The sequence below is a fragment of the Henckelia pumila genome, chromosome 3 (assembly GCF_033568475.1).
Source record: "Henckelia pumila isolate YLH828 chromosome 3, ASM3356847v2, whole genome shotgun sequence".
NCBI lineage: Eukaryota > Viridiplantae > Streptophyta > Magnoliopsida > Lamiales > Gesneriaceae > Henckelia > Henckelia pumila.
Genome location: NC_133122.1, coordinates 174,890,502 through 174,962,590, shown reverse-complemented (window position 1 = coordinate 174,962,590; position 72,089 = coordinate 174,890,502). Strand labels below are relative to the sequence as shown.

Below are 72,089 nucleotides of genomic sequence, written 5' to 3'. Positions count from 1 at the left end.
TACGGCTTTTGCGAAAGAACTCTTCGAAAAGAAGAGATTTATGGAACAACAAGCTGCCGGGGAGTAAAGAGACTCGCCGAAAATTTTGTAACATGGCTCATATCGGAAGATGGTCAGAGAACATCTGCCCAGAGTGTCCCAACCAGAAGGAGCCAGAATTTGAAAAAAACTTCAGACCCCGAACGGATCGAAAAGATTTTTCCGAGACAAGCAAAGGTGGACAAAGACCACTAAAGATGCGTTTTCACAGGGGCCTACTTCAAAAGCAAAAGATGCCCCGACAACAATAAAGCAGGCATGTGAGGAGAATAAAGCCAAAAGAAAGTAGCAGACATGTGATTCCTCCACTAGTAAAAGATGTCATCAATAATGACATAAAAAATACAAGACAGCTGCCTCCTCCACTAGTAAAAGATGCCATCAATAATGGCATAAAGAAATAGAAGATATGTAAGATTCCCTGAAGTTTCTCGGTGAAACGAGTGGAACCTCAGCTATAAATATAAGCGTTCAAGGAAGCTGAAGATATCGATCATTCCCTTCAGTTTTTTTACAAATAAATTGTTGTAATATTTCTCTTTCTATTGTATTAAGTTTTCTTTATATATTACAAGAACAAGGCTACTATGAGTAGCTAAACAAGTTGTTTTCTCCTCTTCAAATGAGTTGATTTATGTAATAATATCATGTCTGAATAATTTTTTTAAAGCCTCTTGTTCTTTTATTCTCATATTTTATAATTAAATTTATATACCATACGCCTTAAGGTAGAAAACGAATTAAGGCTGTGCTGGGTATCGTTGAAGAAGCTTGTGCAGAAACCATCTGTTGTGACTGCGTGGTTGGAGTGTGAGGAGAACTTCATAAAACTCGGCAGGTATGACCCGACGACATTTTGGTCAAAGAGGTATTTAAATTTATTTCATCTTACGGAAGCATGTTGGACCCTAATTCGTAGTATATCGGCTGGAAACCTTGCGTAACTGATAGTCTTGCATGGTCGGGACTGGTTCGATAGATTAACAATGTCACGTACAAAGGATTAGTTGCTAAATAATATTTAATTAAAAAATAGAGACCACTAGGGAGTTGAAATAAAGAAAATTATGGTTAGGGAGTTAAAGATAAAGTTTGAAGGGTTGGTAGGGATTTTTAAATCATTTACCCTTATTTTGGTTTATTCAATTTTCTATTAAAAAGATAATCAAAACTATATAAAAAAAGAAAAAAACTGTAATTTTGATTATATATATTTGTTACTTTGTGATTTGAGTCCTCTATGTTTTTAAATTTCAGTTTTAATCTTGCATGTTTCGATTTTTGACAATTTTAGTTTTTTTTCTTAGAAAATGCTTACATGCTACTATGTATGTATGTCAGCTCCACATCAACATCCAATTGGTGTGACGTGGCGGATCATGAGGCCCACTGATTTTACCCAATCATAATCCGCCACGTCATCTGCAGGGTAGTACCCTGCGGGTGGTATGTACTAAACCCAGCGACACATCGAAAAAAAGGACTAAAATTGCAAAAAAAAAATAATAAAAATAACGGATTAAAATTGAAATATGAAAATGTAAAAGACCAAAATCAACATTAAAAAAAAAAAAAACAATTTTCTCAAAAGTATAAAATCAAATTTCTAAAATTAACAAAATCAAATTTCCAAATGAATTTGACTGACTAGATTATTTCAATCGATGTAACCAAAATATTGTTTAATCCAAGCAGGAAGTCCTTTTCGTCGAAGCGACCAACAGAAAAGGGATTCGAGTTTTTTTCCGGAGCACTCGATTGAAAGGTTTCCATATCCCTCTCCTTTGATTTATATTGATAGTAGAGGTGCTAGATAATTGGCTTCAACAATGAAAGTTTTTTTTTTTTTTTTGTTTTTAATGTTTGAAATCTTGAAGCACTGGGAAATTGAAATTAATTTGTGTATTGAAGAACCTACATCTATGGGTTGGTTTTCGGTATACCTACTGAAATTCTGAAATTTTGGTATTAAAAAAATCAAGGGTGATACTGTACAGATATCAAAAAAAAAATTCGGTATATCGAAAAAATGTCAGTTTGTCGCAAAAATTTCGGTTCGATATCCCGATAATTCGGTATTTTGATACGGTATGCCAGCCCGATGTAACATCAGTACAGTGGAAAATGACAATCTTGCTGGAGGAAATAAAATTTGATTTTAGTTTCTGAATTATGCTGTAGTAAATTAGTAGTGATCTTTATGACTGGATGCTTTGATTTTGAGGTGATCATTGATTCCTTTTACTTGTTTCATTAAAAATATCCTTTCTTATGTACAAGTCGATGGAAGAATGAATGCGATGGAGTGGGTGACTTGGCAAGGACTATTATCATGTTATTGTTGATAATTGGGTGTGTGTTGATGTTATAGATTGAACTGAGGTGCATGTGCCGAATACTAAAAGGTAATGAAAAATCAGCTAGTTTTTCAAGCTGTATGTAGTGTTGGGATCCCATAATGGTTCCAGCAAGAACAGATTTATAATTGTTAATGAATTTGAGAGGGGTTCTCATCTAAAACACACCTTTTGTTTTTGGGTTCGACTCTACCTTTATCGATATGGTCCAATGTTCTCTCTCCCATTGAGAATCACGGTTGAGTTCTGACAATGTGAGCTATGTTCGCATTATATTGCTCACATTGTAAAATCGATTAAAAGGTATGCACCCAAATACCGATAAGCGAGGAGAAGCCATAAGGAGTGGATTTTTGTTGCCTTCCTTTTCAACTAACTTGACCATGCAAATCCTAGTGCTTGCCTTTTCATCTATCCTATGCCTTTGGAAGTACTAGTCTGGTTCGAGCTCAATGGGACTTAATCGTAGGAAGCCAAACATTTAGAAGATGATTTTGTTAATTCCAACTCAAAATAATTTGAATATACTATGAATTTCTGTTATTTGCATGTATAGGTTTGATTTTTATGACTCAATTGCCATGATTCTTAAATTTGATTATGTAGAGTTTAAATGATTCACGAATTACAAAGGGAGTCCATGGACATTGATGATCCTAGAAGAAATGAAGTTGGTAATGAAGGTAGTCCATGCAGGCCAAAGGAAAACGGTGTTCACCTCTATCCTGTATCTGTTAATGATTCTGGTGAAGGCCTTCCTTATGCTCCTGAAGATTGGCCTAATCCAGGGGATAAATGGGTTTGGAAGGTCGGGAGAAGAATCAACGTGTCAGGATTCTTTATGGACAGATACTTATATCTTCCCAGCCGTTTTCGCAAGGCTGGTCAGGGAAGAATTTTTGCAAGTAAGCTCTCATTGAAACAGTACGTCCGAAATCATTTCCCTGATGTGGATGTTGATGCTTTTCTTTCTTCATTTAGCTGGAAGATCCCTTCTAAATCATTTAAGAGAGGTTAGCTTATTGCTTCTTGGTATTCTGTGCTTACTTTTTATTGTTAGATATACCGCTTTAAGACGTGTCTAGGTGATTAAATCAACATGATTTTTTCTAATGTTAACTCATCATCACTTCTTAGAGTTGACATGCAATAGTTAATGTTATGTTTCAAGTTTTGCGTCTGCACAAATAAATTTGATACTGCAGTGTTTGGCTACCAAAGTAGCTTTATTTTGTTCTTGACGCTGTTGTGGTAGATTACAATGTCTGATTCAAATACAATAGTTGCTGTGTAAATAAAGATTCAGGTAGTGCCAGTTCTCTTATAGATCAAGTAACATTGGATAGGCATGAGAGTTTTGCAAATCTTCATACAAGCTGGATATGATTCCTCACTCTTCTTATCTTAAACTATAATCCTTAAAAGTTTGGAATATATATACGGGTAAGATGGGGCAACTGAGTTTTATTTTGTTTTCACGTACTTATTTTGAATGCATCATTTGAACAAAATTGCTTCCTTATGTTACATGATATAAATATTTCCTACCATAAATATCCATTTATTTCAAAGTTATTTAGAAAATTTTGGCCATTTTTTTACTGAATTTAACTATGGATGTGTTTGTTACTGGTGTAGATAATAAAGAAATCTTCAGAAATCACAATGAAACTTCAGAACATCCAGTATCTAATTCTCCTATGGGTGGTTGTAAGGCTGGAAACAGATTTTGCACCAGCTTAGATACTGGAGAGGACTCTGTATTAGAAATCATGTTCTGTGATATTTGCTGCAGTGAACCCAGTTTCTGCCGAGATTGTTGTTGTATACTGTGCAGTAGGACTATTAATAAAGCTCTTGGTACCCACAATTACATTAGGTGTGAAGCTACTATCGAAGGATATATTTGTGGACACAATTGCCATATTGACTGCGCTCTCCGTGCTTATATGGCTGGAACAGTCGGAGGAAGCATTGGTTTGGAAGCAGAGTACTATTGCTGCCGCTGTGATTCAAGGACAGATCTAGTTTCACATGTTAGAAAACTTCTACAAACTTGTGAATCAATTGATTCTCGTGATCATATTGAGAAGATCCTAAATGTTGGTATTCGTGTACTACGTGGATCAAAGAAAACAAGTGCCCATCAGTTGTTAAACAGTATTGACAAGGCCATGTTAAAGGTATCTGAAGAGAATGGTAGATGATCGGTTGTTTGTCTTCTTGAAGAAATTTTTCTTTGTTGTTTATAAAGTTTATTAAACCACCAGCATGACCAATCTGATGTTTACGCCAGCTTAAGAACGGAACATATATTGAAGATATTTGGAAGAAGGAAGATGCCTTTGCAGTTGCTGATGGTATCTTTTCTCTCTCCTTTTTCCAACTTTTAGTATCTTTCAATATTATGAAGCCCAGTCTCACACTCTACTGGAAAATATTTCCATTATTAATCTTTTCAATGTAACTCTCAAATTATCTCATGTATTCGTCTTCAACAGGAGCAACTAAATTATTGCTTGTATTACAGTTAAAACGAACGGTTTCATTAACAAGTACATTATATTTTTTCACCCCATATTATGACTTCATCTTCTTTCATTCGTCTAAACTATGTCATTTGCAGTAATAGAGTTTTTCCTGATTTCTTTGTGTCTTTTTAAATCGTATGGCTGTCATCAGATGAAAATGGCATCCCAGAATCAACAGAGGATGAGGAGTCGCAAGATCGTATCATGGATTTGCCTCAACCTTTTTCTTTAACATTTGACCCTCGGGCTGAATCTCTTAAACTCGAGGATGAAATTGATCATGTTTTGAATGCACTGAGGAAGTCTCAGGAGCTTGAGTACATAGTTGCGGAGGAACGGCTTTCCATTCAGAAGAATCACATTATAAATCTCTATCAACAGCTTGACAAAGAGAGGCTTGAGCTTTCTCCGGATGCAGCACGGAAGGACCAAGACTCAGTTTTGGATGCTGTCCTGTGTCGGATTAAACAGATAAAAAGAGAACTATCCATACTCAAAGACATGGAAGAAGTTTCAAAGGGATTTGGAAGAGTTCCTAAACATATTCTCAAGGAACAATTTGATATCGATGTTTAGCACCGAAGGGATGGATGCGTGCAGTACGTACAACCCCAAAATCAACATGTTGTGTATCGAAATTTTATGCCCGAGTGTTTTAATCTGCTCTAAGAAGTAGTTTCCCAAATAGTGTTGTGAACTCAACTGTATCCAAAAGAACTTTTAAAAAAAAAAAAAAAAAAAAGAATCCCCGAAGATAAAAACAATGACAGTGTAGATAAGTTTCCGGGGTAAGTTTGAAGCTTTATTATGTAGTTGGCGAGATTCTAGAGTTTTGAACAAGTTATGTTGCAAATCCCCAATGTATTGGGATGATGATCTAAATTCTAACATCATGGTTCGAATTATTTTCTTGACTTTGCTTTATATTTTTTTCATCAGTTGGTTTTCATGTTTCCGTCTCCTATTCTTTACATCATTATTGTTTTGAAAATAGAGCGGATTTTTTTTTAATTTATCATTTATTAATGAAAATAAATAATGTATTCAATTACTTTGAAATGATGAAGAATGATAACGAAAAATATTTATATGTTAAAAATAACTATTTTATTAATTTATAATCTATTTTTTACTATAAAAAGATGAACTAGGGGCAAAGTTTTTTTTTTATTCTGTATCGTCATAATTGCCCAAATTTTGTTCATTGGATGGTCAACTATAAGGAGTATTTATGAGAACTGCATGAAAATAATGACATTTCAGGAAGCAATTTAATTCGTCCCTCTCCATTCCATAATATATATGGGTTTGATTCTTAGGTGCATTTAGTGTCGTGATTCTATGATTCAGGGCACCTACAATAATGGGTATATTTCTTCCAAACATTTGTGGGCTCATCATGCCACATCATCTATCTAATATCTCACCTTTCAAATATCATACATTCCACAATCAAATATCCTACAAACCAAACATTTGTGGACCCCACTGTTATTTTATTACTATCAATTTATTTTTCAATTAAATAAAATAATTACCAACATTATTTTATTTCTATCAATTTATTTTTCAATTAAATAAAATAATTACCAAAATTATTTTAATAAAATATATAAAAAAATTTAAATTGAATAATACCATATATATAGTACAAAATGTTTGAAAATTATCTTTTATAATTAATTTAATATTAAAATTTTTATTCAACAACAAATGGTAATACAACGATACCAATGCTAGAAAATTTATAAATTAAATTACTTCTTCACTAATCACCACGACACGTTTTCCAAATGTGTTCAACCTAGTCGTGACGAAGTTGATGGTGCACCTGACTATCACGTAACTCCGAATTTCTTCGAAGGTATTCACTAAATTCTAGGGTTGAACCTTGATTCGCTATAAATGTATCTCATTCCTCGTGATCCCAAATCGAGATTGCATGACCCTCGTCTTCAACAATCATGTTGTGCAAGATAATGCATGTATACATGATTTCTTTGCATTTACCCATGAACCAAGATCATCATGCACCTCTTATAATTGCCAAACGAGCTTGGAGCACCCCAAATGCTCGCTCGACATCCTTTCTTGCAGCCTCTTGTCTTTGCTTAAATTTAATTCTTTTTGGATCTTGGGGACAAGAAAAACTCTTCACGAAAGTGGACCATTCCGGGTATATGTCATCTGCTAAGTAGTATCCTTTTGTATATTGTGTACCGTTCACAATAAAATTAACCTCTGGTGAATTTCCTTTCAAAATGTCATTAAAAAGAGGTGACTCGTTAAGAACATTGATGTCATTACGAGACCCAGTGACTCCAAAAAAAAGCATGTCATATCCATAAGTCGTTAGATGCGACTGGCTCAAGAATAATTGTTGGGTAGCCATGGTCGCCTCGTGTGTATTGGGCTCTCCACGTAACCGAACAATTTTTTCATGCCCAATGCATGCAATCAAGGCTTCCTAACATGCCAGAAAATCCGTGTCTTTGCTCATGCATTTGAAGCAAACGAGCGATGTCAGTTGCATTGGGTTTTCTCAAATACGTACCTCCATATATTTGCATCACACATTGGCAGAAATTGGACAAGCATTCAAGGGCAGTTGTTTCACCCATCCGTAAGTACTCGTCCAATTGGTCGGCTGGGCCTCCGTAAGCTAGTTGACGGATAGCAGCTGTGCACTTTTGGAGTGGCGTTAATCCTTTTTCTTCTCGCTGCATCTTCCCTCCATTTGAAATATCCATCGGGATGATTTTCCAAATCATTGACTATGCGCAAAAATAACTCTTTTCTCATACGAAATCGTCGTCGGAACATGTCATCAATATACACTGGCTCAACAACAAAATAATCGTTGAGGAGTTGAGTATGTCCAACGACACGTTCTCTATTAATTGACCTTCTTCTTTGTCTACTCCCATGAGAACTTTCCACCATTTCAGCTAATATACGATGTTGTTGCATTAACGTCAGAAATAATGCTTCACCAGGATCCGGTATTGTATGACGATTTTTTGTGGCTTCGGGAATATTTTCTATGTTGGATTGACTAGGATTTTCAGCCATTTTGAAGCAAGTGAAATGAGATGGGAGGGAGAAAATATGATATGAAAAATTATGAAAAAGAGGAAGGTAAAATGATATATTTATAGATGGAGTTTTACAAAAAAAACAAAAAAAATGACAACGACTAATTTTTCCATTATCATTAAATATTTATACACATTAAATAATAAAATTTAAAATATTAAAAAAAAAGTAAAAAACAATGTAACGTTACATTGATACGCGCGCGTGCCAATTGTGGAAGGCGTGCAACTCACGCTGCACGCCTGCTACCATATAAAAAAAAAGATTTATTTTTTTTTTGTTTCGGGTGGAAATTTCCGAACACTAATGAGGGTCCGCACATTTCCACCTCGGTAGAAATGTCCTCTCTACAAGGGAGGACATTTCTATTTAGGGGACATTTGGAGAAATGTCCTCTCCAAATGTCCCCTATTGTACATGTAGTAACCCAGAACCATTTTAAGATAATAATATGTTAAACAGGATTAAGGGTTAGTAATTGACCAATCCCGGAGTATAATTGGACTTCAGAAGCAAAATTTGGGCTTTTGAATTTTGGGCCGGATCGGAAGCTCCGATCCCAGCCACTTCGGAAGCCGATCGGAAGCACAGAGATCGGAAGCTCCGATCCAGGAACGGAAGTTCCGATCTCCAGCTGCGAGCAATGTTCGATGGCTCAGCCACGAGTTTTGACAAGTGTTGAACGAAGAGCAGATCGGAAGCTCCGATCGTTGGATCGAAAGTTCCGATCGCCATGTGTCACGCATGCATGGATCGGAAGCTCCGATCTAATATCGGTAGTTCCGATCGTGTCCGGGAATTTTGCCTATAAATAGGGGTCTCCGGAGTTCATTTTGAATACGAATTTCGAGTTTCCTTCTTCGATCAGTTATATAGTGTGAGTTATACACTTGAGGACCCTACCGGTAATAGTGAGAGATTCTGGAATAACAAAGAAGTTGTTATAGTCATCCAGAGTCAGCGACATCAAAGGGCTTACTACGGACGAAGGTATGGTCCGGGAATCTATTTAAATTTTGGGAGTATTTATTAGCTTAGTTAAGGCTTATAGAACTTGTGTAGTGATACGATGAACTTTTGAATATAGGCTTGGAACCTAGGATCCTACTTTACTTGAACTAGCCTAGAGGTACGTACACATTGACTGAGATTGCCAGCGAGTATACATGTTTATATGTTGCATTTATTTGGCATTATTATATGGCATGATATATGATTTACCGCTTTTTATATTCATATGTCATGTGCATATACACGTTGAGCCTATACCTTGTTATACCTGATTATAGAGCCGCTCAGCTCTATACTCGATAGTCTGTCACTGAGAGTACCGCGATGGCGGGGACATGTATGTATGACTACTCTGGTGTACTAGACGAGTGTGGTTGCACCCAGAGGATGATCCATGCGGTGGCAGCACTCATGTGGCGCCGGTACTGAGCATGACTTTTTAGATGACCCTTTACCAGTCATCATGTTGCATGCATTATATACATATGTTTACTCATGTCTATGTACTGGGCGTTAGCGCTCACGTCCTAGTTGTTATCTTGGACACCCTATTCCACGGGGCAGGTCGCGGGATGGACGGAGCCGGTAGTTCGAGGCAGGACTAGGGAGCCGGAGCTTTTCAGGGGATTTTATACAGCAGGATTTGTTTAGCTATATACATGTTTTAGACAGTTTACTTTAAACTTTTTGATATGGTTGTATCACTACAGTATCAAGCCCGAACTTGTTTTAATAAGCTGATATGTAAATTATGAGTTTTGTTTCCGCATGTTTTACTCTGTTAAGCATTTTGCTTTATTAAGTTTAATGCATGCTATTAGTTGCCAGTTAGTAGGTGATTCCATGCAGGGTCACTACAGTACATGTTGATTACCTTACAACTACTCTCCTCTCATTCTTTATTCATACCAATGAATTCCAATGGCTAGCTTTGATGTTACTTCGATCAGCTTGTTGAACAAAAGCTAGAGTGACGTGATTATAAAAGTTCTCATTGTTCGATGACAAGGTGGCCAAAGATCAACAAATTTCGATTCAAAAGCAATTCGAAAGCTGATATTTGTTGATGAACGTGTAATTTGCATTCTTTTTAGGCTTGTTTAATTTGTTTTACATTGTGCTAACGTCGAATTCAGAGTTATTATTTTTTTTTTGTCAATTAATGCTACTTCCTTGACGTTGTGGTTTAAGGGAATCAAGATACATGAGATTATTTTCGCAAGTGCAATAGAACAATTCCAAGATGGTTACAATGTGAAGTCCGATTTCAAGGAATTTGCTACTTTGAAAAACGATTTCAAGAATGGCCATGAAATAGGTATGTTTTTAACAAAATTAAATTCAGTACATAAGAAACATATGTAGAATTCCTATTCCTACTTTTACTTTGATTTTTAACCGATATAATTGATATTTTAGTAAAGCATCTCTCCCAAAGATAAGTTCAATTTTTTTTTTCCCTTTTTTTTTTACCAGATATTATTAGTATTTAAAGAAAGAGAAGCAGATACATCGATTTCAAAGGACAGATAAAAGAATCGTATACATAAGAGAAATGATATTGATTAATACTATGTAAGTAAATAATAAAATATTACATTTGAGACTTCTATTTTCATATTCTGACACAAATCTTTATTTCAGACTTGAGATTATTACCTTAACCTGGTGGGACGATCTTGCCTTAAATAAAAGACAATACTTGCATGAAACAGAGTATCCAGAGTTGTCAAAATTAAAGAGGATAAGCTGTGAAAAAGTTAAGCTTAGTAGACATTAATCTATGGCATGTTTGCCGCAAAAAAGTTCTATTTATAAATTGTATTTCAATTGTTTATTATCGGGCAGTTTGTCAAAAAAATTGTATTTATAAATTGGAATATTTCAATTAGCTAACTGTGGGCTTTTATTTTATTAATATGTTCATCTATGTTTTTGAGGATCGCACTTCACTTTGCGCATATTTATTGTTTTTCGTACCAAGAAACAATTCATTTATACGTGCTCTTCACTTTTAATGTAATGGTGGGATTTTTTTTCTTTCTAAATAAATAAAAAGAAAAATATTTTGTGTAAATATATAAAATTATTAAGGAAAACCATTCACATACTTTTTTCACTATCACAATAAAAATAACTAATAAATTAAAAATTTATAGCTATATTTACTTACACTTCTATAAAATTTGTGTTTAATTAAGATAATATATGGATATAGAATATCATCATATATGTTGCTGAGAAAAAAATTACATTATTTAATATACTAATAAAAGCACACTAAATTAAAAAGAAAATAAAGTAAAATATTTATAACTTAAAATTGATTAAGTCGACGGTATTACCTTAATACATTTATTTCTTTTATTCTAATTGGTTAAAAAAAATGAAACACAACAAAACACTGATTTAATTTGATAAATTTTAGAATGAAATTAAAATAATAATTAAAACTATTGAACATTAAATAATACTTAATTTCTTAAATATTCATTTATATTTTTAATTTTTTTTAATTTATGTTAATTTATTTATAATTTTACTTATTATACCTAGAAAAGTGAATAGAATGACAATTTTTATTGTGTATTTTCTATTTTGCCAATGGATTGTATATTTTTTCGATTGATTGGATGAACATTTTTTACACAATGTTTGAAAATCTAAAAAATCATATATAAAGTGAATCTATGTTTGGCAGTAAAAGATCTTTTACACATGGTTGTCTACCTAGTGAAAATAATATTTATGTTCCTAATATAAAACGAAAAGATATATAGTAGCAAGAATATCATGGAGTTGGATTTCTGAAGATTCATTCATTTTGCACATGGTTGTCTACCTAGTGAAAATAGGAAAAAACCACAAAAGAAAAAAGTAATTCAGGAAAGAGAGAACATTTTACTCATGACAAAAAGAAAAAGAAGAGAAGAAACCCAACTGGACTCATGCCACAATCCATATCATTACGCAAATAAAATCAAGCGTGATATATATCAGTTAAATAGAGTTGTCATACTTTGATATGAACATCTCAACTTGAGAATCTCTTGCGCATATTTTAAATTTCACACGCCTACACATTTGCATCATTTAATCTATGTACCAGACAAAATGTATTATTCTTATGTCACACGGCCAAACACTAAAAACATAAAGCTTACTGAATTAGAAAGTAAAAGAATTTACAGGATCTTGAGATGCTTCAACCGCCCGATTTGTGATGGAATTGGCCCAGTCAGTTTGTTGTTATGTAGATCCCTGCCACAAGCAATGCGGATTCAGAATGCAAAGAGGTGAAAATTGGAAAATCCAAAGTAAATGTAACTCTAAATTTCTTGTAATGTCGTGATGTCTTCAGAAGTGCATTATTTAGTTCAGTTTATGATAAGTTAGATCATTTTACATGAGGTCGTTGAAAATGGTTTTGAAGCTACTGTGAAATAACAGGTTCTTGAGCAAACAGTATAGGGACCATAAACTCACAATTCAGTACAACTCACTACAAGAAAAACGGCTAAAGACAACGCTTTTTTCGCGTTGTTAATGTCCCCGAACATCTTCCCTTAATTGAACGACAGCCATGCATGGATCAGATCAGATTCACTGGCTATAATCAATAAAATAAGAGCGGATAGCACACTCGTCAGTGGCAATCAGTAAATAGCAGTGTTTTATTTTGATTTTTGAAACAAGCTGCATCTGGGCATATTAAATCATGCAGACAAATAAAAATAGAGACGGCACAGAATATACTCAAAGAAAAACTTGAAACAAAGGACCAGTGAGACAAGACTACCATCTCTTTCATGATAATAGGTTCCCATACGCTGAATATCTAACTACACATTAATGATTACAAGGTGGATGTAACCCTGAAGGCTGCTAATTAAGCATCACCAAGGATCAGGATCAGTTCCTTGATGAATTCCTATTGGCAGCTATTTTTCCCTCACCTCACCGTGCGTGTATTTTATTAGTCAGAAAAGCTAACACGCTGAAGATATGATACATACCAAAACCGGGGGAAACATCTTTCATGCACATGGTATTGTGCAGAATCTTCTCATCGAATCGCAAGACACTATCCATTGAAACATGCCCACCTTGGGGTTCTAAAAGAAGGCACTCAACTTCAGTACTTATCCCATCTTCAACTCCTAGAGTCGGAGATATATTCTTCATAGCCTGACAAATATTATGACACAAATTTTAGTTTCATCCCAATAAAACAAAATATTATATTTAAAGCATAAGAAAAACTACATATAAATTCCAGTCACATGCAACAGAAAACTTTCGAACGACTGTGCCTTCAAAAACAAGAATAACTCAGCAGACTTGTAATATGAATCGATGTCCTTCAGGCCTTCCAGATTTCCAAAATTTCAGCAATTACCTTACCAAAAACGCTACTCAGCTCATAAGCTAGTAAACCTCGAATAGGCAAAATAAGTTGATAGGCTCAAAAACAAATGGTAATGCACCCCACCCCAATGATATGCCCGAAAAGTGTATCGACACACTTTATTCTTTGAACTATATAGAACGGTATAACATGCAACAATTAACAATGTCGTATTCAACGTAAAGAGAAGGAAAAGAAAAAGAACAAGAAAACATTCCCATTTCCATTTGAATGCAATGGAAATGGTCCTGGTTCAACGTAAAGAGAAGAAAAAGAACAAGAAAACATTCCCATTTCCATTTGAATGCAATGGAAATGGTCCTGGTTCAACGTAAAGAGAAGGAAAAGAAAAAGAACAAGAAAATATTAGTGTTGCAAGCTACTAAGAACTACAAGTAATATCACTTTCGATATATTTAAGTAAATATCCAAAATATCAAACTTATAGTTTTCCAACCATCTGGATCTAGGAAAGAAGTGATCTTAGTGTTGATTCCAGGAATTGGTCCTGGTTGTCGAGTTATCTTTCCTCCAAGCTCCTGGGTATAAACTTGTATCCGTACAAAAATATTATATATTAAACAACCACACGCAATCGCTAAATACATATAAATCAAGAGGAAGTTAATCGAAGTTTAATAAACATGTGCACAAAATGTAGTCCAACAAACAGACAACGACGAGAACTGCACAAGTATAGTTTCTGTAGCAACAATTGCCAAATGACTCCAATACACAAAAAGAAGAAAGCAACAATATACACCATTACAGAGAAATGACATATTTTGAAAGAAATTTGAAGACACAAGAACATGAAGCGATCCAATTCAAAAGACCAAACTAAATTCATGAGCAGCAGAAAAGAGATCCGAAAGCGTAAGGGGTATATTTTGGACTCATGCCAAAGTGAAGCATTCCGGTTTATGGATGTTCTGAGTTTTAGGTAATGGTGCAATAGGACTAAAAGCGGGTATTGGGTGAACTTCTGGTTCACTTCTTTTATCAACCCCATCTTTCATGCCACCTGCATTGCAGATTTCTGGATCAAATTTAAGGACAGGAATGTGCTGATATCAGAGTATGGTCATGGCGATACTTTCTGTTTGTAAAGAACCACAAGAAAGTTTTAGGAAGGACCTAAATGAGTGGCAGTGGCAATACGATCGTGGGCACTTGGAGGGGTGGATGAACCCCCTGTTCCTTTCTTGATCCTCGCCTGAATTGCAAAAACAGAATAAAACATTACCCAGTGCATACCAAAGTTACGGTATTAATATTTGTGCTATTAAAACAAGAAGAAATTGATTTTTAAGAGGCAAAATTAAGTTGGAAATGACTGGTGAAAGCCTTCACCAAACATAAAATCCAAGACACTCAGCATTTTCCATTTGATGGATTACATCATATGGCATGAATTTGACTAAAGCCTATGTCCTAAGTCTAAAATTTAGTAGAAAGTTATACACTGGATGCTTTTATTTTTCTTTTCGTGACAGAGAATTTATTTCTTTTCGCACTCATTACATGATTAGTTTATCCATGTATATTAACAAGTCATACCTTTGCGTTCTCTTCACAGTACTTGATAACATGTGAGATGTTTGGGCAATGGCCATGCAAAAGTGAGTAAGCCCATAACAGAAGTTTACTTGAAGTATTCAATTAAAAGGGTATATGAAAGTCATACCAAGCCGTTCCACGGGATACTCGGAATGTTCGGCGATTGGTTGAATCACTCTGTTGGGTAATATACCGACCAAACTACACAAAATTATGAATAAATTAAGTACGATGTTCACGCGTGAATTGATTGAGGAAATTATCCCAAATATGGAAAAAAAATTGTCTCACCTAATAATTCCATTCTCGAAACCAGTTATTATTCTATCTTCATCAAGCTTAACCCACAAACCAGTGATTAGAAATGGAAATGGAATTAAGTAGATTCCAATAAGATAAACAACTAAAACTGCTTGTTTGAAATGGTACAACTAGTCCACTAGTTTCATGAAAAATGCACTAACCTTCAGTAGGGCATCTACAGAGTTAGGAGAAAGATCTATAAAACGGTCACTGTAAAATTAGAAGACATACCATCAGCATCAAACTCCACCACAAGCATGTAATGCCAACTAAATGGAAAATTAAATTCATCTCGACACCACATAAAGACAATTAACGACTTCTTCCGCATCGTTAATAATTTTTTTTTTTCAGAATAAGATGAAACACCTGCAGTCCTTGAAAAATCCCCACGAGTACAATAGTAGAGTTCCAGTTTGTGTCCCACATACAACATTTCGACCGTTCTAGATATAAAAGGGAACAGAAGCAGCTCTCAGAATAGCAAGTGATATCAATTTTTCAAGTTTCTAACTGAAGACAGCAATTAATATAAAAAATAAACTACTTTTTTATCTAAAAAATGGCCAAGAGCATGGAGTAGAAGCTAGATTGTCAGTTAGATACCAAGGATAGAGCATGATAGGTAATGGATTAAAATTATAGATATATATACCCAAATTGAGTAAAAGACAATAATCTTTATAAAAAATAAAAATACAAATAAAGGAAGTGTGGCCATATGACTTGAACAGAATTTCACTCTTGTTGGAGTGGGACGTGTGCAAATCCCAATAAAATATCGGTACGACAAATGTATCAAATATTGTTTTTAGATTCATTTTTCTACAACGGTAAAAAGACAACTGGAAGCAAGAAAATCAGAAACGAACCAACACAGAATTCTGTCACCTCATGAACCAGAAAATAGTAGATCATACTAGCACATTCATAAAACACACCTGCACCCAACCTTTGTATAACATAAGAAATCAAGTATTATTATTATATATGGACGGATCTCTTTATATGCAATCTGGAAAATTTATTTGTGCACTTTTTCTAGTCGGACCCAACCTTCATAATCAAAACAGAAAGCAGTTCATCCTCAGAGAACTCGAATATTGTTTGAACCTGCAGAGTAGAAATACGAAGAAAGAAATTACTTATCAACTGGGGTAAGTTGGCTAATGATCTAGCCAATATGCATTATAAGATCAAACACAAACAACAGATAAGTTTACCTTGTTGCTTCTTAAATTGCAAACAGATAGCGTGCCATCTCCACTGAGGCAAAGAAAGCAAAAAGAATGAGAAAGTTTTACTCAAATCATTGTCATTAATGGAACAAAAACAGAAGCCCAAGTAAACAAAAATCCATTAAAAAGATATAAATCCTCCCCCACATGTATCTAAGAAGACATATGAAGGGAAAAAAGAGGGGTGTACAAGCTAGGGCTAAAGAGAGGCCAGAAGAATGGAACACGTACGACTTGGCTGCGAGAAACTGTGACAGAAGGCAGGGGTGAGCAATTGCACCGATGGGCATGTGTTGATGTCGCAAAGCCCTAGACCTTATGGCCATCGCCTCGTCTCTGGAGTCGCCAAGTACCAGAGCAAGGTTCCGGACTGCGAATAAGCTCGTCAACTACAAGATGTCCCTCGTCAAGGCCTTCTTCAAACTCTTCAACTACAAGACTTTTGCGACTAAGCGGCAAAAATCGCGAATGATGGAAAAGCAGTAGTTGGAATCGAAAGAGAGCAAAAACGAGAGGGAGAAATCGCGACAAGGGTTTGGGGATTTTGGGTTTATTTTTTCAACGTGAAGGGTTGGGTATATGTATTTTAAGTTTTATTATTATTATTATTATTATTATTATTATTATTATTATTATTATTATTATTATTATTATTTAAAATAAAAAAAAAAAGATTCATACACAACTCTTTTTAAAAAGCGTTGTTGTAAACAGAAAAAAAACGCTCATAGACAACGCTTTTTAAAAAGCGTTGTCTTTGACCTAAAAAAAACGCTCATAGACAACGCTTTTTACAAAAAGCGTTGTTGTTTTTTGTAAAAAGCATTGTCTTTGAAGTGTTGTGTTTGAGCATTTTTGTTTTAGTGAGAAAATATTTTTCACTTAAATTACTAAAAGATAATCATATATATTTAATCCATTTTGTCTATAAAATTTTGAATAGAAGGAAAAAATTTCATTAGAGAAATATTTTTTTTGTCGATACATAATTGCATGAATGTTTGATAAAAAAATTGGTGTAAAAAATTAAGGTAAGATATATTATAAAATTTATTGGAATATCAATTCAAATTAAATATTATAAATTAAAGAATAATGCTAGAGGTACAACTAATATATCGTATAACGATATTTACAACAATTATGTCGTAATATTTTGCTATTATCTCGTGAGATTTTGATATGATATCGTGAGATTTTGCATTCATTGTATCGTGAGATTTGATAAATTAAAATTTTGTATTAAATTTTTTGTGGTGTAAAAATTATTGTACAAATTTGGTTGTACATGTAGCATTGCTCTAAATTAAATTCATCAATACAAAACTCCATATTTATTTAAATAAATTTAAGATTTAAACATAAGACCTTTAGCAACTCTTTAGAAATTTAATACATCTTTTAAAAAATAAAAAAAAATAGATTAATTGAAATTCTGATGATTATTTATTTTAATTTTATTATAAATATGAGTAAATTTAAATTTTTTTTTTATTTTATATTATGTCTAATACATTTTTAACGTGCAAGACATGTGCTTCTTGCTAGTGTTCTAAAAAGCGGTAAGTGATAGGCGGAAAGCGGTAAGTGATAGGCGGGCGGTCACCCACCGCCTAGCCCTTAGACGCTTAGGTAGTCGCCTAGATAGTTTTTTTTAGCCTAAATATGTAATATTCTTAGATGATTGTTAGCATAAATATCTAATTTGCCTTATACAATATTTTTTTTAGTCTAAGCATCTAATTCTTCTTGTTCATCTTGATATTTATCTAACAACTTCTCTTTATCGGATTTGAAATCAAAAGTCATCGCATATTCCTCATATTCATTTTATATAAATTGATCCGAAAATTTGTCAAAAAATATTTTTTAAAAGTTTAAAATAAAAAAAATAAAAAAATGTATTATATATCATTCTAGGCGACAACCTAGACGGATTTTTTTGAGCTGCCTAAGTGGTAATTACGCGATCTAGACGATCGATTAATGAGATAGTACCCAAAGGCAATATCATTGTCTAAAAATCGCAGCGATGAAAAGCCGTCTAGCGCCTAGACGATCCTAGACTAAGATTTTTAGAACAGTGTTAATTGGATAATACACTATATCATTTTTCATAATTATCATAGGAAAAGATTTTACAATACCAAAAGCGTCAAGACTCAAGACGTACCTCTTATGATTTTGTTTATCTTTTTCTGTTTGTTTTTTAGAATTATATATTATATATAGTTAATTTTGTATCAGAATGTCACTTTTGTAAATTTAATGTGAAAATTTTATGAATCAAGTAAGTATAAATACGTTTAACAAAACACATATTTATAAAAAGATAAGACGTTAAATAATAAGATTGAAAGATTTTATATATATATATATATATATATATATATATATATGAAAAACTGCAATTTCGGTCCTTTATATTTATCACTTTGTGATTTCGGTTTCTATGTTTTCATATTTCAGTTTTAGTCCTGCATGTTTTGATTTTTGGCAATTTCAGTCTTTTTTATTCGAAAATGTTTACGTGACAATATACACATCAACTCCACATCAGCACTACATTGGTGCCATATCAGCGCCACATCAGAAAAAAAAATTAAAATTTCCAAAAAAAATAAAGATAGCAGACTAAAACTGAAATCTAAAAATATAGAGGACCAAAATCGCAAAGTGACAAACATACATGATTAAAAAAACAATTTTTCCATATATATTTAAAAAATTTAAACATATGTAAAAGTTAATCTCTAACAAATGCTAATAAATCATCTTTATAATTCATGTTTATTATAAAAACTATCTCATACATTGAATTCAAACGTAGATAGTAATTTACATATTTTTAAATATATCATTAATTTCTTCTTCTAATGAACAAAATTGAAAGTAAATCAAACTAATCAAATTATTCTGTTAATAAAAACTAGAAAAATTTACAAAAGAGCACTTTATAAAATCCATCTGCTTAATACCCGGTTTCAGTGTATAAACATTATTCAAAAAGGAAAAAATATTGATTTTTGGTCTTTATGTTTGTTTTTTGCGATTTTGATCCTTTAAGTTATCAAATTTCTCTTGTAGTCCGCTATCCTTTTTTCTTTTTTGCAATTTTTTTCAGTCCTTTTTTCTAACTTGACACCAATATGAAATCAATGCAGTGATGGGTTTAGTACATGCCGCCCGCAGGGTAGTGCCCTGCGGGTGATGTGTAACCCCAGGATTGGTCAAAATTAAAGGATCCCACATGGAGCCCATTGATTTTAACCAATCATGCGTCGCCACGTCACCCGCAGGACACTACCTTGCGGGTAGCATCTACTCAACCGCAGTGATGATGTCACACTGATGTTTATAGTGCCACATCAGCACTCTCCAATGAAAATGACTAAAATTATAAAAATAAGAAACAAAAAAATACATAAATAAAAGCAAAATTTGACAACATAAAGAACCAAAATCGCAAAGTGATAAAATTAAATGACAAAAATGCAGTTTTTCATAAAAATTAAAGGACATTGAGTGAAATTATTTCAAGTGAAGTATTGTAAGTTTAGAATTAAAATTTAAATAAAGTCTCATATTAGGGTATTTTTAACAGTTTTATAAAATTCAACCATATAATTAAACATGATGCTTCCGATTTTCTCGATCTCTAAAATAATCTTTTCTCTGTAGAAGATTTGTTAAAGATTGAGTGAATGCCGATTATAGAAATATAATTTGTATATATAAATAGATGTGTCATAGTTAGGAATGATATATTCTCTGTTTTTTATCTTTATTAATATCTCCTATATATACTTGTAATCGTGAAGCATAATAAAGTATTTCGATTATCAAACACTTAAGGCTCTTTAATTACTTACATGGTATCAAAGCCATATCTTCTACACTAAACTCTTAGACAAAAGCAATGACGTCTCAACCTCCTCAATCAATTATCATTCAACAAGACAATGCTGCCTTCCCAACCAGTGTTATTTTGGATGAATCGAATTACTCGTTGTGGTCGCAGCTTATGGACATGCGAATTGGAGCTCGAAACAAAGGAGGATACCTTACCGGAACTGAAAAGAAACCAGATGCAGATGATCCCAAGCACTCGATTTGGATCACCGAAAATCAGAAAGTGAAAAGTTGGCTCATTGATTCCATGAGCCCTTCCCTGATGCAACGATTTATTCGCCTTCCATCAGCCAAAGAAGTCTGGGAAGCCGTATCAAAAACATTCTATGATGGATCAGATGAGACTCGATTGTTTGAATTGAATCAAAAATCATTTTCTATCCGGCAAGATGGTAGACCTCTGTCCATTTATTTCTCTGAACTAATGTCCATATTTCAAGAAATTGATCACAGGTCTAACTCTCAAGAAAACACGGTCAATGGAGTAGTGGAATTACACTCTGCCATGGCGAGACTTAGAGTTCATATTTTCCTGAGTGGACTGGATCCAGAGTTCGATCAAGTTCGTGGGGAAATTTTGCGCAAAGATCCTAAACTTGACTTGGAAAGCACCTATGCCTATGTCAGGCGTGAATTTCAACAAAGACAAACCATGGGAGCATCGAATCCAGTGCCGGAACATACAACATTAACAATACAACCAGCACGTCAATACAACTCTGGGTCCATAAGAAATAGACGAATTCCACAAACAGGAAAAGTGACTACCTATAATTGTGATAATTGTGGGGAAGGAGGACACTCAAAACAACACTGCTATGAACTAATTGGATACCCGGACTGGTGGGATTTCTCAAAGAAACCACGGAAAAAGGCTACTGGCAAGGCGATGGCTACAGTGGTAGATGAATCTGGTGGAGTTGTAGATCCAACTCATGTTCCTTCTGCTCATGTCGCACACACAGGTAGTATTGGTAAGGGACATGCTTTCTCAACCAATTCTAGGATAAATACTTGGATAATTGAAACAGGTGCATCTGACCACATGATTTGTGATTCCGAAAAATTACATTCGTTAAATTTATCTTCCCAGACCATTGTATCCACGGATGATGGAAGTGAATGCTCGGTCATTGGTGAAGGTTCTATCACCTTGTCTGACACTCTCAAACTCAATTCTGTTCTAGTTGTTCCCTCCCTTGAATGCAATCTCCTATCTGTTAGCCAAATCACTTCTTCTCTAAATTGTACCGTAACGTTTTGGCCTTCATGTTGTGTTTTTCAGGATATTCTGACCCGAAAGACTCTTGGTTATGGTGTTAGGCGTGGAAAATTATATTACCTTGACCTTACGAAGGATGGAGAGAGTCAGATTGGTCGAATGCATTTAATGGAAGGGGATACGAAGGCTAGAGAAGAGGTCTGGCTGTGGCATGGACGTTTAGGTCATTTATCTTTTGGTTATCTGAGGAAATTAAGGCCTCATTTGTTTTTGAATTTAGATGAATCAATGTTCCAGTGTGATACATGTGAACTTGCAAAAAATCAACGTGTTTCATATTCACCAAGCTTGAATAAAAGCATTGAACCTTTTTCTGTTATTCATTCTGATGTATGGGGACCCTCGAATGTTCCTTCTTTATCCAATACTAAATATTTTGTCACTTTTACGGATGAATGTACACGTATGGTTTGGATATCTTTGCTTCGAACTAAGGGTGAGGTCTCTACTGCATTCTGTGATTTTCGAAATATGGTACAGACTCAATATAACAAATCTATTTAGGTTTGGCAAACAGATAATGCAATGGAATTCATGGATACTAAACTTGGTAAGGTTTTACTTCAGTATGGTATTCGACATCAGACCTCTTGTCCTTATACTCCCCAACAAAATGGCTTGGCAGAACGGAAGAATAGACAGATTTTAGAGGTCGTACGTGCTTCTCTTTTCGGGATGAATATGCCACGCTATTATTGGGGAGAGGCGGTCAAATCAGCTGCTTACCTTATCAACCGAACACCCTCCAGTGTTTTAGCATTTCAAAAACCTCTTCAAAAACTGAACTCTTTCTTTCAAATTCCCCACCAACAAAGTCTTGAACCCCGTATATTTGGTTGTGTGGTATTTGTTCATGTCCCAAAATCCTTGCATGGTAAGCTTGATCCCTGTGCCAAGAAATGTGTGTTCGTAGGCTATGCTGATTTCCAGAAAGGGTACCGGTGTTATGACCCACAAACAAAATGCCTACATGTTAGCTTAGATGTATCTTTTCGGGAGCTTGAAGCTTATTATTCCACCATCGGTTCACACTCTTCCCTTCAGGGGGAGAATATGGCAGAAGGGAAGAATAGTTCACCTGAAGAAAAGTCTGAAAATGGGAGCGGAAATGGGACTGGGAGTAGTCATGATCCATCAGGCGTAGGCAGTGTATTTGAGGAACAAGAACATGTTTTTCCACCGCTAATACCATATACCATAGAGGCCGATCAGAATATCCTCACAGAAGCTACTATTCAGGTAAGCTCTCCACTAAATTCCACTATTGTTGATCCTATTTCTTCTTCTCAAAGATACCCTCAAACAAAATAGAGGCATAGCAAAGAAACAATATGAACCAAACTTGAAAACGAATGTGAAATATCCTATAAATAACTATGTCTCTACTAAAAATCTGTCGGATTCCAGTGCACTTGTTGTTAACCAATTATCCAGTGTTTGTATTCCTAGAAATGTGCAGGAAGCTTTGGAAGACCCAAAGTGGAGAGCGGCAATGAACGAAGAAATGCAGGCTTTGAAAAAAAATGCTACATGGGAGTTAGTCTCATTACCCGAAGGAAAGACTACCATAGGATGCAAGTGGGTGTTCACGATAAAGCTCAAAGTCGATGGAAGTATCGATAGATATAAGGCGAGAGTGGTTGCGAAGGGGTATACACAAAGATATGGGGTAGATTATCAGGAAACTTTTGCACCTGTAGCAAAGCTTGACACAGTGCGCATCTTAATTTCCTTGGCAGCAAACCGAGGATGGCCACTTAAACAATTTGACGTGAAGAATGCATTCCTTAATGGGGATTTGGAAGATGAAGTTTATATGGATGCATCACCAGAAATGAATTTTTGTTCGAAGGGGGAAAAGATGGTTTGTAAATTAAAAAAATCGCTATATGGACTTAAGCAAACCCTAGGGCGTGGTTTGGAAGATTTTCAGTCACTATGAAAGGATTGGGATATAGCCAGAGTGGTGCCGATCATACCTTGTTCATTAAACACCAAGAAGGTAAGGTGACCATGTTGATCATGTATGTTGATGACATGGTAGTCACGGGAGATGATTACATAGAGATGAAGCTTCTGCAAGAATGTTTGGCAACAGAATTTGAAATGAAGGATCTCAGACCCTTGAGATATTTCTTAGGCATTGAAGTAGTGCGGACGGATGAAGGGATTTCTCTATCCCAAAGGAAATACGTACTTGATTTATTGAATGAAACTGGTATGCTTTCTTGCAAGCCAGCTGAGACGCCGATAGAGATGAATCATAGGCTGGAAATACTTCCTGATCAAGTTCAAACTGATGTAGGAAGGTATCAAAGACTGGTAGGAAGGTTAATTTACTTATCACACACTCGACCAGACATTGCCTATGCCGTAAGTGTGGTTAGTCAATTCATGCACCAGCCGAGCGAAGAGCATATGGAGGCAGTGTATCGGATTCTGAGATATCTGAAGGGTTCACCAGGTAAAGGTCTGTTCTTCTCAAAAAGGAAAACATCATGTGTGGAAGGTTACAGCGATGCGGATTGGGCAGGGGATCAAACTACTCGAAGGTCTACTTCGGGCTATTTTACATTCGTTGAAGGCAACCTTGTGACATGGAGAAGTAAGAAGCAAGGAGTTGTAGCAAGGTCAAGTGCAGAAGCGGAATTTCGTGGAATGGCTCACGGTATAAGTGAGCTACTATGGATTTCACGTGTTCTTGATGACTTGAGAATTAAGTACGAAAAGCCGATGAACTTATACTGTGATAATCGAGCAGCCATTGAAATTGCACACAATCCTGTACAACATGATCGTACTAAGCATGTCGAAGTAGATAGGCATTTCATCAAGAAAAAAATCGAAGGAAAGCAAATCAAATTACCATACGTAAAATCCGAAGAACAACTTGCAGATATCTTGACAAAGGCTGTATCAGGGAAGATCTGTAAAAGGGTAATTAACAAGTTGAGCATGATGGATTGTTACGCACCAACTTGAGGGGGAGTGTAGAAGATTTGTTAAAGATTGAGTGAAGACCGATTATAAAAATATAATTTGTATATATAAATAGATGTGTCATAGTTAGGAATGATATATTCTCTGTTTTTTATCTTTGTTAATATCTCCTATATATACTTGTAATCGTGAAGCATAATAAAGTATTCTCACCATGACCAAGGTCAATAAATTATTTTATTTAAGAAAAAATTAATTTAATAGAAGTACTATCATTATGTATAAATTGAATTAGTTCCATTGTAATGATTTAATCTTTATTATACTCAATTCCACATCTCAATCAGGGGTGGCGCTACATGCATGGAGTCAATAGAGAACAATTGTTGTCCCTCAAATTTTGATGAGTAGAAACCTTTAGTTCTGTATCGTTTGATTATGTGTGAAGCTCTTTCTTATGTTTGATAAAATTGTTCTCAAATTTTTCGATGCCATAGGACCAGTATCTGCGTGGTGATGGATCAAACTCAGATAAAAATTAAATAATGATCATGAAATTAAAATTACAATATTTAGGATCAAGAATTGAATCTTTGCATAGAAATATAATTAAAATTAATCAGATGTCGTATGACTCCACGGGGAAAATTATTTATCATTTTATCTGAAATATTTTTAAAACCAACTGACAAACTATTTGTTACAATATCAAAGCATGAGCTTTTCTAGTTATTCATGACCGATTATTGATGGAATAGAATTTCATTCATATTAAATGTTTTATATAAAACCAATATGTTGGACATGCGAATGACTATATGATTACAATGTTTGCGACAAAAATGTTGTCATATGGAAAAGATAGGTTTCTCATCATTGAATTTTGATTAAAGCAAAAAAAAATATTAAATTGATGAAGAGTGAGTGGTGATGAAAATTTTGAAAAAGTTTATAACAAAGTCCTGAGGTATATCTAGTAGCATTGCTAAAAGCTTACATATTTTTTTCATGAGGAAATACAAAAAAAAATCAATTTTGTATATTTGTTGACGTACAGATATCAGGATTGAAGAATTGATGATGTAAAATCATTTATTAGGGCAAAATATTTATATTTCAGTCACATATTTGTGGTTTGTATTTGATTTGATCTTTGTTCAGTAAATCAGTCAAATTAGTACATACACAACATCAGCATAAAACTTCAAAAAAATTGTCCTTGCCACACTCTTCATTTCTTAAAAGCCCTTTACATGTCTAAAAAAAATGTGCTTTACACGTAAAAATAAAAAACACAAACGTAACATCGAAGGAAAGAAAATGAAAAATATCATATAGCTTTTGATTTTTAATTGAGGCTGTAATATGATAATTATTAAATGAAGACTGGAGTAGTGTTATGATCATTTTTTCAATGCCACCCGAGGGTTTTTTTCCCTTTTATTATATAAGATTATGATGTGCAAGAATTTCTTACTGAAATGAAATATGAGAGTAATAGTTTTGGAAGTATGATTCATTTGTTGGATGCTCAATCCTCATGCAAAGATCACTTTAGTTTAGAGTAATATGAGCATTATACGATCAAATATGTATGGTAATTATTTAATTTGTTTGAAGAAAATGCATCAATCTTTAATGCTCAACATGTCATCTAAATCATTTCCTTTCATCTTCTCCTATGGTAAACAGAAAATCCTTAATGTAAATCTCTTATATATTATTCTGATAATATTCGTGTTGTTACACATGCGCGCACACTAACACACTCACACTCACATGTGTGCATGCATGTTTGCTGGGGATCGAAAACTGCTTGAAGAAAGCTTCTTTACTCAAAAGATAAGAGCAGTTCACTGCCACAAAATGTCTTCGATTGAATAGTTGAAAGCTTGGTTTTTCAAAAGTGAGTTCAGTTGTTATTAGCAACTGGACTCTAATATTTCTCATTTTGTTAATGTTAATTGGTCAACAACTATATGTGTGGAAATAGACCAACTAACATATTGAACATATATATAGAATGACTTGACTGGAATGAAAATCACACAGATATGTTTATGAACGTTTGAAGAGTTAACTGCTCCTACGTCACCCCTTCTTCCTCACAGTGAATGTGACACTATAAGACTTTGGTTATTACAATGTCTTGTAATACATCCACTCCAATCATAGGACTTACCTTTTGCATAGATCAAAACTCATAGTAGACAATACAAGTTAATTAGACAACACGTCTTAAAACCAAAGTAACAAGTGAAGTATACTCAGTTTGAATGAATTCAAACATGTTAGCAACTCATCTTCTCCAGTTTTAAACGAGCATTGGGAATTGACTCTCCACCCTTCATGATCCTTGAAGATCTGATATATATCTAGAATGAGTGGGCAATGTGAGCAAGTAATTATATGTTTATTGTAAAGTGCTCAAAGAATGCTTAGATAGCTTGTAAGCTGGTGTATATGTCTCTTTTCTTGTTAGCATCCTTTGAATATATATAGGCACACACACACACACAAATAGTTTTAAATTTATCATAATTAAATGTTAAACATATATTTAAAAAATAAAACTATTTTTAATTTTAATTTAGAAAATTTATGTACAAAAAATAGGCAGAGGGCATAGTGGAAATTTAATAAAATATATAAGAATAATATAAAGAAGTAAAATATCATAATAAGATCTTTTCTAAAAAAGTAAGGTGATCCTATTTTTTAAAAAACAACTTATAAGTTGTAAAACAACTTATTTTGATAGCTTATAAATTGTTTTAAAAAGTTTCGAATAAATTTAAAGATCTTATAAGCTTTGAAACAATTTATAAGCTGTTTTCAAGAGTTTATAAGTTATGTCATACATCTTTTAATCATTTTTATGTTCTAGCATTGCTTGTGTGGTTTTTTCTTACTCCTTTCTTTCCCCCAACCTCGACCCGAAAGTGATGGGGAAAAATGATCTTGGAGTTGGATTCGTTGTTGCTTCTGTTGATATGAACTGTGGCCTTGCTTTTGGTTCTAGTGCTGCAGATGGGAGTTTGAAATATTAAATTCTACGGTTGTCCAAAACAGGGTTGTAGGTGCTAGCTAGTAAGAATTAAGAGAGAGTGCTTATCAAGCATTGTATTTAGATTCTATTATATTGTGTTTAATCTAAGGGCAACTTGTAGATAACTCTCTAAATCAAACATAAGTTTCAATTTACTCCCTATATTTGTCTTTCCGAAAATGTCCTTGTCTTTATTTTAATCATTATTATTTCTTGAATTATCAAATGTGGAATCGGATTCAAAATCTGATTCACTTGATTCATCAAGATAATAAATATTTTCATCGTCGGATGAAAATTCAATTGTTTCTACTGGATAGAATCCAATAGTATATATTTCTTCAAGAAGTTTAACTTTATTTTTCTTTTCTTTTCGTTTCGTTTTGGACATTCATTTGCATAATGATCTTCTTCATTGCACAACCAACATGTGCAGTTCTTTCCTTTACCTTTTGGGCAAGGTGGTTTTTTGTTATCAAATTTTTTATAAAATTTTTTTTTATAAGGTTTTCTGAAGAAATTTCTTTTAAATTTCTTTTTCTTATAGGGAATAAATTTTCTATTAAAAGATTTATAAGGTTTATTAAATTTATTCTGTTTCTGTCGTTTTAAATGTTTGTGTGACATGTTTGTTTTGCAACCGTATTCCTTTACTGTGAATTTCATTTTGTCACAACAAAGTTTATTATTTTGTTTGTAAGATCTGAATATTCTTTTATTTAATGTTACTTCATGACATTTCTTTGTTATAACATTTTTAATGAATTTAATAGCTCCTCCTAGTGTTTTGGCATAAGCGCTAGTTAAGAATTCATATTTACTATTTATTGGTATATTAGGTATTTTATTAAAAATAATTAATTTATAATGTTCTTTTTTATCAGCATCTATTAACTGATAATAGTTTGTTTCATAATCACATATAAATTCTTCTAGATAACATAAATTGCATAGTTTAATATTATCTAGAATAAAAATTGCTCTATTTTGTTCTATGTTCTTAGCCACCAGATTAGCATCATTATTAGAAACTCCTAAAAATTCTTGGTACAAGGCATCAACAAATAGTTCGAAATATCGATGTCCTGTCATTCCTTGTGGTAGATTAGTAATTACTAGGTTTTCAGCCCAAGTTCTTACTGCTCCTACCAATGTCATTTTTATCATCTCATGAGTTAAAACTTGAATATTCTCACTTTTGTCTAATAATGGTGTTAATTGAATTTGTACTGATAGTTCATTTGCCCAATGATCTATCTTTGATTTTCTTTCTTTGGCTGTTGAACAACCTAAATCTAAGATATTCTGTTTCACAAATCCTGATGTTTTTTATTCTCTAAGAATATCTCTAACATCTTTATAAGATCTAGAGTATTGGTCTCTGTTATATTTAAATTCTTCATCATCTCTTCCACCACTACCTTCTACATTCGTTCGTAGATTTAATCGTGGTCTAGAATCATCTTCAGATTCTGATTCTGAAATATCCATATCTCTGTATTGTTCTGATTCCTGATGTGAATGATATAATTCTTCTGTATTTACTCTTATTTGTTCAAAATCAGATGAGTCTGTTTCACTAAACATCTCCATACTTATGTTTGTCATAACTAAGGGGATTTCTATACCATGATTCAATTTTGAATGGTGGTTCTTCTTCCATTTTCCTTTTTCCTTTATCTATTGGAAGAACTTCTTTAAGATAGTTTAATATTTCATTACTATGTCTTTCCTGTTCAATTATTAATCTAGTCGTTGCTAAATCAATATATTCTTTGAAATTCTTCTCTAATTCTTGTATTGATAGATTGATCTTATTGATATTATTTTCTAAATCTCCTAGATCTTTTTCTAATTTTATTAAGGACGTCATTACGATGAGGTTGATTCATTAACAATAGCTTGTTTAATTTTAAGAATATTTTGATTCATGGTTCCAATCTTTTCAAGAATATCTTCATCATTTCTAGCAAATGATAATGATCTTCTTGGTACAGACTGTTTTGTGATTTGGAGGTCATCTGAACTCCATCTTTTATAGGGATTTATTTCTTCAGTAAATGCTTTTCGAGGGTGTTCAATTCTTGTAATATTTTCAAACATTCTTTCAACAGAAATAGTTGGTTTTGTTGAAATTATTCCTGTTTGAGAATTATTACTTATTGCTAAACCGACAACATAGTTTATATTGATCGGATGGTTTCCTGTTAACATAAGATTATTTCTATAAAAGTAATAATCTAATGTTAAAACGTCATTTATGTTTTTATCAAAAAGAGATATATTGTATTGTGGATAAATACAAAATTTCATCTTTTTGTAACATAAGTTTCCTTCAATTTTTCCAAGGATAGAATCCTCAAAATTACGTATCCTTTTGTCACGAACTGCGATTTCAATTGGTGTATCTATTCCTTCTCGGTAGTGAGCTGATACTATTATTTCGATTCCTCCAATGCGAACATATTTCAGTTCAAATCGTTCTTTTTCACAGGCTTTTGCCATGATGGTATCAATATCTTTAGTTGTTAATAACTTCAGAGTATTAGACCTTGATTCGTTATTTATTTTACAAGATCGTTCTTTTGTACGAATCGAATAATAAATTAAATTTTTTCTAGGATTAATAAAATTTAAAATCTTGCTTAATATTCCTGATAGGTCTATTAGATTTGTTTTTGAATTAGAAAACTCTGTTTTCTGTATCTCAGCAAACTTATTCTGATTAAATATAATATTCAAATTATACTCTTGGTTCTCTTCAGATTAATCAATCTGACTATTTTGATTTGGAATTGTTACTTCTGTCATTTTAACAGATGATAGAACTTCTTAATTTTCTTAAGGCTATTAAAAGCCTTTTTGTTGAATATATCTGTTCTAATAAATTCTGAAAATCTTCGAAACTATCAATTGAAGATTGACAATTTTTAAGATGTTTCAAATTATTTTCACAATTTTATATATCAAAATTTATATTTTGAGAATATAACTTAAAGATATTTATTTTTGTATTTTCATACATTTTCCATTTATTAAAAATTGTTATTTTATTATTTTGTTTTTGTTGATCGGATTTCGATAACAAAGTTTGTTCTTATTCATAACATATTGTTATGTCTTCAATTTCATCGTTTTCAGAAATTTGAATTATCATTTTCCAGTTGCTTGAAAAATTTTCTTTTTTATGATTTTTGAAATAAAAGGTTTGGAGATCTTTTATTTTATTCCATAATTGATCTATTTGACGTAAATGTTTTAGTAAGATTATTTTATAAAATAAATTTTTAATCTCAATATCTAAAATTAATCCAGACATTAATAATCTGCTTTATTTAACGGCTCTGATACCAGGTTGCGGAATTATTCAAATTCTTATGAATTTTCTCATTCATGGCTTTACAGATCTGATTCATTTGGTTGCGGAATTCTTCAAATTCTTATGAATTTTCTCATTCATGGCTTTACAGATCTGATTCATTTATAACAAATAAATGTTTTCAGATTAGTTTGGTTCCATTCATAGGTTATAATTACAAATTTTAGTTGATAAATTGATTCGAATATGGTTAAATAAGAAGTATTTAAATGATATTCATTAAATGTATCATATTCATGATAATATTCTATTTCAAACCAGTTTTTTATTATCAATCTTCCATTTCTTATAAAGGATGATGACATGATTAATGTATTTTGACTATTTTTTTAAATTAAGGGCTGCAGGAGATTTAGGAAGGTTACCTTGTTTGAATGAATCTTGGTTTTGAGCAGAGGCCAAATCCTTGCTTTCCCTTAATGATCATTTGATCAACTGGTACTTGCTCTATGGATCTCCAGGTTTACTCTAACCATGAATCTTCAATGGTTGGTTTCCAACCTTATCCTCCTTACGCCCTGCTTGTTTAGTTATTAGCCATAAGACTTATTTTTGTTTCTGATTTTATGTTTCTTAGTTTCTGATAGTTTTCATAAGTCTTGTATGAACCAGATTGTAAGAAACTTGAGAAGAGAGATATACTCAAACTTCACTTATTCATTTACAACACAAACATCTCCTTTTATAGGCATGGAGAAACACATACAATAGTAAAAATAAAGGAAGAGGGGGACCATACTACATAATGAAAAACATCTCATTTTACATCTGAGTGGATGCCTTTCACATGTGGTGTGGTCCACGATTTCATTTGTTTTTACATTGTGTCACTTTCTGAATCACTGGTACATTCGGACCATTTTTTTATTGGTTTGTCTTCTTTGACAGCTGGTTTGTCCTCTTTGACAGATGTTTCTTCTGTCTGAATGGGTTGGCAATGTCCACATTTGTGATTGGAAATCATTGTTCTTAGTTTTTGACATAGCATTTGTTGGGTTTCTCGGGTCATGTCAACTCTTGCTTCATAGATTGGAGATTCGAATTGAGCTAACATGTCTTGTTCTTTCTTTTGGATTGTCTCCTTGTGTCCATTGGTTAATAAATTTTACTGGTTGCAAAATTTATTTTAATCTTTGAGTTTCCATCAATCTTTCCTGTCTTTGAGATCATATCAATCAATGTCTTTATTCTTATCTTAGGAAGTGTTGAGATATCCATTACTGGTTTCTCTTCATTTGATCCTTCGAATAAGAACTTGTCTTTTTGTTTTCGACATTGAATATATACCATTGGTTGATAGAATTTGTTATCATCCCAATCTGGAAGGGTTGAGTGAATACTCAATGTTAATACTGGATCGTCCTTAAAGACTGCTTTCTTGAACTGGATGATACTATTTCTCAACTGATATGGAAATAGTTCTATTTCTTGATTGTTGGGACTGACTTCCAATCCACTTAATAATCCATTTGAAAAGAATCTTACGACTTCATGCGCTGGAGAACCTTGCAGTGTTCTTGCTCTTGATATGCTCTGTGTGTCACAAGTTTGTAGCCAAGATTCTGCAGATGGTTTGGCTATTCTTAAATAGTTTAGTGTTTCAAAGAATTCAGTCTTGAGTTTTTCTGGAAAATTTGTTTTTTCAAAAATTGGTTTTTGTGATCGCAGATTGACCATCTTTCTTTCTCTTGTATAAGCTTTTAAACATGCTCCCCAGTATTCATCTGAAGCGTCTGTTTCAATTATTATTATATCTTTATTGGAAGGAAAATATAACTCAGGAAGATTACTAATTATTTTCTTTTTAATAGTATCTATATAATTAGTATCTTCTTTAGACCATTTCCACTTGTAGTCTTGTTTAAGTTTTACCTGAAAAGGTTTTCTGATTTCTGCAAGTTTCTTAATGTAATTTCCAGAATAAGTTAATAATCCTAAAAATCTTCTTAATTGATCTTTATCTTTGATTTCACTAGGAAAATCATGAATTTTATTAAGTATATGATGTTGTAAACAATGTTTTCCATCTTCTACTTGTAATCCTAAATAATTTATTTTTGTTTTAAACAATTGTGCTTTCTTTTCAGAAAGTATAATTCCATCTTTATGACAAATATCTAATACTGTCATGAGGTCTTTATAATGTTGATCTAGTGTTTTTGAATAAATTAATATGCCATCTATATAAACACAACAAAAATCTACATATGATTTAAAAGATTCATCCATATATCTTTGAAAGATACCTGGTGCTTGTTTAAGTCCGAAAGATAATACAGTCCATTGATACTGTCCTTTTGGACAACTGAATGATGTAAGTAATTGTGTTTGTGGTTCTAGCTGAATTTGTCAGAATCCTGATTTACAATCTAAACTGGAGAAATATTTCATTCCTCCTATATAAGATAGTAAATCATTCTTGTTTGGGATGTAATATCCATCCATAATTATTGCATTATTCATTTTTTGATAATCAATTACCATTCTTTTCTTATCAGTGTCTTTCTTACTGACATAAAAGGCTGGTGAAGAGTGTGGACTCTTGCTTGGGATGATTATCTTAAGTTTTAGTAATTCTTGAACTTCTTTTTCGAATATTTTTACATCATCCATGTTGCATCTTATTGGTGCTTCACGGATTGTGATATTAGGGTCTTTAAGTTTTATTGAAGCAATGAATTATTTTCTTTTCTTAATTTTGTCCTGAGGATTTTCATAACAAATATCATGAAATTTCTTCATGATTTCTTTTTCATGATTAATTGTTAAAATATTTTCTATTTTTAGTTCTATTGGATTTGTATTTCGTTTATGAAAATTCTTTGTAAATCCTTCATTTCCTACACGAAATGCTGTTCGTATTTTAAGAATATAAATCATTGATGATCCTTTGTTTAAAGTTATGTGATTTTCAAATTGTGTAAAAGGAAGATATTCTCTTAAAAAGTTATTTCCTATTATAATGTCCATTCCTGATTCTATTTGGTATATAATGGGTATTACAAATTTTGTTTTCTCAATTTCTATTTTTAATTTTTCTGCTACTGTATCAAGCATGATTATTGATCCATCTCATATTCGAACTTTTAATCTTTTATCATATTTCTTCCAATAATGATTTGGAAGTATATGTTTGCTTCCTAAACACATACTTGCTCTTGTATCAACATAAGCATGTATATGATATGGTTTATGTTCTTTGGTTTTAATTTGAATTTTTATATATATACTATTTGGATTGGTTTTGTTTTTATTATTATCCATTCTCTTATTTATTTTTTTAAAGAATTTTAAGAGATAAGGGTATAATTGGTATTTATAAACAAAAGTTTCTCTCTCCAGGGAGTTGAAAGTAAGTTTTATTTATGTAGGGATTTATAAATAAGTTATAAATTGGTTTAGGAAGTGATTGGCAATTAACCCTTAATCTAATTGTGAAATTTATATTATGTTAGTGAAACCCTTTCTTGTTATTTGATGAATTGTTCTCATATATTTTGAATGCCACCATCTAGTATCTTATTATTTATGGATCAAAACCCAAAAACTATAGGTTATGTTTGAAGTATTGCTTCCCAACACAATTTTAAAACACCGCTCAAAACATTATTTTCACAATTTCCTTGCATATATTTTGAGAAATTGCATTTTTTCAGGACACAACCGGGTTGGGGATTAGATAGTACCTAAAGTAACTATATAACTATACATTTGTATCTCTACTTTTTTCTTACTAAATAATATTTCTCACAACTTTTTGATTCATTCACTGCTCAGTTACAACACATTTACAACAATTTTTTATTTTTATTAGTCATACTAATTTGAAATTCAACCAGTCAACTTAAATTTTACATCTGAAACTAAATTCAAAGCCTAACCATATAAATCATAAAACTGAAATATCTATGGTTGAGAATCAAATATTTATGGAGCATTTAATATAATTCAATTAATAGAGATTGTATGATGTCATGGTGACAATTGTTCCACGTTTTGTTTGCACTTTGCATAGTGATGCCTAAAACCCATAGTTTAAATATAGAGTGTAAAGTACAATAACACATAAATTATATAGGACCGAGCGCTTGCCGTTTTACCAAAATCTATAGCTGGTGGTAATGATGTAAATCAAATCTTTTAAACCGTACAGCAGTCCAAGTGACATGGTTCGATCGCTCTACCTAGCAAGAACAATTATTGTATCCCAACAATCTCTCTCTAGTAATTACACTCTTTGCAATCAATGAGAATCGAACTCATGATTTTGGCTCTGATACCAATTGTAGCACCGAGCCCTTGTCGTTTTACCAAAAACTATAACTGGTGGTAATGGTGCAACTCAAATCTTTTAAGCCGCACAGCAGCCCAAGAACCGTGGTTCGATCCTTCTACTTAGCAAGGACAATTATTTCACCCCAAAAAATTAGTATTAATGTTTTCCCCGACTAAGGTATGCAAGAAAAATCATTATATGCAATGTTAATTTTATAACAATTATATTTTAACACACACACACACACACACTGCCAAATTAATTAGACGTGAGTACAGAATTACAGGGGGTTCCATTTGAATCAAATCAATCCTAAAATATTGTAAATAAATTAAATAGAGTTCAAATTAATATTTCTAGATAAATTTTTTTTATCCAGATTAATTTAAAAAAATTATTTAATCAAAACTAACAAATAAATATATTGCATAGATGAAAATTGTTGCAATTAACGTTTTTTCAATTGGTCTTGTAGCTCCATTCAAGGCTAGATCTTTTACATATTAATTAAAATTGTTTTTTTAAAGAAAGAAAAAATTTATTGATGAATAAGAGCATCTCGATCTACAATATCACTAATGTGATTTGGTGGACTCAAACAATAACAAGGATTAGCACAAGAACAAGATTCAACTGAATGAAATACATACCAAAATTAGCCACACACTATGTATTTGATCTCTCTAAAAAATATTTAATTGAATGAAATCATGAATCTATGTGTTGGGAGTGCAATAATTGTCCTTGCTATCTAGAGCAATCGATCCATGGTATTTAGGTTGTTGTACAATTTAAAAATATTTGAGTTGCACTGTCACCACCAGCTATAACTTTTGGTAAAGCGGCAAGCGCTCGATCCTACAATTGGTATTAGAGTCAAGGTCATTAGTTCGATTCCTTTGATTTCAAAGGACTGCAATTATTGAGAGTGAGACTTTTAGGGTACAATAATTGTCTCTATTGAATAGAACTATCAAACTATAGCTCTTGGAATGCAGTAAGATTTAAAAATATTTGAGTTGTACCGTTACCATCAACTATAATTTTTGGTAAAGAGATAAGTGCTCGATCATACACTATGTAATCTAAAACATTTAAATCCATGGATTCAAGATATCCAACAGTAAAATATATTTAGAACTCAAAAATGGACTGAAAGTAGTCTAAGACAATCGTTCCAAGCTCTAATCTAATGAACATCATCTTAATTACTACTCATTCTCTCACGTGCAGCGGAAGGGGAATAAAAGAAAAAATAGATTGGGAAGTTGACAATTCAATCTTTGCTCCAACTCTTCGATCATTCATCTTCATGAGTGTTAAAATCAATATTCCTTGTAAGTCGCTTTGCCGCAATTAGTCTTTTTCTTCAATGCAATACGTAAACTATGTTAGCAAGTTTAAAACAATATTCGGATAGTACAAACCAAATAATTTAAGCAACAGTGAAATTGAAATAAATAAGCAATAAAAAAAGAATCGAGATTTCTAGAGGTTCGATGATAAAATAAATTCTAATTTTTTAATTACAAATTCAGATAAAATCAACATACAAACTTCAAAATAAAAATATTTAACGAAAAAGGTTTAAAAGCACATACTCGAGAACACGAAGAAGTCCCCCCTTGTTGTATTGTTCCACAACTTCAAATTCTTTTAACTTACGAGTCACCTTGAATAATGATTTATTATACAATGTTAATGTGGAAAGATAATTACATGGTTAAGAGAAAAATATATAACAATTTAAAATAAATTGTTCAAAAAAGCACGTCATGCGTCGTTCTTCTTTGATTTTTAGGGTTTCCAAAATTCTTTTTTACATATGTGGGGATTGTCAAGTTTCATTAAAGTGAATCTCTCGAAACCAAATGTATCTCCATGACCATTTTGCACAAGTATGTATTCATCACATTGGACTTGAGCTACAATCTTAACGGTCCCAACAATTACCGCTGCATGATGTCTCATATCCTTTTCTAGAATTGGTTGTTAATCCTCGGTCAGTCCCTTGTATTCCGTTCGCCGATGCTTTGTTTGCAAATGTCGAACTATGCCAAATGCTTGAAAGAGGTGATGTTTAAGAAGAGGAAGATGGAGGATTTTGAGACAGTGAATTTGGCTGAGGAGTGCAGTGCTATCCTACAAAAGAAGCTACCACAAAAATTAAAAGATCTAGTGTTGGGGATCGATAGCGTTTGTAGAAGGGGGGGGGGGGGGTGGGGGGGAGAATACACACTCTAAAAATTTTATGTTTTAATGCGATAAGATTAAGCAAATGTTAGTTCACTTAACCAATTTTTCTCATCTTCCTAGATAAATAAGAGCTAATCAAATAGTGCGAAAAATGGCTCTCACTAAACTAGGTGACAATAGTGAAAATATGATGAGATGCAGTAATGTAAATGAGAACATAGTTCTTTATGGATGTTCGAAGATCAAATGCAAAAAAAATAATAATAAAATTTGTTTCATAGTTGCAAATTATGGACAAAAGTTAAAAATTAGTTAAAATAATGGCATAGAATGATACATATCATGTTTCAATCAATAAAGCTACGATAACCAACCATGACAAAAATAACAGGAGAAACCTTGGCACATTCTACCACTTGGTGCCATCTCAACTTCTCATAGAAATCGTTGAAATCTTGTAGCATACAAAAGAAGATAATATTTTATAAACAGGTTTAAATAATTATAAATTGTAACTAAGATATTTTACCTTTTTGTCAAATTGAGAGAGAAAGTTTTTGAATCGTGGATCATAACAGTTAATGGTCGGTAGTAAACCGCACTCTCTAACAAAGTAGAAGATAAATTTGATTCCCGTGCCTTCCTTTCCCTCTAAATCTTTCTTTTTCTCTTTTGCTCAAGACATATTTGGATACGCTTTGTATAATTTTTTTTACACATCGTCTATATTGAAAAAATACGTGCCGCACCAATCAGGGATATGGATTGTTGAAATCCTAAATATCATTTCTAATAGATGTTATTGTCGATCATCTATGTGGCAATAAATTGCTCCATCGTCCATATTTGAATTGAGAACTTGCTGATGTCTCGTTTTGACGTGGATCCTATTCCTAGAATCCGCAGTTTGGAAGTAAAAGATTGACAAAGATGGTGAAAAGATTAAAAACTTGAAACGAAGGATTGATGAGATCAGAATCCTGCTTTGTGATCATGAATACATTTTGGCCAGTGATTTCAAGGGGTGGGACTTTGGATCTACGTTACATACAGGTAAACTTTATGCTTCGTTCAACATTAATAAAAAAGTGTTTGCATATTATTGCAGGCAGAGGGGGATAAGTTGTGCCCAATTGGATCCCATGAATACTTTATTTCAAGATTCGGAGGCAGATTACATTACAGATATGATATGTTAAGGAATTTAGTGATGAACGACTGTGATCGATATGATCACAAAAAGGATAACACCTCCTCAAATTTGGGGGTTGCCAGATTGATGATCGACAACGAGGTGGAAGACGTTGTGATTGTCAAATACATAAAAAGAGGAGACATGCATGGTTTGTTTTTTGTTTTTCTAACTTTGGGTTTGTTGGGTGAATACAGGGGCAAGAACTTTGTGAGTGCTTGGTGATTATGATTAACGTATGGTCTATTACAGATAAATGATGAACTGGAGGGAGAAATTATTCATCATAGGTCTTTGAGGCACCCTAATATTCTTAGATTTAAAAAGGCATGAAACGATTATCATTTTCTCAAGTCTCATAAGATTTTGCTTTGGAAAACTTTCTTAAAGTATTTTGTTTCATGTCATTTTGAAATCAACTCATTTGGCTATCGTGATGGAGTATGTATCCAAACCATGCTTTGTCGTTCCGTGCAGAGCCGGCCACGCGGCGAGCGTGCGCGTGGTCAATATTCAAACCTACAATTATATATGTCCTCACCTATTTACAAACTTGGGTATCCCCTTGGGGCCCCAACCCCTTGGCTCAACTTGAGTTATATAAGGTGAACTTATTCCAATAATTTCACAATGTGGGATGAGCATTAAAGTATCAATTACCACCATTCATTTTTCCAAACAATTTTCCAACAGAATCAACTTGTTTATCGTTATCATTTCATCCCTCTCGCACTACCGCTGTTTTCTGGTTATCGATCATCCCTGTGGCAATAAATTGTTCCGTCGTCCATATCTGAATTGAGAACTTGCTGATGTCTCGTTTTGATGTGGATCATATTCTTACTATTTGGGGGGGGGGGGGGGGGTTCTACAAGCTAGCAAAATATTAAACGATAAAAGATAAATTACAACAACAAATATTTAACTAATTAGTCATCAACTATATGAATTATAATTCTTCATTACAAATTCAGATAAAATCAACATCCAAACTTCAAAATAACAACATTTAACGAAAAAGGTTTAAAGGCACATACTCGAGGACACGACGAAGTCCCCCCTTGTCGTATTGTTCCACAACTTCAAATTCTTTTAACTTACGGTGCACCTTGAATAATGATTTATTATACAATGTTAAGGTGAAAACAAAATTACATGGTTAAGAGAAAAATATATAACAATTTAAAACAAATTGTTCTAAAAAGCACGTCATACGTCGTTCTTCTTTGATTTTTAGGGTTTCCAAAATTCTTTTTTACATATGTGGGGATTGTCAAGTTTCATTAAAGTGAATCTCTCGAAACCAAATGTATCTCCATGACCATTTTGCACAAGTATGTATTCCTCACATTGGACTTGAGCTACAATCTTAACGGTCCCAACAATTACCGTGGCATGGTGTCCTATATCCTTTTCTAGAATTGGTTGTTAATCCTCGGCCAGTCCCTTATATTCCGTTCGCCGATGCTTTGTTGCAAATGCCAAACTATGCCAAATTCTTGCAAGAGGTGATGTTTAAGAAGAGGAAGATGGAGTATTTTGAAACAGTGAATTTGACTGAGGAGTGCAGTGCTATCCTCCAAAAGAAGCTACCACAAAAATTAAAAGATCAAGTGTTGGGGATCGGTAGCGTTTGTAGAAGGGGGGTGAATACACACTCTTAAAATTTTATGTTTTAATGCGATAAGATTAAGCAAATGTTAGTTCACTTAACCAATTTTCTCAGCTTCCTAGATAAATAAGAGCTACTCAAATAGTGCGAAAAATGGCTCTCACTAAACTAGGTGACAATAGTGAAAATATGATGAGATGCAGTAATGTAAATGAGTACATAGTTGTTTATGGATGTTCGAAGATCAAATGCAAAAAAAAAAAAATGTTTCATAGTTGCAAATTATGGACAAAAGTTAAAAATTAATTAATATAATGGCATAGAATGATACATATCATGTTGCAATTAATAAAGCAACGGTCCATTACAAAAATAACAGGAGAAACTTTGACACATTCTACCACATGGTGGCATCTCAACTTCTCATAGGAATCAAGTTGAAATCTTGTAGCATACAAAAGAAGATAATATTTTATAAACATGTTTAAATAATTATAAATTGTAACTTAGATATTTTACCTTTTGGTCAAATTGAGAGATAATGTTTTTGAATCGTGGATCATAACAGTTAATGGTCGGTAGTAAACCGCATTCTCTAACAAAGTCGAAGATAAAGTTGATTCTCGTGCCTTCCTTTCCCTCTAAATCTTTCTTGTTCTCTTTTGCTCAAGACATATTTGTATATGCTTGGTATAAATTTTTTTACACATCATCTATATTGAAAAAATACGGGCCGCACCAATCAGGGATATGAATTGCTGAAATCCTAAATATCATCTCCAATAGATGTTATTGTCAATCATCCATGTGGCAATAAATTGCTCCGTCGTCCATATCTGAATTGAGAACTTGCTGATGTCTCGTTTTGACGTGGATCCTATTCCTAGAATCCGCAGTTTGGAAGTAAAAGATTGACCAAGATCGTGAAAAGATTAAAAACTTGAAGCGAAGGCTTGATGAGATCAGAATCCTGCTTTGTGATCATGAATATGTTTTGGCCAATGATTTCAAGGGGTTGGACTTTGGATCTACGTTACATACAGGTAAACTTTATGCTTTCAACATTAATAAAAAAGTGCTTGCATATTATTGCAGGCAGAGGGGGATAAGTTGTGCCCAATTGGATCCGCTGAATACTTTATTTCAAGATTCGGAGGCAGATTACATTACAGATATAATATGTTAAGGGATATAATGATGAACGACTGTGATCGATATGATCACAGAAAGGATAACACCTCCTCCAATTTGGGGGTTGCCAGATTGATGATCGACAGCCAGGTGGAAGATGTTGTGGTTGTCAAATACATAAAAAGAGGAGACATGCATGGTTTGTTTTTTATTTTTTGTTTTTTCTAACTTTGATTTTGTTGGGTAAATACAAGGGCAAGAACTTTGTGAGTGCTTGGTGATTATGATTAACATATGGTTTATTACAGGTAGATGATGATCTGGAGGGAGAAATTATTCATCATAGGTCTTTGAGGCACCCTAATATTCTTAGATTTAAAGAGGCACGAAACAATTATCATTTTCTCAAGTCTCATAAGATTTTGCTTTGTCAGACTTTCTTAATATATATTTTGTTTCAGGTCATTTTGACATCAACTCATTAGGCTATCGTGAAGGAGTATTTATCCAGGACATGCCTTGTCGTGCCGTGCAGAGCCAGCCAGGCGGCGCGCGTGCACACGAGATCACTATTCAAACCCACAATTATCTATGTCCTCACCCGTTTACAAACTTGGGTATCCCTTTGGGGCCCCAACCCCTTGGCTCAACTTGAGTTATATATGGTGAACTTATTCCAATAATTTCACAATGTGGGATAAGCATTAAAGTATCATTCACCACCATTCATTTTTCCAAACAATTTTTCAACAGAATCAACTTGTTTATCGATATCATTTCATCCCTCTCGCACTCTCGCTGTTTTTTGGTTATCGATCATCCCTGTGGCAATAAATTGCTCCGTCGTCCATATCTGAATTGAGAACTTGCTGATGTCTCGTTTTGACGTGGATCATATTCCTACTATTTTTTTTTTGGGGGGTGTCTACAAGCTAGCAAAATATTAAACGATAAAATATAAATTACAACACCAAATATTTAACTAATTAGTCATCAACTATATGAATTATAATTTCTTCATTACAAATTCATATAAAATCAACATCCTAACTTCAAAATAACAACATTTAACGAAAAAAGTTTAAAGGCATATACTCGAGGAGAATACGAAGTCCCCCCTTTTCGTATTGTTACACAACATCAAATTATTTTAACTTACGAGTCACCTTGAATAATGATTTATTATACAATGTTAAGATGGAAAGATATTTACATGTTTAAAATAAAAATATATAACAATTTAAAATAAATTGTTCTAAAAAGCACGTCATGCGTCGTTCTTCTTTGATTTTTAGGGTTTCCAAAATTCTTTTTTACATATGTGGGGATTGTCAAGTTTCATTAAAGTGAATCTCTCGAAACCAAATGTATCTCCATGACCATTTTGCACAAGTATGTATTTCTCACATTGGACTTGAGCTACAATCTTAACGGTCCCAACAATTACCGCCGCTTGGTGTCCTATATCCTTTTCTAGAATTGGTTGTTAATCCTCAGTCAGTTCCTTGTATTCCGTTCGCCGATGCTTTGTTGCAAATGCCGAACTATGCCAAGATCTTGACTAGAGGGGGGGGGGGTCTATAAGCTAGCAAGGGACTGACTTCAAGATCTTGACTGGGTGATGGGGGTCTATAAGCTAGAAAAATATTAAACAATAAAAGATAAATTACAACACCAAATATTTAACTAACTAGTCATCAACTATATGAATTATAATTTCTTAATTACAAATTCAGATAAAATCAACATCCAAACTTCAAAATAACAATATTTAACGAAAAATATTTAAAGGCACGTACCGCGTTGTTTTTTTATTTTTTCCTCTCCCCCCACCCCTTCGTACTATTCAACAACATCAAATTCATTGCTTCTACGATTCAGCTTGAATGATGATTTATTATACTATGTTAAGGGTAGAAATAAAATGACAGGATTAAGGAAAAAATATATGACAATTAAAAATATATTGGTCCAAAAATCACGTACCGCGTTGTTCTTTTATTTTTTCTCCTCCCCCGTCTCCTTCCCTTTCGTACTATGGTTCAAACATCACGTACCGCTTTGTTCTTTTATTTTTTCTTCTTCACCCCTTTCCCCACCCCTTTCGTACAACATCTAACTCATTGCTTCTACGAGTCACCTTGAATGATGATTTATTATACCATGTTAAGGTAGATATAAAATGATAGGGCTAATGAAAAAATATTTAATAATTTAAAATAAATTGGTCCAAATATTACGTACCGTATTTTTTTTATTTTTTCCCATCCCCTCTCTTTCGTACTATTCCACAACATCCAATTCATTGTTTCTTTGAGTCACCTTGAATGATGTAACACATTAATGAAATTTGACTATCCCCACGTTTGAAAATAATTTTGTAAGTCGAAAATAAAAGAACAACGCGGTACGTGATTCTTGGACAAATTTATTTTAAATTTTCGTACAAGTCTCATAAAATTTTTCTTTGTTAGATTTCATAATATAATTTGTTTCAGGTCATTTTGACACCAACTTATTTGGCTGTCATGATGGAGTTTAAATTTGGGGCAGTGTTACACGACTTCATACATATTGGAGTGAGCTGCCACGAGAATTTATAAGTTTTTAGATTACCTAATGTATAGTATTTGCATATAGTGGTTCGGTTATTTGGATTGTTCAAAATGTTGCTTGTGAATGTTTCTCATTAAGGTTCGGAAACATTTTCAACAACTAATACATGGAGTCAGTTACTGTCATTCCATGGTATCATAATGTTCGATTTTGTATATGTATTTGTGCATTCCTTAATTTCAAGGTGCATAATAAGAATCTTATTTGGATATTTTGTTTCTTGATATCTGAAGCAAATTTGTTGTAAAGGCTTGAAGTTGGAAAACATATTGTTGGATGGAAACTTACTGTCTCGACTGCAGATATGCAATTTCAACTATTCAAAGGTGATATGGGTTACATAATTATCCTCAATATTACTGAAATATACATTTTATAATTCCTTGCCATCCAAAATTGAACCAAAAGTTGTTTTACTATTTTGGATCGTCAAAGAAATTACTTGGAGAAGACCTTCATGATGGTTTCTACTTAACTTATAATTTATAGACTAACTTGATTTTCTCTGTTATTTACAGTCTTCTGTGCTGAATTCACTACCAAATTTTGAATTAAGAAGGTCTCATATGTTCCACTGAAGTAGTAATAAACAAAGAATATGATGTCAAGGCAAAACCAATAGTTGACTCTTAATCTTGAATATGTAAAATACGGTTTTGATTTTTATGAATTTGCTTCACAAATAATGTTATCTACCATTTGAGCTTGTACCATGGGAAGCCGATAATTAAATATATCACTGATTTTTTAAAAAAAATTCTATTATCAGAGGTTCGATGATAAAATAAATTTTTTTCTTCGATAAAAAGTCGGATAAAATCAACTTTCAAAGTTCAAAAGAACAATAAATAGCGAAAGAAATTTTAAAGACACATACACAAGGTACGACGAAGCTCACCCCCCTCGTACTATTCCACAACATCCAATTCATTGCTTCTACGAGTCACATTTAATGATGATTTATTATACTATGTTAAGGTAGAAATAAAATGACAGTGTTAAAGAAAAAATATATGACAATTTAAAATAAATTGGTCCAAAAATACTACCGCGTTGTTCTTTTATTTTTTTCCTATCCCCCCTCCCCTTTCGTACTATTCCACAACATCCAATTTATTACTTCTACGAGTCACCTTGAATGATGATTTATTATACTATGTTAAGGTAAAAATAAAATGATATGGCTACGGAAAAAATATACGAAAATTTATAATACATTGGTCCAAAAATCATGTACCGCATTGTTCTTTAATTTTTTCCTTCCCCAATTTCATTTTGTACTATTGCACAACATCCAATTCATTGCTTCTACGAGTCACCGTGAATGATGATTTATTATTCTATTTAAGGTAGAAAAAAAATGACAGCGCAAAGAAAAATTATATGACAATTTAAAATAAATCGGTCCAAAAATCACGTACCTCGTTGTTCTTTTATTTTTTTTCCTCCCCCTCCCATTTCTTACTATTTCACAACATCCAATTTATTCCTTCTACGAGTCACCTTGAATGAGGATTTATTATATCATGTTAAAGTAGAAATAAATGACAGGTCTAAGGAAAAAATATATGAAAATTTAAAATAAATTTGTCCAAAAATCATGCACCGCTTTGTTCATTTAATTTTTTCCCTCCCCCTTTGTACTATTTCACAATATCCAATTCATTGCTTTTAATAGTTACCTTGAATGATGTAACACATTAATGAAACTATAATATCCCCATGTTTGTAAAGAATTTTGGAAGTCAAAAAAATAAAAGAACAACGCGGTACGTGATTTTTAAACCAATTTATTTTAAATTTTTATACAAGTGTCATAAAAAAAAAAAATTGGCAACATTTCTTAATATATTTTGCTTCAGATCATTTTCACAACAACTAATTTGGTTATCATGATGGAGTACAAATCCGAGGCAGTGTTACACGACTTCATGCCTATTGGAGTGAGCAGCCACGAGAATATATAAGATTTTAGATTAAATAATATATAGTAGTTGCATATAGTGGTTCAGTCATTTGATTGTTCATAATATTTCTTGTGAATGTTTATCATTAAGGTTCGGAACCTTTTTCAACAACTAATATATGGAGATAGTTACTGTCATTCAATGGTATCATAATGTTTGATTTTGTGTATATATTTTTGCATTCCTTAATTTCAAGGTGCATAATAAGAATCTTATAATTATTGGGATATTTTGTTTTTTTTTTAATATCTGAAGCAAGTTTGTTGTAGATGCTTGAAGTTGAAAAACATATTGTTGGATGAAAGCATACTGACTCGATTGAAGATATGAAAGTTTAACTATTCAAAGGTGATATGGGCTACATAATTATCTTCAACATTATTGAAACATGCATTATATAATTCCCTGCCATCCAGAATTGAACCATCTGTTATTTACTATTTTTTTATCGTCTTAGAAATTATTTGGAAAAGAACTTCATCATGGTTTCTTCTTAACTTATAATTTATAGACTAACTTGATTTCCTCTGTTATTTAAAGTCTTATTTGCTGAATTCACTACAAATTCTGAAGTAAGAAAGGTCTCCCCCTGAAGTGGTAATAAACAAAGAATATGATGGCAAGGTAAAACCAATAGTTGACTCTTAATCTTGAATCTGTAAAAATACGGTTTTGATTTTTATTATTTTGCTTCACAAATAATATTTTCTACCATTCGGGCTAGTCCCATGGGAAACCCATAATTAAATAAATCACTGATTTTTTTTTAAAAAAATCTATTAGTACCAGAGGTCCGATAATAAAATAAATTTCTAATTTCTTCATTACAAAGTGGGATAAAGTCAACTTCAAAAGAACAATAAATAGCGAATGAAAGTTTAAAGACACGTACATGAGGAACGAGGAAGGCCCACCACCCCCCACCCCCTCTCGTACTATTCAACAACATCAAATTCATTGCTTCTACGAGTCACCTTTAATAATGATTTATTATACTATGTTATGGGATGAAAAAAATGACAGGGTTAAGGAAAAAATATATGACAAGTTTAAATAAATTCGTCCAAAAATCAGGTACCGCGTTGTTCTTTTATTTCCCCCTAACACCCCCCCCCCCTCTCCCGCTCCCCATTCGTACTATTTTACAACATTCAATTTATTGTTTTTACGAGTCACCTTAAATGATAATTTATTATACTATGTTAAGGTAGAAATAAAATGGCAGAACTAAGGAAAAAATATGTATGAGAATTTAAAATAAATTGGTCCAAAAATCACGTACTGCATTGTTCTTTTATTTTTTACTTTCCCCCCTCCCCTTACCCCTCCCCCTCCCTCCTCCCGCTTTGTACTATTTCACAATATCCAATTCATTGCTTCTACGAGTCAACTTGAATGATATAATATATTAATGAAACTTGACTATCCCTATGTTTGTAAATAATTTTGGAAGCCGAAAAAGTAAAAGAACAATGCGGTACGTGATTTTTGGACCAATTTATTTTAAATTGTCGTACAAGTCTCATTAGATTTTCTTTTGGCAAAATTTCTTGATATATTTTGTTTCAGCTCATTCTGACACCAACTCATTTGGCTATCATGATGGAGCATAAATCTGAGGAAGTGTTACATGACTTCATACCTATTGGAGTGAGTTGCCACGAGGATTCATAAGGTTTTAGATAACTAATGTATAGTATTTGCATATAGTGGTTCGGTAATTTGGATTGTTAATAATGTTGCTTGTGAATGATTCTCATTAAGGTTTGGAACCATTTTCAACAACTAATATATGTAGGCAGTTAATGTCATTCCACGGTATCATAATGTTCGATTTTGTGTATTTAAAATAAATTGATCCAAAAATCTGGTACCATGTTGTTCTTTTATTTTTTTTCCCTCCCCCCTCCCCTTTCGTACTATTTCACAATATCCAATTCATTGCTTCTACGAGTTACCTTGAATGATGATTTATTATACTATGTTAATGTAGAAATAAAATGACAGGGCTAAGAAAAAAATATATATGATAATTTAAAATAAATTGGTCCAAAAATCACGTACCGCGTTGTTCTTTTATTTTTTTCCCTGACCCATCCCCCCTCCCGCTTCCCCTTTGTAATATTCCACAACATCCAATTCATTGCTTTTAGGAGTCACCTTGAATGATGTAACAAATTAATGAAACTTGACTATCCCCACATTTGTAAAGAATTTTGGATGTTGTAAAAATTAAAGAACAACGCAGTACTGATTTTTTTAAAAAAATTCTATTACCAAAGGTTCGATAATAAAATAAATTCTAATTTCTTCATTACAAAGTCAGTTAAAGTTTCAAGAATGTGTAAGGAGACTGGGGCCAAGGAATTGGATGGCGTGGGCTCGGCTGGATATCCCTGTCCAGACTCGAGCATCATGGGCCTTTTCCACTTATGATCCAGAATTGTGGAATTCTCGTGGATAATAGCAGACCCCATAGAATTTCATACTATCCACAACATTCAATTCATCACGTACCACGTTGTTCTTTAATTTTTCCCCTCCCCCCTCCCCTTTCGTACTATTCCACAACATCCAATTCATTGCTTCTATGAGTCACCTTGAATGATGATTTATTATACTATATTAAGGTAGAAATAAAATGACAAGGCTAAGGAAAAAATATGTGACAATTTATAATAAATTGGTCCAAAAATCACGTACCGTCCACTTTCGTACTATTCCACAACATCCAATTCTATGCTTCTACGAGTCACCTTGAATGATGATTTATTATACTATGTTAAGATAAAAATAAAATGACAGGGCTAAGAAAAAAATATATGACAATTTAAAATAAATTAGTTCAAAAATCACGTACCGCGTTATTATTTTATTTGATAATTAAATTAGGTTCATTATTTTAGAATAATTAAATATTCTTATTTGTATATACTTAATTTATATTTGTAATATTATTTCTTACATCTATACCACGTAGAGTTCAACCCAAAATAGAGTTTTCCATGAATTTATCATAATGGGTTACATCTAAAAATTCCACTGGGCCTGAGCCCAATCATAAAGGTCCACTCCAAATATTTTTGAGGCCCAAGCTTATTTAAGTATTATATATATATTTAATTTAAGCAGACCCTGAATTCTACAAAAGCCCATAAGAGGTTAAACCCGTGAAACTCTCTGAATATCTATAAATAGCTCACGTCCGGTACATACTGTCTTTAGCACTATAACGTTCTACTCTCGATTATTATTTCTCGAGTAATCACTGACTTGAGTGTCGGAGTATCTTTGTCAGAAACCTTCCCGGCTCCTCTGACTTTTTTTGTGGAAGTTCTTGACAGAGAACATACAAGGAATTGTTGATACTCTGGATTTTGCGGAATCAACTTGTCAGGTACAAATATTTCTTGGCTACATCAGCTTGGCGCCATCTGTGGGAAACTATTCTATACCTCATTGAGAACTCATATTACTTCAAAAATGTTTCAAGGAAATAATGGCAATGGAAACGTACCTCCAAACATTACTCTCACCCAAGAAGGTTTGACTGCATTAATGAAAAACACAGCCGCACGCGCAGCAATAGAAGCAGTTGTTCAGTTTTTGGAATCCCGTAAGCGTAAAAATACCAAGAAAAAGGCTCAGAGTGTAGGTTCATCATCTCTTCACACCAAAAAAAGAAAAAAAAAAGAAGAGAGAGAGAGAGCCCCCAAAAATTATATATTAAAATCGAAATCTATGTATTTTATATGGATTGGGGCTAGGCAAAAACTTCTATGAGACGGTCTCAAGGGTCATTTTTTTAGACGGGTCTCTTATATGGGTTATCCATTAAAAAATATTACATTTTATGCCAAAAGTATTAATTATTATTATAAATATGAGTAGTTTTGACCCGTCTCACAGATAATACCGTCTCACATCACATGAGTGTTACTCTTGGGGCTATAGATCAACCCCATTTAGGTCCACCCATATATCCTTGCTCGTATTTTAAATTATTCTGGTGTTAAAGATAATTTCTCTAAAACATTTGGATAATATATTACATTATAGATATGATAATTCGGAATTTGAGAGGGATATTCCTATTAAAAATATATCGTAACCTCTAAAATAATTACTCTAAAGGCTCATCTTTTACTATTTATTAAGTGTGGACATATTAGAATAACTAACTTGGTGTCATGGTCTATTTTTCAATATACCCAAAATACCCTTCTTTTCAATTTTTTTGTTTTCTCCATGTTTCTTACTCACTATCCTCACATCTTCAATAACTCTGTTTGCCAATTCCAGTTCCTTTTTTTTTTTTCTAATTAACATAACTTGTTAAGCATCAAAATTCATATATATTGTAGTTATTATTTTACACATGCAAATGCGTATGCACCATTACTAGTACTTAATAATAACTAGCCGCTACACACGCAACGCGTGTGTAACATAATATATGTGAGTTGAGGTTGAAAAAACGATGTGTAATTTAAAATGAATTGAATGTATAATAAAACTGTCATTCCCACTAATCCACTCCGTGTTTGTGCATGTCGGTTGTTCTAATGAAATACATGTACAAAAATTCAAGAGTAGTTGAAAAAAATGTGGGAGAAACATGTGTATTAAAGTTGAAAGAATATTCTTTAAATTTACACAATAACCCATAGAAGTTATTCTTTTTTATTGTTGATACCAAGACTATATTTGACAAATCACATAAAAATATCAAATATGGTTACCATCAACCCCTCTTGTTTTATTAAATAGTGAGAAATAATAATAATAATAATAATAATAATAACAACAACAACAATAAAAAAATAACAATAACAATAACAATAATAATAATAATAATAATAATAATAATAATAATAATAATAATAATAATATCAACTAATATATATCAAATTAATTTTCCAGAGGTTTGTAATCATTTATGTATATTAGAAGAAAGAGAAGTTAATAAATAAATAAATAAATAATACATGTGTTTGATTAGTAATTATTTCATTCGTCATTCCTCGCTTGTATCAATTATTTTAGTTACAACACCAAGAGCAATAGTCCTTCCTGACACTCTAAGAGATACTCTTCCCAGAGCTCTACATTTACTATATTCTTCAACACAAATGGACTCCTGCACAACCACCTGCAAATCAAGGAAAAAACATCAATGCATTTATCAACAATTTTCATCCATGGAACCAAAAAATGATACCGAAAACTTGCAAATGATCATGGGAACATTGAGAGGGAGAATCCCAGAATCGCGCACTAACCTCTACCACTGCGTTCTGCTTAGCTAGTAGACATCTTGGGAGCTTCTTTGTAACCTTTCCGGTCTTGGGATCAAGAAGCGACGATAACTTAACCACCCTAGCAGCCTCTTTCGCATGGTGTATGTGAATTTCCAACTGCATGTATCAATATAAAAATGTAAACATTGCCTCTTAAAAGTGTAAAAATTACCTCTTAGAAGTATAAACTCAGAAATTTTGACGCCATATTCATGCTACTAAACCTGAGAGCCAATTAGTATTGGAGTGGATATATCCAGCGCAAAAATCTTTAGTTCTAAGTGGTTCGCAACTGGAACTGGGAAATCAGGATGGCACATAACACCTCCAGCTGTGAGATAATTGCCCTCAATACCTTGCAGAGTTACAGTCACATTGTCACCAGCTCTTGCGATGTTGCAAACCTGGGAGTCCCGTTCCAAAGACCGGATGGTTGCTGTTTCTCGTGAAGGCATGATCAGCACCTGCAACCAAAGAAACCGTAACACGTGCAGAGATTGCCCCTTTCAGGAAGCATATTATGTATGTGTTTTCGATTACACTTATGTGAGTAAAATAACCAAACATAAACAGAAAAATGAAGAAAATCGACCTTATCAAAATAACATTTTCAAACCTGAATCTGTCCTAATTTCATACAACGTGCAAGCATCCATTGGGCAGATTCAACCAAAAATGATGCATCTACTAAAATGCTTGTTTTATTAATTAATTTAACAATTTCATCAGCTGATTTTTGAATCAATACAAATAATATTTACCATTATAATACAGTAGATGGAGCTTTCACTACACAAGTGAACTGATAGGTCATTAAAGAACAGCAAAGACTGTATAAACTAGAGCATTTTTTCGTGCAGAAGATTGGAAAATGAATACCAATTAGCTACAGAGTGAATCACACACTGTTGTCAGGCTCCCAGGAAACCAACTCCAACAAGGGTCATGAAATCAAAGGGTGTGTGTTTTGTTTAATTTCCTGACCCTCCTCCATTTTCCAAAACAAAACTGAAAGTTACACTCATTTTCATTTTCTTCGCCCAGAATATGTCATGTTCTTAAATATCTCCGAACATTAAAAATTAACTTTATTTTGACTTTTACCTCATTTGATTCTAGCACCATTAAACAATTAAATGTCTGTTGTGACATCATTGACCGGGTATATTTTCATATAATAACACATACATAGTAAGAAATGTCTCATCAGTCATGCAGGGAGGAAAAACGTCAGGTACATCACATTTTTCTGTATATTTTCCAGAAAATGCAAAGAATGAATTCAAGTGTAGCCTCAAATTTCCCAATACATTTTGAATATACCACCTATCTTAGTCACGCCACTTTTTGCACAAATAGGAAGGGCTGTTGTAAATATCAATGCAACATGCTAGAAAATGCAATGATTCAACCTAATTGCTAAAAGCTGTCCTGCAGCATGAGTGGAACGACGACAATAAAATATCAGCTCTTACTGTATTTTAGAAGGAACATACATATCGAGATTAGCAGTTAATCAAATTAATACTTTGCCGCCTCAAACTTGTACATCTTCACTTTAAGGGGTGAGAACTTTGCATTCACAATTCCTTAAGCATGAATTAAAAAGCTATATTATCTCGTACCTTTAAACCAGGTCGAATAGCTCCACTCTCCAATTTACCGCATGCAGACACCTGACCTTGTGATTGTGATTTCATAACCTCACATATAGGCATTATAGGTGGCTTGGAGTAATCTCTTGATGGAAGTTGGAGAGAATCTATTGCATCCAACAAAGAATATCCCTTAAACCTGTAATGCATAAATTTTGCAATGGTTTAGCATAATAATAGATAGACGCAAACTGGTGAGGAAGTTTTTCCATTCAATTGTGACAGAATATATGTGCAGGCATGTCCAATCTTTGCTTTATAAACAAAGCAATCTATCATTGCATCATGAACTTTCTTTCCTCATCCACACACAGCTATCAAAGCAGATGCATGACATAGAAGATGAAGAGCTCATGACATCACCACATTACCAGGACACAAAATACATAAAGCTTATTTTTCATGTCAGAAGAGTAATATAGAGCATGTAGTGCTAATGACATCACTAGGGTACAAGGATACATAATATGGCTTACTTTTCATTTGCATAGTTGACAGCAAAATATTCTTCAATATTAACATTTGTACAGAACTAAAATGCCACGTTAAATGCAATTTGAGATTTAACCCGGCATAAAATGTTATTCCTCCAATATATACATGGATCAAAGTCTGAAGGAAATCTAGGTCAATCATAAAACAAACTGGCAAAAACATTTGTTCAGCCTAAATTCTCATGCTCCGTACCATGGAAAGTTGGGGGTGCCAAAATGTGTGTGCACCCTATGGGTAATAATAACAGCAAAGGAAACAAAAAAATAATTGAAACAGCAGTGATTCAGGTTACTAACCAAGACAACATCACATCAGAAGGATTTAGTAAGTTTTGGTTTTCCATGGCACTCACTGGAATCCATGATATGGAGGAATCTCTAAAACCACAAGAGCGGAGAACTGTTCCAAGTTTCTGCTTTACCACATCAAATCTTTCTTTGGAATAGTGCACAACATCCATTTTGTTAACAGCGACTATAATTTGATCAACTCCAAAGCTTCTAATTAGCTGTGCGTGTTCCCTTGTTTGCCCCCCAGTAGCATCTACACCTGCTTCAAAGGAGCCCATCGAAGCATCTACTACAAGAATGGCAGCATCTGCCTGGCTTGCTCCAGATATCATGTTCGGAACAAAATCTCTATGACCAGGTGAGTCCAGCAGTACAACACGATATCTTCTAGAACTTAAAAAGGCAACACCCACAGTCATAGTTATACCCCTTTCCCTTTCTTCAACGCTTTCATCCAATGCCCATGCAAAAGCAAATGACCTTTTCCCCTGATCAAATAACAATTGCATACATTCAGAAAATCAATCTAAAAACAGGAAAATAAACTAGATAAAAGGTCGTGATGTTACCTGTTGTTTAGCTTCCATCTCATATTTGTGCATCTCCTTCTGTGATATTCTTCCCAACAGATGAAGCAACCTTCCTGAGAGTGTTGATTTTCCAGAATCAACATGACCAACCTAAGCATTTATGAGTAAATTATAAAAAGTGCATGGTGCATACTACATACTTAGGTAAACATTAGGGAAAATTTTGGACCGGAACATACAATTGCAAGATTAAGTTGATTCAATCCATCTTCTACATTGTCAGGAATCATCCATTTCTCCAATTTATATTGTGGAATTGATGTTGCCTTACGATCACTGATAGTTTTGGTGTTTCCAGATATGGAAGGTAAAGAGACAATGTTTGCAGTATCAACAGAAGTTACAGGTCTGTTCCCATTGCCAGAAGCCAATTCTTTCTCGTCAACTCTGGTGTGTTTCTCTTTTGACACTAGAGACACAGAGGGGTTGTGCCTTTTAGCAGCCAACTCTGATTCAACAACCGACTTTGTCTCTTTTTCAGGAAAGATGATATAAAAAGGCACATTAATGTTTGAAAGTAAAAGGTAGGTTAACAATAAAGCAACCAAATAACACGGACAAACATAAACCAGAAAACAAAGAATTCGAGTTCTTCCTTTGTCTGAAGTACTACTAAAATTTATATTTGTTAAAATAAAATAAAAAAAAGACGGACTCTAAAAACTGCAAAAGAGTAGATTCAATTTCAGTACTACCTTTAGAATACAATTTCAACGACTGCAGACCTTTTGACACTAAATCATCTGGAGATGGGGATTCAAACTTGAAAGGGGCTGCAATCAACAAGCGTAAAGTCAAAACAAAGATTAAGTACACAAAGTTCTATATTAAAAACACTTACTAAATTGTCTTGAACAATATTTTTATGGCTTCATAAAAATATTTGGCTCGTGATCATTACTTGACTACAAAACTAGTTCTGACCTAAAGTAACTTTGTGAAAATTTTGAGAGCTAAAAGCCCTATTGAGTTCAAGAAAATCAGCACGGATATTTCCATTCTCGCTGGAAGTAAAGATAATCTTCGGTGGAAATACATTTTCCTGCGCGTCAAAGATTACAGAATTTATGGGCATCTGTTTCGGCACTGATGCAAAAAGAGACCTGGCCATTATTGATGCTCCAGAATCTTTGCATCTGCCACCAACTGCAAGGAAAGGATCTATTCTAAAAAGCATGAGGAAAATGAAACATAAACAATGTAAATTGGAAACAGCCACCAGTGTAAAACGTGCAGGATATCATAGCAGATGAAAATCAGGAAAAAAAAACACATTAAACAAATGGAAGAGGCAAATTCCTAGAAGAGCTCAAACTAAGACAAAATATGCCCTTGAGACGCAAATGGAGAAAACCAAGTCAATGAAAAGGGAGAATAAGCCCAGAACAACAAATTGTGTTGTTCGATTTTCGGATACGTACTCAACATAATTATACCATAGAATAAAACAACAAAAAGGCAGGTTATAAATAAATTATACCTGCAATAGCCTTCCTTTTGCTATCATCCTTGACCAAGCGGTTGCGTGAAACTTCACAGATGTCACATGAAGACAAACTATCTTCATTATCATATGTACAAACTGTGCAACGCCAAACCCCAGTCTTGAGGATCTCTTCTTTTGACCTTGTCCGAGAAGGTCCTGTCACAGATAAACAATGGAAAAACTAAGAATGCATTGGAGAGTAGTAGTCCATATTTATTGTGCAATGACCAAGGAAAATAACAAACAACTAGAAGTTAATATAGACTCAGCAACACAGGACATAATTGCTTTACTATGGGTTCCCTGCATATTTGATGCTCAGAATTTCCTGTAACGAAATCAAACAAACGAACAAAACCCTCTCGCTTTTAGGATGAACAAAATCAAATCTTTAACAATAAATCAAAGAAACGACCTTAAATTTTTCCAAATAATAATAATGAATCCCCTTTGTTCAAGAACTCCTTCCCTGTGACAAAGAGAACTTTCTGGTGCAATAGTACATACAATTCTCATTTCGAAAATGTGAACCAGGTCTAATTCCTTAATATAAAATACAAATATGTAACTGCTTCCTCATGATAACGTAGTTCTCACTTATCATAGAAAGGTAAACAGAACCTGAATAGAATCATCAGGCCCACAAGAATTTGTCAGAGATCGGAAATGTCATGAGAATACAAATTGATGTAGAAACACGGTAAAAGTGTCGTACAAATAAACTTACAAAATACTAAGCACATTAATATTTTATTCTTCATCCATTCAAGAGATATTAAACTCACCATTTTCTTCCAATTCATCATAATCATCTTCATATTCATAATTATAGACATCATATTCATCATCATAATCAACACTGTAGCCCGCTTTGCGAGGCATGTTCACCAACCCTGCTACATAGAGAAGAATATATAGCAGTTATGATCGTTCAAATCTGAACTATCACCGGATTAAAAAACTTGAAGTTATTGCCACCATCAAAACAGCATACCAAGGTTACTCTTTGTAATCGTGACAGGAGTTGAGACACATGCAACCTCCTACCTCAAAATAACTGATGACCTATATCCGCAATAAAGTGTCATATCAATATCCATACACTGGCAATTGTTTTTTGTAGCAATTCATCTGATAAGCAAAGAGAAATTATCCCAGAAAACCCTCAGTTATTAGGGTTAAAATATTGTTAGCAATATAAACCAGGCAGCATCAAATAAATTAAGTTGATGTATTGTCCCTGTTTCTCTGTGAATATATACTGAGCTTATGACTTATAAAAACACGTGATCTAAATAAAGTTAATAAAAGTGACAGTCATAAACTCATTAAAAAATAATAATCAAATTCAGGGAAAGCTATTTACAAAATCATAACTGACAAATCCAACCACGAGAAAATTAAACGGTGTAATAAAGTTCTTAAGCTGCAAAACCAAACAAGATTCAATTTTATCTCTCTTCATTTCAGTGTTAGAGATTATGGAAAACCCAACAACTCCGGGTTGAAATTAACGCCGAATGCCAATTATTTAACCCAAAAAAAAAAACGTTGTTTGAAAGCTGAAAGCATATAAGAATGCTTGTTTTGAGCGCGCAATTCAATACATTCAGCATGGAACCCAACAAAGCAAATAAGCAAAAAGGATCACGAACTTAAAAATCATAGACAATACAAGGGCAACGGCAAACAAAAAGTGCCAATTTACCCAGAAGCGCTTGAACTTTTAGCAATCAAACTTTATATCTCCGTAGGATAAAACGGTCTAATTGGAGTGTTGGAAAAGTCGGTGAGTGAATGAGGGTCTCTGAGTCGGGAATTGGGGAATTTAGCCCTAATCTACACGAATACAATAAGAAAGACAGAGGACTGTTTGGCTCCTGATATAACAAAATTTTCCCAAGGAATCGACTTTGACTAGGACTAGCGTTGTTGAATTCTACTTCAAATTTTTTATTTTTTGAAGCAGAATTCTACTTCATTTACTTCTCGGGCGGTTGGGTTATTGTGATTTTGACTTAAATTGCACGGATGGTAACGGGGCGGCTCTGGGCGGGTTTGCTCAAACCCGAGACCCACTTTGCCACCTTTTGGACCCTCCTTGCCCCGCTACGCGAATTCGATGATTTCAATATGGGTTAGACTCGTTGAACCCATCAGAAATTAAATAAATTTAATTATTAAATTTATTTTTTAAAAGTTTAAAAATTAATAAAAATTATTTAATTTAATTTCAAATATATATTGATAATATTTAAGACAAAAAAAATTCTTAGAAGTTAAAATTTATCAATTTATAATTAATTAATAATTATTAGTTAAAAAACATTATAATGATATATTTTTAGACTAAACATATCATAATAAAATAAATTCATTTCAATCCAATAATATTATGCACTCAAATCTCTATTATATTATAATAGTTGAGGGCATTAGAAAAACTGTTTTAGTATGGCGTGGACACACCAAAAATTCTTTCCCATTTTGCCTTTCTCTTAAGTAATTTATTTTTTTTTAGAAAAGTCTCTAAGTAAATTTAAACAAAACTTCTCCACTAAAAAAAAACTCAATGACCGTAAAAAAAATACATAATTATTTTATAAAATTGGATTTTCGATCCACAGTTTATATTTATATATATATATATATATATATAATGTTACACACGCAACTCGTGTGCTGCGGTGACTAGTTATGGATTATATATTAATTATTTAGTATATTTATATATTATTAATATTATATTTATATATATACATGTATAATTTACATTTATATATATATATACATATATATATATATATATACTTTGGCTGGGTAAGTTCGGGGCGGGTTTGGTCAAACCCGGAACCCATCACAGACCCGTTTGTGAACCCGTTTAGGCGGGTTTGATGCGGGGTCGAGTTTAGACCCGACCCATTGTCATCCCTACTTAAAGACAAAAATTAATTATCTATTTTTTTAAGTAAATAAATTAATTATCTTTAAACATATACACACACATAATTATATTATCTATCTATATCTATCTATACATCTATACATACATATATATATTATAAAAATATAAATCAAAGTCAAAGTTTTACATTCTGCATCGAAATTCCAAAATTATTTGTTTTTATTTGTTTGTACATGAATTGAATAGAATTTTTCCACCAAAATCTTAATTCAATAATTCTGAAATTCCAAAATTCATTGGTTTTATTTCCTTATAGATTAAGTGAAATTAATTTTTTTTTCTTTTATTTTCTTGTAGATTAAGTTAAATTAATTTTTTCACAAAAAAACTTAATTTTTTTAAGAACCTAATGTTAATGATTATAAAATGATTTTTCTCACAAAAAACGTAATTCTTTTAAGGACCTAATGTTAATAATCTTTATTTGATATAAATTATGATTAATTATTTTAAAACAACGAATTAAAATAACAAAGTCATATAATTAAATCATGTGTTATCAAGGTTGGTGCCATCCATGAAAAATGTTCGACGGTAATTAATTATATTTCACAAAAGTGATACGTGTATGATCGGATAGAATAGAGATAATTATTATAAATATTTAATAAGTATTTATTTTATCTATATTCATTTATTTTAAAAAAATCAAATAATATTTTTCAAAGCCTTAATTTATTATTAAAAAATTAACAATATATGATTGAATACATATAGTTTTACTAATTTTAACTATTTGTTTCATCTTCCTAATTAAAGGCTAAAATTATAGCAATTATTTTATGTGGATGATCTGACAATTCGCGAATTAATATATATTTTTACAAAAGATAGAGATGAGCATAAAGAAGAAGTCCAACAAATATATCGATCATAAATAATGTAGTGCCCGTATGTATCGAATCACCTACTAAATAATCTTATAGCATGCAAATAACTTAAAGAAAATATAATCAGAGAAATAGAGCAAACAAATTAAACACACTTATACAACCCCATAGCAGAAAGCTTATATACCAAATTTATACAAATGTATCAAAAATAAGTACTAACACTCATACAGTACATGGACCAAGATCTTCAGTCCCGATAGTACTGCTCCTGCCACCTCAGTGACTGCTTCTGCTAAGTACATCCAACCTAAGGCTTACTATGTGGAAAAGGGTGTCCAAGACAATAATCGAGAAAATGAACAATAAAAACACTTCATACGAGAGTATGAGTATACAAGTATTTTATCTGAGCATGAATGCAAGTGTACGGAATACCAAACATCATAATCAAACTTTTCTCAATCAAATGGCGACATTACATGTAGCACTCTGTGCGTCACACCAAGAGGTGGCTCTCACGCCCATATACTATGTGGAAAATGGTGATCTGACCGCGTATTAACGGGATCCAACCGTCCACTCAAAGATAAAAGGGTAGAGTGACCCTATTGATACATTGTCTCAAAGATATAAGCTCAACATGAAATGCATGTAACATAATAGTTGTGAAATAAGATAGGCATATGAAAACGATGTCTCAGACAGTACTTTCATACATTAACAAAGCAATACTAGAAGCACCGGGTCTAGGTGCAAGCAAGCCTATAAGTCAAGTGAACACAAAAACACTATTATTCATATAAAAGCCTTAACTAAGCTAATAGTTATTCCTAACAATTATTAAGAATCTCGGACTATATATACATGCGTCTGTCATGATCAGCCTTTTGTCGAAGGCTCAAAGTTTAGGCATCGCTCGATATATATATATGACTCAGGAAGTGTCTTGCTATTGCCCGACACTAAAGTTTATGACTAGAAACCCGCATTCCCACAATATTTAGACTGAACTCCAAATCTCTTCCAAAAAACACATTAACTATGAGAAATATGCGGCCTATGAATAGACAAAGACCAGACGATCCATCCCTTGCATGCAGTGACGTTCCAACAAGTCTTGATATCTAAGCGGACACTTGTTTCCAGACGGTCCAAACTCGTGATCGGTAGATCCGACCGCCCACGTGTCCATATACTTTTGGCAATGACACTTCACTAATCTGCATGGCCTAACTCTGATCGACCGTTCCTGTAGTAGCCCGGTTTCATTTTACAATATTGAGTGATTTTAAACATGTTAGAAAATGACATATAATTTTAAAGGTGTCAAAACATGTTCAAGGAGTTCTTATTTGGTGAAAATAAGTGGAAAATCAGATCTGGAACGTCCGAAAATGGTAGGGTAGGACCCGGGGGTCCAAAAATAAGTTCGAAAGGACCAAAACAGTTCGGAGCATACGGACCAGTTCAGGCCGTCCGAACTCCGCAGGGTCCAGGTGTCTAAACGGCTCGGACAAGTGGCAGTTCGGACCGTTCGAACTCCGCCTATAAATAGGCCTTCCGAATTTCAGAATTTTCACACCATTTGCATATTTCTCTCTCGGTTCTAGGTAGTTTCCAGCCTTCCTAGGCTTGGTCCGGAGGTTGGCCAGGCGCTCCGAGGTTGTGGCGGAGCGGTGCCCAAGTTCTGGGGCAGTCGTCATAAGCGGACTGACGACGGACGCAGATATAACTCTGGCTCCTTATATAGTAAATAGGGAGTATGCTATAAAGTAATTAATGCTTTAATTAGAATAAGATTATAATGCATGAGTACTTTGCATTGTAGTGCGGATTAATGGCTTGGACATAGTGCTGGTCTAGCTTGTCTAGTTTATGAGGTACTGAAATATTATTCGAGATATCCAGATTGAGTATGCATGTATTATGTGTTTGCATGGATTATATGATTGCATATTTTATATGTAAAGATATACAGCATGTCATGACTATATGTTGCATACATGAGCATATTGAGTCTTTATCCTAATTGAGATATCTGATATTATGATATCATGTCAGTAGATGGTTGGACACAGAGACACGTTTTAGGTCGCCATAATCAGTTGGACACAGATCTCGTGTTAGGTCACTGATATTTGGTTGGACACGTGTACTTGTGTTAGGTCACCATCAGGGCTTCTAAGTATGTTGGTCACCTCCTATAGCGACGGCTCAGCGTGGCACATACTAGGACCCAGGTTAGTTCTTGATCAGATATTTTTGACCTCGTGTCTTTGTACCCACTTCACTTGCATACATGCACATATAATATCATATACTCATACTCTCATACTGAGATTTTCATGTTCACGTCCCGTATTTTGTTGTATCTGAACATCCTATTCCATGTGGCAGGTCTGCGGCGGCTGGACAAACATGCAGAACATTATGGAAATTTTAATGAACAAGAATTCAAAGAACATACATGTACGTATATGATCAGTTGTCCACTTAGGTACATAAATTAAATAATGAAATGAACCCTATCCTTGAAAACAATGAGAAAATTGCTATAATATATAATTTATATTTTCACCAAATCCTTAATTTAATTTAAACAACAATTTTTGCATGCATCAATTTATACAGCTTTGATGGGATCGGAAGGGAGTACTGCTGCTTTGAAAATAATATCGAAGGCTTTCTGAACACAAGACTTGAACTTCTGTGCTTGGATTTGCCCGTCCTCTGTTCCCACAGCAATTCTCAGCGTTCCCATGTAGCTCATCATTGTTATTGTAAGGCTCTGTATGTTAAACAAATGATCGATCAAAATTCAAACGTAATTAAACAACACGAAAATGGATATATTTTTTCGATAATATCGAAATAAGATAGTGTTTAGTAGAACTTCTAAAAAACACTAATCAGTTTTTTTAAAATAAATTTTTTGAAATTTTGTTAAAAAAAAACTGAGAAGTCATGCTTTTTAGAAGCTCTACAAAACACTAACTAAATCTCGTAATGAGTCGCTTCAATGCTAGTAATGAGGTCCACATATTCAGACATGATCGAGATTATGGGAAAGTAGACGATTGATATGTTGAATATTGTCCCACATCGGTTGGATAGAGTTCATGTGAGCTCTTAATATAGACAAGGGCAACCCACCTCTTGAGCTAGCTTTTAAGGTGAGTTAGGTTCAAGTCTCATTTCTAACATGGTATCAGAGCCCAGATCATTCGTGTGTGTTGAACCGCCCATAATTGGGCTGCCTATAGTTAGGCCACCCGTTAATATCTCCACGCTCCAGATGTTCATTCCTGGGCGTGTGGGGGGTGTATTGAATATTGTCTCACATCGGTTGGATAGAGTTCATGTGAGCCCTTAATATAGACAAGGGCAACCCTCACCTTTTGAGCTAGCTTTTGAGGTGAGTTAGGTCCAAGTCTCATTTCTAACATGATATTATATATATATATACCTGTGGAACGCCGGTGACCATGAAGTATAGGCCTTTCACTGGTTGATTTGCCAAAGCCATTTGTTCCACTGGCCCTATCACATTCGAGATTGTCATGCTTGTGTTCTTCAATGTGCTGTGGATGTATGAAGCTGTCGCCTAATGACAATTAAGATTAATTAATATATATGATTATTTTCAGTCTTTTTTTGGCACATCAATATAATTTATATATATATATATATATATACCTCAGGGCCTCTAGACTTTCTCATCGTGTCGAGCAATTTTCCGGTGAGAAGCACGGCGGAAGAGTTTCTTTTCCTCTTGATAGTGCTCCGTGCTTTGAACACAAAACTGGTTGGGTTTGATGACTCTTCCCCGGTTAATTCGGGGACAGAGACATGAAGGAAGGCAAACTGGTTCCCCCAAGGCGAGTCAGCGTCGGGTTCGATCATCTCGGGTATCGATTTGTAGCCGGCGATGTTTCTGGTGTTGAGAAGAACTAATGCTGTTGAATCTGCGTTTCTTGAATCGTAGCTCATTTCTTGCATGTACATTCTTATCCCCATGAAGATGACTCCACATATCACGTCATTTAATGTCTGTTCAATTATTCATGTGAAAACAAATCAATATAATATTACTCAAAAAAATCAATTTAATATTATCTTATCTTACTCCATAAATGATCAAAAGTTACTAATCTTACTCCATAAATGATCAAAAGTTACTGATCATCATAATCAATGAATTAAAGAACGACAATAAATGTGCATTAAAATTCTAATCAATACAAATGTTGACAAAAGAAGGCAGATGACATTCTAGCATATGGATAATATTCAAACCATGGATCCAACGGTTCGTATTTTTTACACATAGGCGTAATTAATTATATATTGTTGACGTGGCAAATCATGGGACATTGGATCTATCATTAGGGTATTACTCATATGCTAGGTTGAAATCTACCAAAAAAACAATATATATACGAAAATTTTTATATGTACAAATTACAATGAAGGTTATTCAGAAGAAGATCTTTTCATGAGGATAATTTTATAATTTCAAAGGTACTGTGTTTCCTTCATTGTACATAAGCATTTTTCTATCTACGAAAATTTCTTTTAGATTATCTCATAATTCAATTTTATGAGATGAATCTCTTATTCGAATTGACCTATAAAAAAAATATTATTTTTCATTGCAAATATTAATCAAATCGATATGTGATACGGTTACATATCCGCGTATCATAAAACACTTGCTCTATTGTATTAATATCTTACTCTGTAGTGACATGACATATAGGCCGGCCAGCTTGTAATAAATAATAAACCAATTACTGATCCGTTTAGATATTCACTTTCCATAACACATTCCATGCAATATAACTGTCACAAAATAACATTTTCTGAAAAATGGGTTTAACACGGAACGATAAAAACAAACAAACAAATAAACATACAAAATTAGTGGCGCAATTATTATTTAATTTTTTATATAATTTTTATATATACTAATGAAAAAATACACACACGCAAAGTAAAATAGAAATGTTTTTATACGTATTTTTTTAAAAAAACAAAACATGAAATGAGCGAGAGGTTTAGTAAAATAATGCATAATTATGAAATAATGTATTTTGATGTTCTAAAAATTGTCAGTATTATATGTTTATCTTTTATATAATAGAATAAATATTTATTATTATTTATGGAGAGTACGTAATAAATGTTGAAATTGATTGCTCCCACAAAAAAAAAAAAGCATCTTTTTCCTCACGAGTATTTACGGGCATTCATTTGCCTACGACCGCACCTCATTCGGTGATATATAGGTGATACCTCTAATTAATTCAACCAAATATAATAATATATCATTTTGGCTAAAAGTCAAATTGCAATATGTTTTATCATTAATATTATTATCATTTTTTCATGACTTACTTTCACCAAAATGCCCCCATCCCATGAATTTAAGGTAATCATTTAAATAGTGTTTGGGAGAACTTTTTAAAACCACTTCTCAGTTTTTCGTTAATAAAATTTTACACGAAAAGCTGATAAGTACTTTCTAGAAGTTCTCCAGAACACTGCCTTCGTATCTCATTTCATTCCATTTCATATATCTAATTATTATTTAAAAACTAACCTAGAAGAGAAAAAGTGGATGAACTCACCACAAGAAGATTAGACTTGATTTGCTTGATTTGATGAAGCGAGAACGCCAAGTTGGTGATGGTTATCGGCCGGAACTCGACTCCGTCCTCTCCCGATCTTATCGGCGACTTATCGTCCTTGAAGAAAGTACTCTTCAACAAACTCCATCCAAAGTCGGACAAAGTATTAACCGTCCCACAACAAATAGTCGATAAATTATGGAGGAAACCCGAACTCTTTTTAACAATCTCGGTATTCCGCGTCAAAGCGGGGAAGGAGAGGGGGACGGAAGGGTCATCTGCCCTTTGCAAGCATGAGAGAAGGGCTCCCATAAGAGAGAAGCCATCCCCTAATGAATGGTGCAGCTTGAAAACCAAAGCCCCGCGTGCATGAATGGTGGGGTATTTGAAGATGTGAATTTCCCATAATGGCCTGGTCTGTGGGAACTGCTCCATTGCTATTTTTGACAAGTATTGAGTGAAACATTGTTGGTAGTATTCTGGGGATTTCCCCTCTTCAAAGGTTGGGATGTTGAGGTGGTCTTGGAGTTTGACTTCAACCCTTTTCCAATGTTTCACTCCTTTTTGGTCCTTCACCTGTAAATGGGATTAGGTTTTCTTGTCTTTTTTCCCATTGAAAATTAATGACAGTAGTATACATTTTGGTATAAATAAATAAAATTCTAAAAGATCAGCTGGCAATATTTTAGTTTTATGTTTTTTTAATGTTGTGAGGTGATATAAATCGCACATCGAATCTGATTTTTATATTATAGTACTATATTATATATTATCATCGAATCTGATTTCTATATTATATATATATAATAAGTCTTTTCCTATCTCAAAAAACTTTATCCGTGAAACGATACAATTATAAACGTATTTACGACAAAAAGTAATATTTTGACATAAAAAATAAATTTTTTTACAAGTAATCCAAATAAAAGATGTTTCTCACAAAATGCATGACTCTTAAAACCGTCTCACATAAATTTTGTTACATGCTGATGGAGAATATGTATCTATCTTTCCTATATATATAGAATCACTATTGTCTATTGAGCTCGCTTCTCGTTACCACAAAATTATTTTGAAATTTACAGTAATTAATTTTTCCCCCAAGATTCTGTTAAAATAAAACTCATGATATTAAGTAATTAACGTAAAGATAACTAACTATATATGCCACCATTAATCAAAAAATTGTTCCTAACTTCTAAACAACATCATCACAATAATATTAATGTTTCAAAATCTATGATCAAATTAAATTAAACTGTTAAGATTATAGATAACTCCACCTCGAAAACGAGCTGATCACAAAGAATATTGTTCAAGTGAACTGAATCCAACCGATACGACATAACACTAACAAAAACTAATACTTTACAAAATCTTGCAAATTATTCGGTGAAAAAAGATCGATTTTAATTCCAATCCCATAATCAGATTCTCCAACAGATCCAGCTAAAAATCAACATACACCACATTTTGGGGATCGAATAAATAAAGTATATATTATTAAAAAAAAAATCCAAGAAACAAAAAGACAGTACGTACCATAATGGAGGAGAAACGAGGATTAATGGGGATGAAGAGGTCCCTGAGAAGCGCCATAGTCTGAGAATCATCGATGGGATTTTCAGATTCCAAAACCCCAATTATCGACACCGATATTACCGAGCTTGTGAAGTATTCTCCCGTTGGGCTCACTGGTTCATCACATAGCATCTCCATTTGTTCAGTGTAAACTGTTAAAGAAATTAAATTAAAATATATATATATATAATCTCAATACTTATGATTAAGTTTTTTTGTTGAAGGAGAATGGCTTGTGAAGCTCCTTCTTTAAATAAATGGTGAGAGTTAGTTGACATTATTGAATGCAAACAGCTCATATTTAAGTGCCAATACACTATAGGGTCCGAGACAACATCATCAGAAGTTATTTTCATTTGCTAATAATGAAAATAAGAGAAGGTGTAGTAGTATAGTAATTAATATGTGGCAGCTAGCTAAGAGTATTAATAAACATGGGAAAACATCACAAAATTAGTATATATTTTATTATAAATATATATAAAAAAATTATATAAATAATTTTGATTCATGTCTTATATATATAGAAATGGTTGTGGGACTTGGATGATGCGCAGAAGGGAAATTCGAATGAGCAGGTAATTTTCTTGGTGGTGTTAATAATTAATGCAAATTTAATACGGTGGGAAGCTACCAATTATTAATAAAGATATATAGATAGAATTGGTTTTGGGATGTGGTGAGTTGCCATTTCTTTTTCCTATTTATACTTCCAACATATGTAGAATCACCTGTTTTTATATAATATAAAATTATATAAACAAATTAAAAACACGACATGCAAAAATAATAATTAATGATAAATAAATGAATGAAAACGAACCCCAAAACAATCAATTCACAACTCCCAACTCCGATAATGTGACCACCATTATATATATATATATATATATATATATATATATATACACACATGTGTATGTATATGTATATGTTTGTGGGTGTGACCAACGTCATGGGCGATCAAGCAAGATGCATGATAATGGGGACAATGATCTCACCAATTTACTATTTTAAGCCTACACACACTCTGAGGCTTAACTTGCGGCGACTTGTTGCAAAATACAAAAAATGCTATATATTCAGTACACACATTTATGTGTTATTTTTGAAATTATAAAATTATATCAATGAAGATTTTTTTATATATCGGTATCTTCAAAATAATTTTGTAATTTCAAAGATGACGTCTAATCATGTAACGATACGACATATACACATAACATAATTATACAAAATATTATTACTAGGAATAGTGATTAATGTATAAATAATAGAATTACATCAGTGGATATCATTTTGCCAGAAACAACGCCTTCGATACATTTGGACAGCGGGAAATTGTCTGGGGCCGTTGGATATGTCAATTACTACGAATTTTCCTATTTATCAAATTTTGTACGTGCAGAGTTTTGTAAACATAAATCTAAGGACTTTGTATATATCGTTTTGTACGTCTTTATATTTTACAATTCAAATTACCAGATTTCACTTTTCAGCTCCGATCCTCTTTCAGGGTTTGCCGAGCTTCTTTAAACTTGATTTCTAGCTGTATGATGTGATCAGTAATGCCACGTACAATATTTATAACCTTTTCGGTGAAGCTAGCTATAAATATTTGGGGCCTATTGCTCGAGGAATTTATCAAATTCAATTCACTATAATAATATGACTTTCTTTCAATATTTCCAAAACCTGCATGTAAATATATAAAGTGTAATTTTTTTGTGAGACGGATCAACTCTGCTCACATTTAAAATAAAAATTAGGGACAATTGCAAATTTAGTCATGTATGTTTGTCACTTTGCGATTTTGGTCCTCTATGTTTTTACATTTCAGTTTTAGTCCTGTATATTTCGATTTTTGGCAATTTCGGTTCTTTTTATTCGAAAATGCTTACGTGACACTGTACACGTCAGCTCCACATCAGCATTGAATTAGTGTCACGTCAGCGCCACGTCGTAAAAAGGACTAAAATTGCCAAAAAAAAATAAATATAGCACACTAAAACTGAAATCTGAAAATATAAAGGACTGAAATCGCAAAGTGACAAACATACAAGACCAATAAAAAATTTTCCTAAATATTAATAATTTTGCATAAAATTTTATATTTTTCCATGTATGACTTAAATAGGAGATCCGTCTCTCGTGAGTTTTTGTGATTTATCATGGTATTAGGTATGTGCGTTGAAAATTTTCTCAGCAACATGCATATATATACGTTTAATTAGAAAGTAATTTACTTTCAAAATTTACCAGTATCAATCGGTCGACTGGTCGGCATGTGTCGGTCTTTAAATATAAATTTTCGTAAAAATTTTAGCTACAACTAAAAAAATAAAAAAATAAAAAATACAACGACGAAGGGGTGCATTACATGGCGCTATAAATGCAAGAAGATAGATGCAACATTTATTGATCATTTAGATACCTTGCAAGTGGAACCTCTGCCTGGCCTGTAATTTTTTGCTGTCAATTTTTATTACTCTCTTTTATCAAATGAAAATTTTTATTCCAATTTCATGGTATACAAAATCGATCTATATATATGTGTGTGTGGTTTTATAACTTTATGCAAATATATAGATTAATATTATTAATGTTTTAGATCAATATATATGTATTAAATGGTCACTTCTATATTAATCAGCTATATATATTATTTTATGAAGTAGCTGGCTAATAAGTTTTGTAATATATATATGTACCAATTAAAACACTGGTCACAATTAATGAATTACTATGACATTCAGATTGATTGTGAATTCAATCGTGATCGTCTTTTTATCAAAAAATTCATTGGTTTCTCAAGGACAACCTTTAGGATTTGTTCGGTACAGTTTACTTAACTAGTTTTTTAATCAATAAATTCGTTGGTTTGTCAATGACAACATCAGGATTTCCTCTCAATTACCCTAGATATTTATAATAATATATAACATCCTATAAAATAGAGAGAAAACCATTAAAAAATCAAAATATTCTTATAATTAAGCAATGTCCTAAATAGATTGATCAGCATGCAGCAATCTGATTTCATCGCTGAGGACATATTAATGTTTTATTGATTTTCTTGGGGAAATACACATTAAATTGCAATGGAAAGTGGAAACCACGTTAACTGACTAAATTTTGGGAAAATAATAATTTTAATCTTGTAAGTTGGTCTGTTTTTGGTATTAGTCCTATAATTTTTCAAAATTTGGTATTAGTCCAATAACTTGGATTTTTTTTGGTTTTGACCTTTTTTTCATCGGATGTCCCTAATCAATCGAATATAATCTATTTGACGTTGATGTTCTCCTATCAGACGCATGTGTTTAGAATTAATCTTATATTATACGTTAAAATACACCTAATAAAAACAAAACAAAACGACAAGTTTTTTCCTCCAATTTGTGAATATTGAGTGTCGTTTTTTCTTTATTTTTGCGTAATGGATTCTAGTTTTGTGTAACAAATGTTTAATTCTTGTCAAATGAGCATACAGGAGAGTATGGATGTCAAATAAGTAATATTCGATTGATTTATTGACTTTCAATAAAAAAAAAAAGATCAAAACCAAAAAAAAAAAAACAAAATTACTGGAATAAGATCAAAATTTGGGAAGTTTAAAACTAAAACTGAAAACAAACCAATTTATAGGACTAAAATTGCAATTTTTCTCTAAATTTATCAATAAAAATTATGTTAATTTCAGAAGAAAGTTAGGAAACGGATCGGACGGATCATTGCATAGGCACATCGTGTGGCAGATGACATTTTTAAATTATAATCTAAAATAAAATCTGATTAATCAGTTATCTTGACCCCATTAACATTAAGAGTAAATTGTCCTAAAATCTCTAATACTCTTCCTAACTTTATTATAACTCCCTAGTCAAAAGATTCTTAACTATAACTCCCTAGGACCACCAAACTTGAATATTTTAATGTTTAATTCTTGTACTGGATTTATGCTAATCTATGTTTGAAATCTATAGGTTTTATGCTTAAAATTTAATGGTTTTAAGCTTGAATCTGGAGATTTTGTGCTCATTTACAGTATAAAAAATTATCCGCAAAAATGGTATCAAAGCTTTAGGTTAATTATTCAGACGTAATATTATTCGTTAATTCATACTTTTCTTTGTTGAGGAGAAGATTTGTAGCGACCCGTACCGGATCCGCTACTTAATCAGAGATAAGAGCATAAAGCATGCACTAAATAAAATCGCTGCGAAAGACTTAAATACAAGAAGACCGGCAGAATACAACCGGCTAAACAAACTCGATTATACAACCCATTCGAATTACTTAAAATAAACCTACAGCTAATCTTGCTGTCTTCAAGGGCTACTGACCTCTCCAAGCTCCTGGTGCTCAATCCCGCATCTAAACCTGCCTCGTCGAATGGGGTGTCCAGATACACAGAAAAGACTAAACGTGAGCGCTAAGCTCAATACGAAAGCATGGATAAACACACAAATATGATGCATGCAAATGACAGGGTATCCATATCTGGGATAACTGTATACAAACTGCTCAGACTGGCGCCTGGAGTACGAGCTCGTCACATCAGGGTAGCTAACCACTGTGTGCGACCACTCACTCCCGAATCTCGAACGCGGACCATGGAGTCCTCTAGGTATCAGTACCTAAGGGTAATCGATATCAAACGTCCAAATAGGGCTGAGTAACCCTAACTGGCTCATCTCAAAAGATGTACAGACGTACAGACACAAGATGATATGTATATGACATATATCAATAACAATAACATGCAAAACACATAAATGCAACATATAAGCATGCATATCCACTGGCAATCTCAGTCAGTACTTACGTTCCTTTCTACAGGCAGTCCTAGCAGTCCAACTCTAGGTTCCAAGCCTATCATCAACTCTACAATGCAAATACACATGCATCATTCATTAAGCTCTAAAAGCCTTAACTAAGCTATTGCATACTCCTAAATAATTTAAGGAGACTATAGCTATACCTGCGTCCGTCTTCAGCCCACTGATGGCGACTATCCCGCAACTAGGGGCACACCCCTGCTGCAGCTCCACAGCCTCGAGCACTACTTCGCTACACGAGCACTGCTCCGCTACTATGTCAGACACTGTCTGACTATACTATAATATTTTTCCCTACTCCAACTCTAAAATAAGAGTACCCAAAGCC

General features: G+C 33.1%; 5 protein-coding genes across 11 annotated transcripts; 1 reads left to right on the top strand and 4 right to left on the bottom strand.

Annotated features, from left to right (window-relative positions):
- The first annotated feature begins 1,676 nt into the window (after nt 1–1,676).
- On the top strand, nt 1,677–5,817 carry LOC140891134 (uncharacterized). Of its 4 annotated transcripts, none has more exons than XM_073299455.1 (6): nt 1,677–1,804; nt 3,003–3,301; nt 3,378–3,409; nt 4,035–4,579; nt 4,693–4,756; nt 5,079–5,817. In XM_073299455.1, the coding sequence occupies exons 2-6, from the start codon at nt 3,192–3,194 to the stop codon at nt 5,501–5,503; spliced, it is 1,176 nt and encodes a 391-aa protein (XP_073155556.1). In that variant the 5' UTR covers nt 1,677–1,804; nt 3,003–3,191; the 3' UTR covers nt 5,504–5,817. The 4 variants fall into 4 exon arrangements, with proteins under 4 accessions (XP_073155556.1, XP_073155555.1, XP_073155553.1 ...); XM_073299453.1 differs by adding an exon at nt 2,320–2,444 and having other exon boundaries at nt 1,723–1,804; nt 3,003–3,409; XM_073299454.1 differs by lacking the exon at nt 3,378–3,409.
- Nucleotides 5,818–6,953: 1,136 nt separating this feature from the next.
- Nucleotides 6,954–7,677, bottom strand: LOC140889999 (uncharacterized). The gene is made up of 2 exons (XM_073297746.1): nt 7,482–7,677; nt 6,954–7,246 (listed from the first exon to the last, which is right to left on the bottom strand). The coding sequence occupies exons 1-2, from the start codon at nt 7,675–7,677 to the stop codon at nt 6,954–6,956; spliced, it is 489 nt and encodes a 162-aa protein (XP_073153847.1).
- A 6,661-nt stretch (nt 7,678–14,338) lies between these two features.
- On the bottom strand, nt 14,339–16,869 carry LOC140889998 (WD repeat-containing protein 55-like). Its single transcript, XM_073297745.1, has 9 exons — nt 16,775–16,869; nt 16,529–16,571; nt 16,362–16,418; nt 15,675–15,751; nt 15,467–15,515; nt 15,294–15,340; nt 15,130–15,203; nt 14,539–14,658; nt 14,339–14,466 (listed from the first exon to the last, which is right to left on the bottom strand). The coding sequence occupies exons 1-9, from the start codon at nt 16,867–16,869 to the stop codon at nt 14,339–14,341; spliced, it is 690 nt and encodes a 229-aa protein (XP_073153846.1).
- A 34,104-nt stretch (nt 16,870–50,973) lies between these two features.
- Nucleotides 50,974–57,814, bottom strand: LOC140886758 (uncharacterized). Of its 4 annotated transcripts, none has more exons than XM_073293558.1 (13): nt 57,620–57,814; nt 56,906–56,976; nt 56,697–56,807; nt 55,906–56,067; nt 55,350–55,586; nt 55,121–55,198; nt 54,605–54,897; nt 54,405–54,515; nt 53,842–54,323; nt 53,021–53,189; nt 51,620–51,859; nt 51,378–51,512; nt 50,974–51,247 (listed from the first exon to the last, which is right to left on the bottom strand). In XM_073293558.1, the coding sequence occupies exons 3-13, from the start codon at nt 56,791–56,793 to the stop codon at nt 51,113–51,115; spliced, it is 2,139 nt and encodes a 712-aa protein (XP_073149659.1). In that variant the 5' UTR covers nt 56,794–56,807; nt 56,906–56,976; nt 57,620–57,814; the 3' UTR covers nt 50,974–51,112. The 4 variants fall into 4 exon arrangements, with proteins under 4 accessions (XP_073149659.1, XP_073149658.1, XP_073149660.1 ...); XM_073293557.1 differs by having other exon boundaries at nt 56,697–56,804; XM_073293559.1 differs by having other exon boundaries at nt 55,350–55,571; nt 56,697–56,804.
- A 4,389-nt stretch (nt 57,815–62,203) lies between these two features.
- Nucleotides 62,204–67,155, bottom strand: LOC140891834 (wax ester synthase/diacylglycerol acyltransferase 4-like). Its single transcript, XM_073300495.1, has 5 exons — nt 66,882–67,155; nt 65,340–65,915; nt 63,406–63,759; nt 63,176–63,313; nt 62,204–62,497 (listed from the first exon to the last, which is right to left on the bottom strand). The coding sequence occupies exons 1-5, from the start codon at nt 67,056–67,058 to the stop codon at nt 62,333–62,335; spliced, it is 1,410 nt and encodes a 469-aa protein (XP_073156596.1). The 5' UTR covers nt 67,059–67,155; the 3' UTR covers nt 62,204–62,332.
- Between the last annotated feature and the right edge of the window lie 4,934 nt (nt 67,156–72,089).

What these genes read in the sequence shown, in the direction of transcription:
- LOC140891134 (XM_073299452.1), top strand. Translation starts at nt 3,010, where the DNA reads ATGATTCACGAATTACAAAGGGAGTCCATGGACATTGATGATCCTAGA. An exon ending in TTGACAAGGCCATGTTAAAG is followed by an intron (nt 4,580 to 4,692) that starts GTATCTGAAGAG and finishes TGTTTACGCCAG; the next exon opens with CTTAAGAACGGAACATATAT. An exon ending in TGCCTTTGCAGTTGCTGATG is followed by an intron (nt 4,757 to 5,078) that starts GTATCTTTTCTC and finishes GGCTGTCATCAG; the next exon opens with ATGAAAATGGCATCCCAGAA.
- LOC140889999 (XM_073297746.1), bottom strand. Translation starts at nt 7,677, where the DNA reads ATGGATATTTCAAATGGAGGGAAGATGCAGCGAGAAGAAAAAGGATTA. An exon ending in TGTGATGCAAATATATGGAG is followed by an intron (nt 7,247 to 7,481) that starts GTACGTATTTGA and finishes TTTTTTTTGGAG; the next exon opens with TCACTGGGTCTCGTAATGAC.
- LOC140889998 (XM_073297745.1), bottom strand. Translation starts at nt 16,869, where the DNA reads ATGGCCATAAGGTCTAGGGCTTTGCGACATCAACACATGCCCATCGGT. An exon ending in CAGTTTCTCGCAGCCAAGTC is followed by an intron (nt 16,572 to 16,774) that starts GTACGTGTTCCA and finishes TCTTTGCCTCAG; the next exon opens with TGGAGATGGCACGCTATCTG. An exon ending in TGGTTCTTTACAAACAGAAA is followed by an intron (nt 14,467 to 14,538) that starts GTATCGCCATGA and finishes TCTGCAATGCAG; the next exon opens with GTGGCATGAAAGATGGGGTT.
- LOC140886758 (XM_073293558.1), bottom strand. Translation starts at nt 56,793, where the DNA reads ATGCCTCGCAAAGCGGGCTACAGTGTTGATTATGATGATGAATATGAT. An exon ending in TTTTCACAAAGTTACTTTAG is followed by an intron (nt 55,199 to 55,349) that starts GTCAGAACTAGT and finishes TGTTGATTGCAG; the next exon opens with CCCCTTTCAAGTTTGAATCC. An exon ending in TCTGATGTGATGTTGTCTTG is followed by an intron (nt 53,190 to 53,841) that starts GTTAGTAACCTG and finishes TATGCATTACAG; the next exon opens with GTTTAAGGGATATTCTTTGT.
- LOC140891834 (XM_073300495.1), bottom strand. Translation starts at nt 67,058, where the DNA reads ATGGAGATGCTATGTGATGAACCAGTGAGCCCAACGGGAGAATACTTC. An exon ending in GAAAGTCTAGAGGCCCTGAG is followed by an intron (nt 63,314 to 63,405) that starts GTATATATATAT and finishes AATTGTCATTAG; the next exon opens with GCGACAGCTTCATACATCCA. An exon ending in TGGTCACCGGCGTTCCACAG is followed by an intron (nt 62,498 to 63,175) that starts GTATATATATAT and finishes TTTAACATACAG; the next exon opens with AGCCTTACAATAACAATGAT.